General features: G+C 40.4%; 3 long non-coding RNA genes across 4 annotated transcripts; all 3 read right to left on the minus strand.

Moving 5' to 3' along the window:
* Positions 1-15,193: 15,193 nt before the first annotated feature.
* LOC307031315 lies at positions 15,194-17,867 on the minus strand. Of its 2 annotated transcripts, XR_013805919.1 has the most exons (4): positions 17,756-17,867; positions 17,050-17,379; positions 16,701-16,808; positions 15,194-15,220 (listed from the first exon to the last, which is right to left on the minus strand). It is a non-coding gene; the product is annotated as an uncharacterized lncRNA (long non-coding RNA). The 2 variants fall into 2 exon arrangements; XR_013805920.1 differs by having other exon boundaries at positions 16,701-17,379.
* Positions 17,868-18,009: 142 nt separating this feature from the next.
* Positions 18,010-22,315, minus strand: LOC307031320. The gene is made up of 3 exons (XR_013805925.1): positions 21,354-22,315; positions 19,667-19,774; positions 18,010-19,559 (listed from the first exon to the last, which is right to left on the minus strand). It is a non-coding gene; the product is annotated as an uncharacterized lncRNA (long non-coding RNA).
* Positions 22,316-26,224: 3,909 nt separating this feature from the next.
* Positions 26,225-28,348, minus strand: LOC307031316. Its single transcript, XR_013805921.1, has 3 exons — positions 27,641-28,348; positions 27,470-27,542; positions 26,225-27,119 (listed from the first exon to the last, which is right to left on the minus strand). It is a non-coding gene; the product is annotated as an uncharacterized lncRNA (long non-coding RNA).
* Positions 28,349-70,214: the final 41,866 nt, after the last annotated feature.

A 70,214-nucleotide genomic window follows, 5' to 3' on the forward strand; every position in this document is an offset into this window, starting at 1 on the left:
TGCCTGTGTGGTACAAGGGCCCTCAGGTTCAACTGCCAAAGTCACTATTGAGAAGAAAAAAAAGTAGACGCATGGTGAATAAATGACCAAGTATAATCCGCCATATACATTTATAATCTGAGTAATTACAGCTAAAAATGAAACAGCGGAACATCAGTGATTCTGTGTTACAATGGCGTTTGTTAGCAACCAGGAAATGACACCAGTAAGGACAAACAGATGAGAATGCTGCGTGGGGTCTGGGTGCCGTGTTGGCGGGACGTTGGGGGGCTCGCTGCTCCGCCCTTTGAGGCTCGAGGAGCAGACAGTGGGAGCTGGATTACTGGTGTTGTTTCCTGGTTGCTGTGTGGGGTCTGCGAGACAGCGAGGAACTCAGCCTGAGCGCACACACACACACACACTCACATCCAGGCTGTGAGTGTGAGTGCGTGTGTGCGTGAGGAGATCCACGGAGCCTCGGCTGAGAAAAGATAAGGCTGAGTGAGTGTGTGTGAGCCGGTACGTCACTATGCCCGTTACGTCACTATACTCAGGAAGATTTTTTTTTGAAAAAGAGCAGCATAGACAGGTATTTTCTGTGTTAGAGTTTTACTCGCTACAGGGTGTACTTTGAGGGTTTGTGACTCTGCAGACCGTTTAAATGCAGGAAAAGCTTCATAACACACAAGGGGACGGGTAATAACCAGAAAAGCATGACATGGGCCCTTTAACTGACAAAACAAGACATAACGACATATTTTTACTACTTGGTAAAGAGTGATTCACATTTTTTTACATTTAAAACCAGATAACTGAGCAACTAATTTACAAAAAATGTTAACAGATACATTGCTGAAATATAGCATGCAGATTTGTATACTTTACCATTAATAAGGCTTTCGTAAATCCTCTTTATGGTAACAAGTGCATTGTTACCATCTTCTGTCTCGATTTGCCATGGACAGATGCAATCGGCCGCAAAACCATTTGTGCCTCTCTTGGCAAGAAGGAGGATGGGACGCCGATCTAACATTTTCCATTTGTGGAGCTGGAACACAATGGACACAAAAAAACAAGAAATATTATGTACACAACAGCTCTAAACATCATCACACACCTAAAGCCATTATAACTCCATTTATTTTGCATAAGTGAAAAATGCACTGATGTGATACGTGTGCACATTGAGGAAGGCACCCCACAATTAACCAGGTGTGATTTTAGACCCCTTTTAGGGGAGCCCCTAAAAAAGAACTGTAAAAAAAAAAGAAGTTTATCGAGCTCGGGTTCACTTTGAGTTTTTTTTACATGGGCATAGTTCTTTTTATATGGGTTAGGGATGCCAGCGATTATTCTATTTTTCGAATATTCTTTATAGTCTCCATAATCGAAAATTATTTTTAAAATTCGATTTTATTTATATATATTTTTATTATTATTTATTTTTTTATTTTTTTTCCTGGCTTAGTTTCAATTCGGCGGCGAATAATCGATTAATATTCGCCAGGGCTGTCCGATTTTGATCATGGTCAGTTTCTGGCATCCCTAATATGGGTCCATTTAACTCTCACATTCAGATATCTGAATAAGCTACATTTAGCTTTGAAACATGTCAGCAAGCTATAACCTATATCATTTCAGGTTCAAAGTTCTGCATTAACAGCACTTCAGATGTAAAGCTGGTGTTACAGGGGAATTTTGAAATGACTGTTCGAACACGGCTCAAAGTCAGAGACTCTGGTAAGCTTAATGAAAGTGCTTTTAAGGGCCTCTTTATTAATACTAACTCTGTCCAGGTCTTGATTGTCTTTCAAGCACTATATTAATATGGGCTGGTTTTGATTCTGTGACATTCTTGGTTTTACCATTTATTCAAAAATGTATATGATATTTCATTTATTTTACTTTTGGAAACCATAGTCACATAATTATGTGTTTTCCATACTATGAAGTTCCAAAATAAAATATAAAACACCAAAATGCAGGTTTTTTTGTAAGATATAATTAGAAAAACATGTACATTGAAGCTCTGATTCTAGGAATTACCACTGGCCTGAACTATGTTACTTCTGGTTAAGAAATAATGTTTTACTAAAACTGGGTGCTTGCAAGTACAAACACTATCTAACATCAGTTCGAAAAAATGTGGTATGCCTTTACAGATTTAAATACAACGGTGACAACAATTTTGCTTAACACATTACATGAAGTGCAGTAGGCATGGGCGGTATAATTTTTTTCATACCGTCATACCTTGCTGACATCATACCGTGGTATACGGTATATGACGGTATCAGTCCCAATTTAAGGGGTAATTTCTCCCCAAACATTTTTTTTTACTCACTATATCAACAGCCCCACCAAAAATATTTTCCACCAGCCGCCACTGACGGTATGACTTGGGTCGACTTGAGTGAGGTGGCGTTCGGCGGCAAATAGATGTTTCGAACGGTATATTATATGTTCGGTGTAGAATGCAGCCCGAGCCGGTAGACGCTCGCAAAGTGCCGCGACGTGCGCGCAAGTGCAAAACAAGGGCTGCATACATGACACATTGTGCAAATGGCACATTTTGAGATCGGATACAGGACGCGTTTGTAGATGTCCGACGTTGTTTCCATAGTGAGCTAAGTTAACAATATATCATCATACATAAACATTTTCCGGGAGTAAATACTTGACTTATTGAATAAAGTTTGCTATATTCACTAACTAGTTTGGCAATATTATTCCGTGCATGTGTTAAAAACCTTATTTCCATTTGATTCATTGGATTACTCGCGTGAATGTTTAGCACGTAAATGCTTTAGTTTTTAAAACCGTCCGACCTCGACTACAAAACCATCAACCAGTTGCATAGGATTAAAAAATGTCAACACTCACTCACCCCGTCTTAAACATTCCCAAAGAAGTGCCTCTGTCTCTCGTTGTGCTGGATGAAGTCACTGGCAACGAGTAAACCCAAAATAGTCCCAAACAGGGGCAGAGGCAGTTTTCTTTTTTACTAGTTGTCCGAGTTCGGGGCCGGTGTCGGTACCAGATGTGTTCGGGGTACCAGATGTGTTCGGGGGCCGTCTCTTACTAATGACGTCACGCATTGTACGCGTTGTGATTGGCTGTACGGTAATTTACCCAGGGGTGCTCGGGGGGAAATCACATCTACAGATCATGACGAACCGAATTGAAGTATTCCTATACTCCTAGCGTGTGAAAATGTTTGAGAAAAACATGTTAAAAAAACATGAAAACGGAGCAATGGCTGTACGCCATTGGCTGTACGGCAACTCAAGAGGACCATCATACACGGTCAAATTCCGAACATTTAAACATAGCCTACACTTCATTCTTTACTTTGTCCGTTATTATATGTAGAAGATATTACTTTTTTCTCCGTGATGTTGTTTCCATAGAATCCTTTTCCGTTTCACAGAACACAAATTGGGTTATTTACATAATTATGTTGACACTACTACTCCCATACTCCTAGCGTGGGAAAATGTTTGTGAATAACGTGTGCAAAGTCTCCGAAAACGGAGCAGTGGCTGCGATGCTAGCTTTGCGGCTAGCGGTTAGCATTTTCAATGGAAATATACAACGAAACATGTTTCAGTAAAAAAAAGGCCCCACTGATCATCTACTCTCTGAGACGATTCGAGGGATGCCTGACTTGAGTTTCTAGCACTAGGGAAAGTGGACAAAAGTGCCCCAGATCAGCCTCTTAATTTACCCAGGGCCTAGTGCTCGGCTTTGGGCATGAAAATTCAGGAAACTCCCCTGAGTATTTTATTAACCCTTTCATGCCTGAATTATGAAAGCCTCAGTCAGGATTTTTTTACCAAGTGTTATTATTGCTCTTGGGGCATGAAAAACAAGATTTGAACTTTTTCTCTTTTTAATCTAGTTTTTTCAAAGACATTTGTATATGTCCACTCAGGTGGACACTATGCGTTCAGGGTTTGAACTGAAGAGATGTACATTTTGAAAAAATGATAAAGATGTGCAAACTTAAAATTACATTATAATAACATAAGTATATTGATTTATGGCCCAAAAAGATATTGCAGATGAAGTATTTTCAAGAATAACCAGGGCCAGGGACCAATTTGAGGCCCCACGCACAGTTATTTGATGAGTGCTAGTGGAGCCTCGCAGCAGCGAAACCGTGCCGTGCCACCCTAATTGCGCCACATAAGCGCATAGGTGCACCTCAGATGAGGCTCCCCTCCGCAAGGGGTCTTTTACTTCCAACTATCCGCAATGAGCTACCTCCGTGCATTACCACAGCATCTGGCTCTATATCGGACAGGGCCACCATACTAAATTGTTTTAATTAGCATTTTGTGTCCTGTGGCTCTCTGTTTGATTCTGTTTCTCATTCTGCTTCTGTGAACACCACAGTCTGTGACTCTGAACAATGTGGTCTGGAAAACCCTTTCAGTTTTACTCCTTTTACTGTTGATGTTGTTCATGAAGCATTAACCAAGTTAGATCCTAAAAAGCCGGCTGGTCCGGACAATGTAGAACCTTTCTTTTTAAAGATAGCTGTAGATATTATTGCTCCACCTCTCACTACTCTTTTTAACCTCTCTCTCAGCACGAACAAAATCCCAAAAGTATGGAAGTCAGCTTATGTCCTGCCACTACTAAAAGGAGGGGAGGCCAGCTTATTAAACAATAATAGACCAATCTCTAAATTATCAGTTCTGGCTAAGGTTCTTGAACGCCTAGTGAGTGAGCAGGTAAAGGTGTTTTTATGTACAAATGACATCCTGTCTAAACATCAGTCAGGCTTCAGAAAGCAACATAGCACCATCACTGCCACAATGAAAGTGGTGAATGATGTGACGAGTATTTTAGACAATAAGTAGAGTTGTGCAGCCCTATTTATTGACCTTTCCAAAGCGTTTGATCCCGTCGATCATCGCATCTGGAAGCAGAGGCTAGTCAGTATTGGCTTATCCTGCCATGCAGTAGGGTGGTTTGTGAACTACCTCTCTGAAAGGTCTCAATGTGGTCATTTTTTTGGGCTGTCTTCTGAGTGGTTAAACATCACTAATGATTTTCTGACTTCTGACTGCTTTGGATATATAATTACACCACAATAAGGTTTTACTATCACAGTGCACTGAGATTTGTGACAAACTGTAAAGCACTTACGCATCACTGTACACTAAACCAAGGCGGTTTTGCCATCACTTACTGTACTGAGGCTCAGTTACTGGTACATTTTCATTTACAAAGCCATGTTGGATAAAGTACCATCTTATATCTGCTCCCTGATCTCTCGGCAAATTGAAAGTACTTATTGCCTGAGATCTCATGCTGTGGTTTTATTAAATGTGCCAAGTGCTAGGACTGTCTTAGGGAAGAAAGCTTTTAGATGTGCAGCTCCACTAACATGGAACAGTCTGCAAAAAGAATGGAAAATTACCAAGCTGGTACCACTACATGTTTTTAAAGTTCGGTTGGATGCTCCAAAATCAGATGCTGTTGGTACCTGTACATGTGGATAGATATGTAAATTGTAATCCCTGTAATTTTTGCTGTATGATGTCCTTTTGTTGTTCTGTTGTTTATGTTTTTATGTCTTCATGTGGAACCTACTGCTGCAGGTCTCCCTTGAAAAATAGATCATTGATCTCAATGGGATTTTACCTGGATAAATAAAGGTTTTGAATTGAATGTCGAGCATTAACTGCAAGTCACTCAAATGCATAAACTGGAGAATAATTATGTTACAAGTATTACAGAAAACATATCCAAGTGTAACAAAAATCCAGTATTAACCTTACCGTTTTTTACTAACAGTAACCAACTAATAATTTTCATAAAGTACATATTTATTCCAAACTCACAATATATATATATGTAATAAAACATAATGCACAATGGTACACAGTATCCAAACTCTTGAGGCACTGGTCAGAGGCATTCATGTAAAGCAGATCACCAGAATCCAATACTGGTAAAAACGTTGCAGAGATCAAATGTTTCCTTGTCTGAAAGGAGAAACCTAATTTTAAAACAACCTTTTCAGTGTGTGACTTGAAAGATAAGTTCTGATCAATAATAAAACCTAGATATGTGTATGTAGTGACCCTTTCAATGTTAATGTCAGTCCTTTGAAACTTTTTGCCATTTGAGAATATCATGAGTTTGGAGTTGTCTGCATTTAATACTAACTTGAGTTGAGATAAATGGAGATGGAATAACATCAAAGGCAGACTGGAGGAAATCAAGACTTTGCTCTATAGAAGAGGATGAACAATAAATAACAGTATCATCTGCATAAAAATGGAAAGCAGCATTTGAAAAATTATTAAAGATTATTTACATATATGGTGAAATTATTGGTCCTAATATGGAACCTTGGCGCATACCCTTTCAAATCAAATCAAGTTTTATTTATATAGCAAATTTATAAATGATTTTTGGTCGAGCCAAAGTGCTGTACAAATAATAAAAAATACCCTACAGTAAAGACATTTTACAGCTAATACAATAGCAGTTTGTTCAGAATATCAGTATGAGAAGAAAACGACACCCTCTGTCCTGAGACCCTCACATCGTACAAGGAAAAACTTCCAGAGAAAACCCACAGTTTTTAAGGGAAAAATGGGAGAAACCTCGGGGAGAGCAACAGAAGAGGGATCCCTCTCCCAGGACGGAGAGACGTGCAATAGATGCCGTGTGTAAATCGAAGAGATGATACATTTTACAGCACATAGACCAAATGTTAGGAAATGCATGTGTCTGTAATAAGAAGATGAATCCACGAAGATGTCAACAATCCTGTGGGAGCCTTCAGGGAGGCAGCACGACGAGACCCAGGCAGGACCGCAGAGACAGGTTCAGCCACGATCCGAAGTCCACGACTTAATCCAGAACTCAGGATAGAGGATCCAGGATGCGGGACCACAGCAAGAGGATCAGCCTCGACTCAAGACCCAGGCGTCGATATAGACACAAAAGAAGAACAATTTGGTAGGGTTAATCGGAACATGAGAATACACAGATACAGACAGACAGACAGAAGGAAGAACAAGCACTCCCTTTGGAGTGATTTTTTTTAAATATTGAAGTTAAATGCATCAATCTGGTGAACTTTGAGAGCAAAATGAAGAGATATATGGATACCTCTCAACATCCATATGAAACAACTGTAAACAGATTTACTTTGTCTTTATGGATATAAAATAAACTAAAGCCTGACTCCTACTGGCGGCTGGTTAAATTACTCCTCGTCCCTGAGTACACTCACCATCTTTCAGCAGGAAAGGAGAGAGGGAATCAATGGAGCTGCCAGGGAGGACACAGGGGAATCCAGACGGTGGTCTATGGGATGATGTAGACGTAGCTCTTTTTATGGACACCTGAGAGAAAAAGAGAGAGAAACATTATATACTGTATGTGTTCATTATATCTACTTTTTCAATATTATTATGTATTGTTTTATACTCACATTGTTAAAAAAGGTTCCAGAAGGCCTTGGGGACAGCAGTATCAGGGACTGGAGCTGGACAGGCTTTCATCAGCACTTCTCCTTCTTGAAATGCTTAACTAAAACATGACATTTACAATGGGTTCTGCTTTCATGAAAAATGTTCATATTCCCTCTGGAACATCACCATGCCATGATGAGACAGTATCATTCCATTTGGCTTGATACCTACAAGGAGAACCTACACATGTTCTTTAGTGAGCTGCGTGGGATTCTGCCAGAGAAAACGCTGGCGATCTGGAACATCACCATGCGGGACGCGAGGGTGCCTCCCAAACTGGGCAAAATAGGGCGTGCACTTGGTTGACCTGTGAAAACATAAAAATTCCTTTTAGTATCTCTGTTGAGCATTGTTTCCATCTGCATTTGTTACAACATTGTACCTGCTTTGAGGTGTTAATGCTGGCCACAATGCCCCTCAAGTGTTCATCCCAGTCATTCTGGTCCTCTCCGCAGTACTTGGCAAGTGCCTTTTTGATGGTTTGGTTGGTACGCTCATCTTGGCCATTGCACTGGGGATGGTAGGCTGAAGTGATGCAGTGTTTTACACCCAGTGCATCGAAAACACCACGGTTGACCTGCAGGCGGTTTAGTGTACACCAATTACCCTGATCGTATTACATTGTTACACATAACACATACACTGTATTAGATAGATTATTGTACCTCATTCACAAATTCCCGTCCTTGGTCGGTAATGATCTCCTCGACAAGCCCGAAATCGAGAAGAATGTTGATGATCTTTTTTGAGACCTCAGCAGCTGTTTTCTGGTAGAGAGTTTTTGCTACCACCCACTTCGTGAATAAATCGGTCGCTGTTAGAATGTATCCGCAATATGAAATGCAGAATGTTGTAAATACATACAGAATCACTGTCAATTATTTCCTTTCTTTTTAAACCAGAATCTTCACGTTTAGAACCTTTAAAGGAGGTTACACATGCTTCAGCCCATCATGATAGTACCTTTTGCACTTAGCAGTGGTGGGAAGTGGGCCAATGAGTTCCACATCAAGGACAGTCCATGCCTCGGGAACATGAATCGGATGCAGTACGGGTGCAACCGTTTTAATGGCCTCGTGTTGCTGGCAGCGGGGACACTCATAAACCTTCGCAAATATCATACATTTTCAATCAGCAAAACAAAAAACTTTAGGTATAAAAATGATAGAACAGAGAAAACTTTCAGAGGAGACAGAATTAAACTGTTCAAGTTCTGAAATATGTTTTTAGACAGCTCTGATGGAGCTCAAACTGTCTCACTCTGTTTCAATGTACACATACAACACATTTCTGTAGATCAATAATCAGTCAGTCAAAAACTCCCACCCATTTCTTCACGTCTTCCCGCATAGTGGACCAGTGGTACGTTGCCAAAACCTTCTCGGTGGTGCGCCTTCTCCCTGCATGACATCCGGAACCCAGGTTATCATGGCACTCCTTCAGGACATCGATAATGTGGTCCTTGGTGCACACAACCATCCTTTCATTGTCCTTGTACGTGTAGTACAAATCTCCAGCTGGCACATCAGGAACAAAAAAACAATCATTTAGACATGGGTAGAGATGACATTATGACTAAAAGCTGTTCAAGAAATCCAGTGGCAAATGGGGTTTAGACGTAACAACTACAGTAATAGTGTGTATACTAAGAAAAAGAAAAAGGAGAAAAAAGCTGTGGAGTCCTTGCGATTTACTGAAAAATGTTGGAATATGATAAACCATTAGAGGTATGATCACTTTTGCACCAAAAAACACCATTAGATAAATAGATAGATAGATATATACTTTATTGAGCCCTAAAAGTAAAGGGATGTGAGGTTTATACCTCATAATAAAAACGTATGTTCATGACTTAACCATGGTCTTATTCTGTTACTTACCTTTGATCAGGTATTGTTTGGATGCCCTCCGAATTAACGCCTTCCTTGTATCAGGCTTTTCAGCGGTGATGGTGAGATCGTGGTAACCACCATTGAGCACGTAGTGCTTTATCTCAGTATAAAAGCTCTCCATTTCTGTCATGAAAGTTAAGAACAAAAGAAAATATGACATACTACATATGGCGCGAAAATGTCGCGGTCATTATGGGGAAGCGGAGGGATCGAGATCGGCATGAAGGTGTTCTTTTCACAATAATGACCAAGTCGCTGCACATTATCCCGCTTATTACATGGACACATTCTCAACGAAGTAACGATATGACTCCCAATATTAATTGAAATGCTTTTGTGGATTTAGAAAATGATTTTATTGATTTAAAAATAGTTGTATGTATTGATTGAAATTTACATGCATCCGCTAAGAAAAATACTCCGTTGTTACTGTTTGAACTAAAGTACCAACGGCACTGAACATAACAAAAGAACATATTACATATTACCTATGGCGCGAACATTTCGTATATATACATATTACATGGCTTAGTTGAATACTCGATTGTGATTGCTGCACATTATCCCTTACTTAATAAATACTTTTTTTGATAATCTATTATATAGAAAAGTATAACATATTGATATATAATATATAATTTCTTGATAATATATAATATAATCAAATATAACAATCAAAACGAAATAAGAAAAATAGTCCGTTGTTACTGTTTGAACTAACGTACCAACGGCACTGAACATATTACATATTACCTACCATATTACGTTATATACTTCTTACCCTCGATTTCACTTATTCTTCTCCTCATTCGTCTTTGTTTTTCTTCAAGTTTGTATTGTATTTCTTCAAGTTTTTATGTTGTTGGTCAATGCACTTAAGCGTCAGCTAAATGCAATGTAATGTAATGATCAAAGAAACCTCTATACTCTAGACAGCGTGGGTAAATTACCGTACAGCCAATCACAATGCGTGACATCATTGGTAAGAGACGGACCCCGAACACATCTGGTACCCCGAACACATCTGGTACCGACACCGGCAAATGCTGCCGCCATCTTGCTCAGCTCAGCTCTGTGCTGAGCTCTGAGAGCGGGAAAGACGGACTGCCCTCTCCTGCCCTCTGCTGGCGCGTGCTGTGCATTACAATCAATGTCGTCCCTGTCAAAACTCCGTGTCAGTGTAATAGAATGAAACGCATCTGTGATTTGGCGCACAGTCTGTGACGTCACGGTATTGAAAATCATACCGACGGTATTTCGAAATACCCTGGTATACCGTAATACCGCCCAAGCCTAAAGTGCAGTAATCGTGCACTAGTCTGTAATTCTCACATAAACTTAATTAAGAAATTATGATTATTTTTAAAAAGTAAATGAGGGCGACTGTTGGAAAGTATAAATCAATTAAGTAATTTAACAATTTGTATAAAAAGATTAAGATCAGGGATTATTTACACACTTTTTTATGATAACTGACATCTAAAAGAGAAAAAAGCTTACCAGTAAATGTGTCGAGTCATACACTTTGTTGACACTGTGGTTTTTCTTTTGCGTGGCCTTCCACTCCTGTGCAACCTTTTCTTTTTGCTTGGAGAGTTTCTCTTTGTAGGGTTGGATGGCACCACATTGTTTGCATTTTTTACTTGCTACTCCTATGCTTTCCCTGCATGTCTGGCACACTTTTTGAGTAGGCATCTGTAACAGAAACACAGATAATGTCAGGGAATACCAAAAATAAGAATACTATACTACAAATGTTTACAGGATTCATGTATTTTATTATATCGTGAAAAATCTTGTTAAAACAATGAACTCATGTTTTTTTAATCTTTTAGATAGGATGAACAAAAATCACAAGAGTAAGGAAAACAATGTTATACAGAGTCAGTCACATGTTTAAAGTGACTGTTATGGACAACCCTAATCTGTCAATATCTGGTTGATCCAAAAGTTGATGCTCCATCATCACAGAATAATACTAAAATCATCATTACCAGGGGTGTATTGCTAATTCTATAAGTTCTGCATGTGTGCACGCGCAGTTGTGGCTCGTTTTGAAGCTTATGTAACTACTGTCAATTAACACTCCAGCCAGAATCAACAAAGAATGGTCATTTATTAAGTCTGCATTATTGAATAAATGTGTGATTCTTACAGTAAATGCTGCACACAGCTGCGTGATAGTTAAGTGATCAGTGAAGGACCTTTATAAACTAACTCCCTCCTGCTGGCTGAGGTACAAAGGTTACTATATAAAAAGTGTGCACATTTATTTAGTATCCTATCCATGTGAATATGTTTTAAGTGGGGGTGGACCTCATGTCCTTTAGGGGGGTCCGGAGGCCCCCGGGAAGTTAAATGCATCAATCTTGTGCACTTTGAGGGCAAAATTAACTAAATCTATGGATACATCTGTCAACACCCATATGAAACTTAACTGTATACATTTCAATAATAAAAAAAAAAGATAAGAATAATACTTTTTTTAAATGTATCTTTGTGCATATTTAACTATTTACTGTTTTTTTTTTAATGCATTTGTTGTATGTCCAATAGTCAGTGTTGGGTGTAACGCGTTACAAAAGTAACGGAGTTACAGTAATATATTACTTTTTGCTGTAACGAAGTAATGTAACGCATTACTAATGAAATTTGGGTAATATATTACCCGTTACAATTATCAGTAACGCAGTTACACAACACATTTTAACCCAAAATTAAATGGTGTTTTGTTTTTTAAGAATTTACAAATATCGCGAGACATTCCGACACCAGAGAAAAAATTTGCGAGTAGATTAATAAACCTGATGCATTGTTTACTATTGGGTTAAGATGGCGGGAGGAACTTTTGAGTGATGGGTGTTCTCACATTATTATCAGTTCATTAGAGAAAAAGATAAAAACATAATAGTCAAGTGCAATCTATGTTCGTCGGCAGCAAAGGAATTGTCTACATCAAGAAATAGCACTAGCAACTTAAAGAAACACCTGGACCGGTGCCACGCTAACACTAAGTTAGTCGAGAGATCTGCCGGCTCGGAGAAAAGAAAATATACAGAAGACGTGAGTGCAGGCACGCCGAAGCAACACAAGTTAACATTCTCTCGGTCTTCTATGATTCTGGAACCCCGAGAAGTTAAGAGACTCGTGGCAGAGTATGTTGTGGAAGACATGCAATCTCTGTCAACTGTGGAGTCGCCGGCATTTAGAAAACTTGTCAGCAAAATCCCTGTCAACACCACCAATGACAAGGTAAGCTAACGTTGCAATAGAGACTTTTTAATACAGTAGATTACTGGGCCATGCCGAGGCTGTACTACCATGTTAGCGACCAGCGACGTAATTGTAATGTTGTTATTTTGTGTGTGTGTGTGTGTGTGTGTGTGGTGTGTGTGTGTGTGTGTGTGTGTGTGTGTGTGTGTGTGTGTGTGTGTGTGTGTGTGTGTGTGTGTGTGTGTGTGTGTGTGTGTGTGTGTGTGTGTGTGTGTGTTTGGACTCGCATCTTATTCCACTCGCTTTGTACATGGTTAGCTTAAATGTTATACTGCTGCCTGGTGGTAAAAAGATGCATTGCCTATACATAAGCACCTATCATTACAGTAATATTACCGGTATTTAAATATTATTTAGCTCAGTTATAAATGGAGCATTAGTTTATTATGTAGCATTACTTTAATATCTCTATCTTCTTAATTTTCAGCAAGTGTTGCCTGATAGAAAGACATTTGCCAAAGAGTTGGATAAAGAATATGCTATCATGGAAACTGTGCATTGGATCGATGCAGATACCTTGAAACGAAAGAAGGCTGCGATCGCTTGTAGAAGATTTAGGGGTCGACACACGTACGACGCAATAGCAACAGAGCTGGAGGACATTTTCTCTCAATATGGACTTACCAACGATAAAGTGACTGCATGTGTGACGGACAACGGGAGTAACTTTGTGAAGGCGTTCAAGGAGCATCAGCAGCGGCAAGTGGAGTCCGATGAGGAGGAAGATGAGGTGGATGGCGATGGTGAGGCAGACTTTACAGACCTTCACAGTGTGCTTGCCACCGCCAAAGATGATAATGCCCAGGACGGGCTATGTGTACTGCCTCCCCATCATAGATGCGCAGCCCATACACTTAATCTAATTGCGAACAATGAGGTTGATAAATGGCTGTCATCTAACGTAGAATCTAGAGCTGTGTATCGTAGTGCTACAGCCAAATGTTCAGCGTTGTGGACGAAGGCCAGCCGCTCCACAGTCGCATCAGAGTTCCTGGAAGAAGTCAGTGGTAGAAAATTGATTGTTCCCACAGTAACAAGGTGGAACTCATACTTTGACGCCTATTCTCGGATCACAGAAATTCCCCTCACTGACATCAATAATATCTGCACACAATTTCAAATGAAATGTATGAACGACAGGGAATACCAATTTCTCAAGGAATACTGTTCCATTATGAAGCCTTTCACAGTTGCACTGGATATCTTACAGGGTGAGGACACTTGTTTTTATGGAACGCTTTAACCAACACTAGAAGTTCTCATGGGAAAAATCTTAGCAATGAAAACTGGCCTATCAGCAATGACCACTGGGCTGCCTGAAGTTATTGTGGGAGCAATCAAAACTCGATTTGCCGCAATAATTGACTCCAAGGAAGCACTGCTTGCCGCTGTCTCACTGCCTAAGTTTAAGCTGCGTTGGGTAAAAGAAGAAGCCAGAAGAGACCATATCAAGATACTCCTCATGTCAGAGTGTCGTTCCCTAACAACACAAGAGCCTGCAGCCCTCATGCCCGATGTCCCTCAACCTGCTGCTGTTGCCTCCAGCGAGGAGGATTTTTTTGCCTTTGACTTACAGCCCGTTACCACAGCTGATGCGCCCATGTCTGTGGAAACAGAGGTAATGTCTTATTTTAATTCTGCCCCTACGATGGAAAGTCTGCACCAGTTTCCAAGAATTAAAAAAATCGCACTCCGCTGTAATGCCCCAACGCCATCCAGTGCACCAGTAGAAAGACTTTTCAGTCTTGGAAATCTTGTGCTCACCCCAAAACGCAACCGTCTCGGTGATGGACGCTTTCAACGCCTTCTCCTGATGCGCTTCAACCGTCATTTCAGTCAAGGCGGTAATGGAATAGGCCAGCCCCCCACCATAGAAAAATAAGTAGGCTATAGGTCAAGGCTTTAAGGGCTTTCATACTTAAATGTATTTTACGAGCATTAATCGGCTGTATTCTACCTCTGTTTTGGCAGTAACAGGTTTCCTGTTTATTTGTTTTATTTTCAATATTCCAATGTGTGTGTTAAATATAGTGGAGCTTCATTTGTTTTGTGAAGTATTTCCTACGAGGCCTTTTTTGTATTTAGATTTGACCAGACTTTGTTTGGTAGCCTATGTTCTAGGCGTTGTTTGGCAAATAGCAGGGCTCCTATTTTTGGCCTACGTTACATTTAGTAGCAATTTTAAGCAATGTTTGGATTACATGTTAATAGTGTTGAACTGAAAATGGCTGAGCCGTAAGCTATTCCTTGAAGCATAATCCTTTTCGTATTTTTGATAAAGCTTCTTCTTTGTCCACTAAATACATTCAAACTTCTTGTGCTTGGAACTTAAATAAAAGAAAGTAACAAAAAGAAAAATATATTGCACACCTTGTCATTTCATAATGTTATAGATTTCATTATAGTGAGCTCTAGCTCTATTGTATTTAATATATATATAGGCCTAGACTTATAAATATTTACAGTATCTCTACTATAATTGACCAGACTTTGATCCTTTGTCTGCTTTAAATAAGTTTATAAGTTGTTAGTAGCCTTAAGGGCCTACGTAGTAGATCACCCTGGCTGTTTGTGCTGAACCCATGAGACACTCACACACACACACACACACACACACACACACACACACACACACACACACACACACACACACACACACACACACACACACACACACACACACACACACACACACACACACACACACACACACACACACACACACAGACAGACAGACAGACAGACAGACAGACAGACAGACAGACAGACAGACAGACAGACAGACAGACAGACAGACAGACAGACAGACAGACAGACAGACAGACAGACAGACAGACAGACAGACAGACAGACAGACAGGCAGACAGACAGACAGACAGACAGACAGACAGACAGACACACACACACACACAGAGACAAACACAAAAGTCATGATAAGGTATGTTGAATAAAATCTAATCCAGGTTGATCATACATTGAAGCATCACACTTAAGCTTTATTTTACCCAAGCCATGTATTGCAGTCACATTTGACTTTAACTAAATGTATTATGTCAACAGATTTCACATAACTGCATTAGGTTAGTTGAAAGCAATAAAATCAAGTTTAAATATGAATAGGTTAAACTTAATATTATTGCTTTCGACTAACCTAATACAATTATGTGGAAACTGTTGACATAATACATTTAATTAAAGTAAATGTTACATGTTCTTGGTAGCATTTTTTAGTCTTGTGTCGCTCACCTCGAAAACGCAAAAAGCAGAACACAGAAAGGTGTTTGAAAGTGCTGGAAGTTTACCATGAGAATAAATCTTGCTAACATGCATGAGCTAATAAAGTCCAGAAATTCAAATATATTCATTTTATTTGTTCATTTAATATATTTTGAAATATCAGATGCGCATTCGATTTTTCCATTTAGTTTAAAATTAATTACAAAGACTTCACCTTTGAAGTGCGGTCCAGAGTAGATTTCTTTACGTCATTAACTCATTGTTTTGCTTCCAATACGTAACTTTACCTTCGACTTGAGTTTTTCTAGCACTTTTTCATTACAGTGTGTACGGTGAAAAGATGTCAGTATCATTGTCTTTCTAGTGTCTAGAAAGACAATTATGAAGTTTAAGAATGTATTTTAAGATCCTCATCTTCAAAGCACAGATTAGCATTAGTCCCCTATTGGCCAAATTTGTATTAGATTGTTCCTCTATTCAAATGTAAGCCTTGTAGTTTCTGCTCTGTTAAGGTCTTTCAATTGGCTGCGATAGTTGTGTCTCTTAAAACAATGACATCATATTAAAACATTTAATTAAATAAATGCTGATGATTTATTTTAAATAATATGACTTTCAAAATGGTGTATCACAAAAAAATAATTATATTCTCTTCCATTCTTATTAAATGTAGGCTAAAACCTATCTGCATGGTATAGAGGTAAATGAGAAATATGCTTTTTATTTTATTTGGGTAAACCAACCTTTTATTCTGGGACAATCACTTAATAGAGTTTCCGATGCTTGAATAATATGGCAGCAATATATGTTTCTTTACCTTGTCCCCTTCGCAGACAGCAGAAACAAAAGAGTGTGATGAGGAGTAATGGAGTCACCACAGCCAGATAAATGATCACAGGACGCTCTATAAAAGGAATATCTTGTCCTATCGTGAGAAAATGTAATACACAGATATAACAGTGAAAAATAGCAGAAGTGAAGGTGTTAGGGAGTTTCTTTTAATTTGTTTTCTTTTGCAGGAAATTGGATGTGTGTGCGAGGTAAAGAGATGTTAAAAAAGTAGCACTATGAGAGAAAACAACATTGGATTGTTTATTTATGAAACAGGCTAAATGTGACTGATCTAAGGTTTGAAAGTCAATGTGAAGCCTTGTTTTGTCACCTACCTCTTGTTGTGTTGTCCTCTGTGTTGTCTACAACTGTGATGACAGTACCATTTCATTTATTTATAGTTAAAACTGGTATCTCACTTATCACGCTGCATATGTATCTCCCTGAATCCTCTCTGGTGACATTACTTAAGGTCTAGAGTGAGCAGTTAGATCCTTGAGAGTGATCCTTGAAGTTGAAAGACTCCAACTCTGTGTCATTTTTCATCCATTTAACTCTGAATCTTCCAGACTCCAGTGTCCAGCAGCAGGCGATGTTTACTGTCTCCCCCTCCGTGACAGAGAAATCAGGAGACTGGGTAACAACAAATGTACCTGATGAAACACCTGTGAAGAGATGGAATGGTACATGATGAGTTGATAACAAATACATTACCTATTGCCATATTTTAAAAGCTGGACCAGCAATTTCTTTTAGCATGGAACATGTTATGGACCATTTTTAACAAAATCTCAAGATATGCTTTATATAGACATGGTTTAAGAAGATTATAGAGATTTAAACTGTTTTAGCAAATGTCTACAACCAAAATGTGGAAACTACACAAGCAATAAGAAAATGGTGGTCTTTGTCAATTGCCATTTATTGTTACACATTCAACAGTTATTGCTGGCTTTGATAAATAAACATTTTAGGAAATCCATAGTTTTCGAGCACAAGTTAAACATGTGAAATTAAAGGTTACGTTTTGTTTCTACTCACTCCGAGATGAGAGGGCACAATGAGAGGCGAGGAGCAGACTGCAGAGAAGAAGCTTCATCTTTACACTCTGATTCACAACAGACAACAGACAACTGACACTCTGCTATCAACGTCCTTCCCACCACATCACTCACACACACACACACACACACACACACACACACACACACACCACAGTGGGCATTGCATTTTTTCTGCCGTTGCTCTGTTCCTTCCTCTTTCCGTTGCTGCTTCAGGTTCTGTGTAAGATATTCTCAGTTTTTACAATGCTGTTTAAAGATCAAAGTCAATTCCACATTAGAAATACTGAAATGTCCCACCAACAAATAAGATGATGAGGATAAAAGCAGTCAAATATCAGTGTTTTCATTAAGGAAAATATACTATAAGGGCAATGTTGTCTTTGCTTTGTGTTTCAACTATCAGGGGACACACATGGTGGCCTTACTCAATTTATTACCCTAAACCTAGTCCTACATTTATTTTAAGGTTTCTTTGTAGCAAGTTAATCGTCACATTAATTTCTAAAAAACCTTAGGATATTCTGCAGAAGTTTGGTTCAGTTCACCTGTTTATACTAAAATGGGTTGAACCATTCATCTCTGTTCAGGGGTCAGATTGAGGTGGTGGTATCTTAAAGAGTCCCTATTGTGCTTTTTGGGGTGTTCCCTTTCCTGTAGTGGGTTCTAGGTTTGTGTAAATGTAAATGGTCTGCATTTTTTCTTTTTGCCGCTGCTTTTAATTGAACTATTCATATCTTAAATTGCACTAACTTTTATTCATGTATTTTCTCTTTTAATGTTTATTTTATTATAATTAGCTTTTTAATGACCGTTTTTAAATGCCATTTTCTTAATGTCTTTCATTTTTGTAAAGCACTTTGAATTGCCTTGTGTTGAAAGGTGCTATGAACATTAACTTGCCTTGCCTTGCCTTGGCTAATATCCCTGTGTGCAGCACAGGCAGTATGAGAAAAATAAAGAGCTTTTTGAACATTAAAGCATGAAGACATGTCAGAGTAGAGGCAGAACATACAAATATGAACCTGAACATGAACAAAAGAGGGCCCCTTTAAAGTCATGAATTGCTGTCTGCTTTAGTGTTGTGTTTTTTTTCAAAAAACCACTAGGAGTCCCCACTCTTCAAATCTTTGACTGAAGGGCTCACTCCTACACTGCAATTCTCCACTGTCTTCAATATACTAAAAACGAATTGGTCTAGTTTTATTCTGATGTAAACCCTCTTTGTACTATGTGCAGAAATATGTACTCTTATCCACACTTTTGGATCTTCCATTCAATTCGTATGTACTGCTTTGTGTCACTTTTTGCTTAAGATAAAAACCTTTATAAATAAATGATCCAGACAAATCAAATAAAACATGGACTCTACCATACTTTACTACAGGTCCATATTTAAACTAAAACAGATGGTGCCCTTATGTTTCTGAACTGCATGTACGTATACACTCCTGTGCATATAAGAAAAGATTACTGTCCTGTTAATTTTTTAATAATTTTTAATGACATGCAATTAAAGAGACAGATGCAATCAAAGGAGATAAGCAGTATACAGGGCACATTTTCAAAATAAAAGCATCAAGACGAATCTCAACGTGCAGATTAACACAATGTTAGCAAACTCCTTTTATCCCAAAAACGTTAGTGAATCATTAAAGGTGACAGATGTTGATTTAGTGTAAATATCATTACTACGTATCGATTCCTTTTCCTCACGTCTCTTTACTCTTCTTCCTGGTTTTCTGCTCTTCTTTGGGCTGAAGTGAGTTCATTTCCAGGAGCAGCTGAAACACAGATGCACTGATAGATTAGACTCAATGTTCTCTAACATTGTATATGCTTCTAATGCATGATCAAAACACAATTCAATTCAAATTGAAGGTTGTTCTACCTGATGTGCGTCGCTGAGCTTTAGCCCTGAAATTGATGATGAAGGTCACGATGAGGCCGAGGAGGGGCAGGCACCTCAGGACATAAATGAACACGGGAGAACCTGACCCTACACAGAGATCACATGATTAGTCTCCACACTGAAAAAAAAAGGCTGTTGGATTCACAGGATTTTAACATGGACATCGGTTGCACATATTAAAAACATGTGTACTCAAAACTATTCCATTATGTTAAAGACACACAACTATGTTATGTCAAAGAAACATGAAATTGTTATTTTAATGTGAATATTTACTTTAACCCTTTAACTGCCAGCACCACCATTTGGTAGAACACATTTTGTGTCTTGATATCTTGTTGAAAAATAAATAAAACAGTTTAACTGATTCAGCCAGCTCTACCCTTTGGTTGACATGTTATGCACAAAACTACCTCTAGATGTCACTGTGATTCGAACAGAAAGCCCTTCAGCTAGGTGTAATTATTTTTTAAAAACTTTTTTCACTGTCTTTTATGAATATATGTGGTTGTATATATTGCTCATTTTCCATAAAAGAAACAAATGTATTTCAGTTTGTGTTTTATTTGAGTTTGATGCATTCAAATACTGTACTGTATATGATGATTATTGAAAATGCACTTTTACCATAAAAGGCCAGCTCGACCAGTTGGTAGAGACTCAAAAAAAAAAAAAACTGTGTGGTCAGTCAAACAAAAAAAAATGGTTTGTGGTTATATGTGGCCCATTTGATAAAAAAATGCAAACAAATCATTTTTTCCATAGCTTCTTGGTCCGGTAGTTAAAGGTTTAATATAGGTATATTCATTTACCCTATGTTTAACCAACATGACTTTTATATGTTCATTTTAGGCTTTTAATGTGCTCAGTATATTTAACTTGTACCTGCTAAAGCAACGTGATTTCTTTATTTAAGCTTCACTGTAAAAAGTCTGATGGACTTAAGTAATAAAAAACATGGACATCGGTTGCACACATTCAAATCATGTGTACTCAAAACTATTCCATTATGTTAGAGACACACAACTATGTTATGTCAAAGAAACAAGAAATTGTTATGTTAATGTGAATATTTCCTTTAATATTAGGTATATTCATTTACAGTACCCTAGGTTTAACCAGCATTACTTTTTTTGTTCATTTTAGGCTTTTAATATACTCAGTATATTTCATTTGTACCTGTTAAAGCCACATTAATGTTTTGTTTAAACTACATGCTATAGTTTTCTGTTTAATCTACCTGCTCAAGGGGTACATAAGATTATTTATTTCATGTGAATAGAGGCATGTCGTACATTCAACAACAGGATCCATCCTAATCTCTTATATCTAGAGCATTTATCATAACATTTTAAAACAAATAGTCAATAAAGACAAACACATTTCTTTGAACAACATTCATGTATTTTTCTCAAAAAATAAAATATTAACAACCACCACATCCATATAAGCTTTTGGTTTCTCCATCATGCAGCCCCAGGAGAATTAACAAATACATTGAAAATAAAGAAATCGAATAAATATAAAATGTTTGTGATGCATGTACATTATTGTGTTAGAGCAAGGAAGCTTAAAGGAAACTGTAGCGGCCAAAATCATATAGAAATAAAACAGATAATTAACTTAAAATAATACAGCCGCTGAGGCACTAGTTAGCGGATCTTACGTAGGGAAATGATCCAGGTCCAGACAAGATTCTCCATTTGTTCAGTTTATTCCGATAACAAAGTCGAACAGGTTTCCTATGGCCTTCCTTTTGCTGACTTGAAACACCCTGGTAAAAAAACATTTGCCTAATAGTGCTCTGGCTCCCACCTCCACCTGTCTCCAATACAATTACACCAGATGCTCTAATCACCCAGTGCCCAAAACATGCCTTCAAAATAGAAGCATAGAAACTACTTTAACTTATGAGACTAACTAAGAATACATTTACAATAAACACTATAAAACCGCAAGAAAATAAATGTTGAACTAGTAAATAATATAAAGACATACATAGCTCCAACATTACGGCCCCTAATTGTGGCCAGTGTAAACACACAATTACTTAAATATATATAAATGGAGCTACACTCTATCTTTATCCTATCCATACAACATACAAATAATCATCTGCATAGTCTTCAGGCAACAGCCTCCTGGAAAAGAAATAGAGAGAAAGAAAAATAGTCTAAAGAAACAGAAATACATTTTCATGATGCTACGCTGCTGCATCCAGGAGCAGTCGGATCTTCAAACAGGTCCCTCCATGACACTGGTCTTCATTTGGGGCTCACAGAGCTGACCAGTCATTGTCCGTCCTTTCCCTCATCCAGGGTCCAATTGTATTTGCAATAAAGAAAATATCTCCTGTTGGAAATTCTTTTCTTGGCCTTCTCCATTCGCTCCATCCTCCAAATCCTCTTCATAAGGAGGCTCCTCTGTGTCTCCATCAGTGTTCACACCATCTATCTGGAGGTCGGATTCCATTTCTTCATCCTGTGTTTCAGTCTGATGTTTATGACTTTGGTGAAGCTCTGATGTCTTGGAGCTGGTCTCCTCTTTGTGATCTATTTCCTGCTCCTCACTCTCTGTGTGCTTTTTACATGGCACTGTTGATGTTTATTCTTGTAAATCCTGATGGGTTTGATGGACATATTTTCTTGTTGTTCCGATGCAAGCTGAGAGGTAAATACAACAGGGCAGCCAGAGCTGAATTAATTGTCCTCTCCAGGTCCACCGGCCCCACTATGAATACTTGTCTCTGACTGTCAAGGTGAAACGTGTGCTTTGTTGAAGGATGTGCTTGAATCCTCATCTTCAATGTGAAGGGCTGACCGTTGCTTCTGGTGACACACACTGCACTTCAAATATCTCCAATAGTCTTTGCTTATGTGACCAGCAGAGCAAACAAAACTAGATCCATCCACCTTTATGGAATTTGTTTCCTCATTATCTATTTTCATATCGAAGCTTGAACATGTATCCTGTGAGTGATGATTGTGTTGGAGAGAAAAACAGTTGTAGTTTGGGGCAGAGGGAAACTTAATCTTCTCATATTTCGGTTTGTTACCTTTTTCAACAGATCCTTTGGATTCACACCTTGAGTGGATTTTCAGTATGTCAAATTTGGCATTGAGTGCAATCAGTTTTAGTTCAAAAGCAAGTTTTTCCTTTTCTATTCTAATCACCTCCTCTTGGATAAAGGATAAACTCTCTCTCTGCTGCCGCTGTGTTAGCTGATGAGTATGTGCTGATGCATAAAACTGTGTTTTCCCCTGTCTCTACGGAGAGATCCCGCCGTGTGTCAGCCGCACCATTTACTCAGCCAGCAAATGTGTGTAACGTGAACAGAGAAGAGAGGGAGTGTTTTTACTGTCATAAACCTGGACATGTCATCGCCAATTGCGCAGCTCTGAAACGCAAGGAACAGCGGCAGAATATATCCCCGCCTAAAGGCATTGGCCTGGCTACACGTGCACGCGCACAGGCAAGTAAATGTGACCCTGATGTTTCATTAGCTGATCCTGTGATTGTGCCTGTGCCTTCAGATGAAGCTGTGTCCGAGGAGAAGCCAGAAATTGTGGCTCCCCCTCCTCCTCGTGAGGATGTCGCGAGACTGGCGCAACACGCCGGCTCAGACAAGCCTCTAGACTTCTCGACACTCCCGGTAACCCGAGAGCGTCAGCTTGTGTATCGGATCTTAGTGTTAGTGTTGGCTCTACAACATGCTAAGATTGATGTTGGACCCAGCCTTTGGCCAATTGTGATGTGTACCTGTTACGATCCATTCATATTCTGCCCCAGCGTGTCCAAGCACAACCAGCGGCTCATGCAATGGGCTCTGATTGTGCGGGACTACAGCAGTAGACACCCGTCATTAAAGGGTTCAGAGAATGTGTTGGCCAATGCTTGTCCAGGTTGAGTTTGAGATGTTAGTGTGTCCAGGTTGAGTTTGTGATGAATGTGTGTTATTAGGAATTTCGTTAGAGTGCTTAGGTTCACAAAACCTGTGGGTTTGTGTCTTATGGGGGGGAGTGTTACGGCTGCTGCCTTCCTGATCGTCTGAGTGTTTTCAGCTGTGTGTTCTATGTAAATGAGCTGTGCGGTTGCCCTCCCGGTATTGGCTCCCATCTCCTGGTCCGCCTCCTGAAGATTGCGATTGGAGCACGCCGGGCCCGACGCACTCCAATCGCAGCGCACAGCCGGCGCACACCTGCTGGAGATGACTAGAAAGCTTGGGGACAATCCTCATTCTGGAGGCTCTGTAGGTGGACAGATGCCTCTCGCTACTTGCTCTTTGTTCTGGGGTTAAAACTTGTGTGATTAGTTAGAGTGTAGAGTAGCTTAGTTAGTGTTTAGAGTATAGTTAGGATTTGTGACTGTTGCCTGTAGTTTAGCTGTGTTTCTGTATAGATTTTGTGTTAGTTGTACCACTTTTAGAGTGAGGTTTTGTTTTGTTCTTTAAAATCATATAGAAATAAAACAGATAATTAACTTAAAATAATACAGGCACTGAGGCACTAGTTAGCAGATCTTACGCAGGGCAATGATCCAGGTCCAGACAAGATTCTCCATTTGTGCAGTTTATTCCGATAACAAAGTCGAACAGGTTTCCTATATCCCTTTTCCTATATCCCTTTTCCTTAAGCCTTTCCTATAGCTTTCCTTTTGCTGGCTTGAAACACCCTGGTAAAAAAAAAACGTTTGCCTACTAGAACTCTGGCTCGCACTTCCACCTGTCCCCAATATATACAATTACACCAGGTGCTCTAATCACCCAGTGCCGAAAACATGCCTTCAAAATAAAAGCATAGAAACTACTTTAACTTATGAGACTAACTAAGAATACATTTAAAATAAACACTATAAAACAGCAAGAAAATAAATGTCAAACTAGTAAATAATATAAAGAGATATACAGGACTGTCTCAGAAAATTAGAATATTGTGATAAAGTTCTTTATTTTCTGTAATGCAATTAAAAAAACAAAAATGTCATACATTCTGGATTCATTACAAATCAACTGAAATATTGCAAGCCTTTTATTTTAATATTGCTGATTATGGCATACAGCTTAAGAAAACTCAAATATCCTATCTCTAAATATTAGAATATCATGAAAAAGTATACTAGTAGGGTGTTCAACGAATCACTTGAATCGTCTAATTAACTCGAAACACCTGCAAGGGTTTCCTGAGCCTTGAAAAACACTCAGCTTGGTTCAGTAAACTAAATCACAAGTATGGGGAAGACTGCTGATCTGACTGCTGTCCAGAGGACCGTCATTGACACCCTCCATCAGGAGGGTAAGACACAAAAAGAAATTTCTCAAAGAGCAAGCTGTTCACAGAGTGCAGTTTCAAAGCACATCCACAAAAAGTCTGTTGGAAGGGGGAAATGTGGCAGGAAACGCTGCACAACCAAGAGAGATGACCGCAGCCTTAACAGCATTGTGAAGAAGAGTCTCTTCCAGAATTTGGGGGAGCTTCAAAGACAGTGGACTGAAGCTGGAGTCCAGGTATCAAAAGTCACTGTTCACAGACGTGTCCGGGAAATGGGCTACAATAGCCGTATTCCCATGGTCAAGCCACTTCTGAACTCAAGACAACGGAAGAGGCGTCTGACTTGGGCTAAGGAAAAGAAGCACTGGACAGTTGCACAGTGGTCCAAAGTCCTCTTTTCAGACGAAAGCAAGTTTTGTATTTCATTTGGAAGTCAAGGCGCCAGAGTCTGGAGAAAGGCTGGAGAGGAGCAAAATCCAAGTTGCTTGAAATCCAGTGTGAAGTTCCCACAGTCAGCGATGGTTTGGGGAGCCATGTCAGCTGCTGGTGTTGGTCCACTGTGTTTCATCAAGCCCAGAGTAAATGCAACTGTGTACCAAGAGATTTTAGAGCACTACATGCTTCCGTCTGCTGAAAAGCTCTATGGAGATGAGGAATTCATTTTCCAGCATGATCTGGCACCTGCCCACAGTGCCAAAACCACCAGTAACTGGTGTACTGACCATGGCATTACTGTCCTCGATTGGCCTGCAAATTCCCCTGACCTGAACCCCATAGAGAATATGTGGGGTATTGTGAAGAAGAAGCTGAAAGACACCAGACCCAACAATGCTAATGAGCTAAAGGCCGCTATTGAAGCATCCTGGGCATCCATAACACCTCAGCAATGCCACAGGCTGATTGCCTCCATGCCACGCCGCATTGATGCAGTAATCCGTGCAAAAGGATTCCCAACCAAGTACTGAGTGCATTAATGGACATTTTCAAATGTTTGATTGTGTTTTGCTGTTATAAATCTTTTTTTTTTACTTGGTCTGAGGAACTATTCTAATTTTTTGAGATAGGATTTTTGAGTTTTCTTAAGCTGTATGCCATAATCAGCTATATTAAAATAATAAAAGGCTTGCAATATTTCAGTTGATTTGTAATGAATCCAGAATGTATGACATTTTTGTTTTTTTAATTGCATTACAGAAAATAAAGAACTTTATCACAATATTCTAATTTTCTGAGACAGTCCTGTATAGCTTCAACAGAAACTATTCTCCCGACCAAAATAAAGGTTTATTGTGCCAAATTGCAAAGAAAGGCTTATTTTTGTAACTCATTCATAGTAAACAATTAACAGAAAATGTCAACGCCTAGTCGAAAAAAGGAAATGTTCTTGCAAATCCATTATTTAAATAGTAACCTGCTAATATGAAAGGGCACTTTAATGAAAAATACATGAAAGTATAATAATGGCCTGGTATCTCACCACATATGCACTAAAGAAATCAACAAATTATTACAAATAAAAACAAGAACTGACATTTTGAAGTAGCGCATTAGTACATTCTGAAACACATAACAAGTGGTACATTCTGAAAAAACATGACCCCAGGAAAAACCCACATTTCTGAAACATGCAAATCAAGCAAAAAGCATGAGCAAAGGAAGTGCAAGACAGTTGTATCGATGAAAGTCCAGTATAAATGCAGTAAAAGTGCACAATGGTCCATGGCAACAGCTCACTCAAATAGTTTGTTTTTAAACGCTTGGGCTTTCTTGGAGAGCATGTTGCCGTCTAGCTCCATTAACTAAACCCTCCAGAAAAACGCGATTCTGCGATCGCAGAATTTACCGCATAATCAAGGAATTTAGCCCGCATAATCAAGGATTTTTGCCCGCGTTTTTCTGGAGGGTCTAATTAACATTTGCTGGAGCACTTCGAACGTGCACTTCAGTTTAGGGGGGTAGTTCAGGTTCATTGCATACATTAGTCCAAACAGCATGGTAGCAGCTAATGCATGTTGTCCACATCAGTTATTACCTGTTGGCCTTCCAGGACAGTCTGTCCTCTGGTCTCATCTGTCCTCTGGTCTCATGGTGGAATTGTGTTTGACAACATAAAGTCCCACTGTAATCCCCTGAATGGACCGCAGAATGACGTCTTCATCTTCTGCCTGCAGAGTGCACAGTCACAAAAGGAACAGAGTGAGATCTAACAAATCAATACATATACTGTATATACCCATTACTAAATCCCTGTGTTTAACAAGTACATTTGGTCAAATTTCTGTACTTTTAAGCCTACTTGTTATCTGATATACTCCTGTCTGACCTGATCAAAAATGTTTTATTTCCTGTAACCGTTTTAAATTAAAAGCCCTCTAGTTTTTCAGTGTAGTCTGGCTATTAAACAAAAATGAGGGATGTTCACATACTTTAGGCTATATACTATGTGGTGTTTCAATAAATACATATTTTAAAGCCCAACAAAAAAATCAAAAGGTCAAATATTACTTCTACTGACCACAAACTCTCTCATTGAGGTACACACACAGCCCCTTGAGAAGACAATCCCGGCCTAAATCGACATCATCAACCTAAGTGAAGGGGAATAAGAAAATAAAGAATCTGTTTTGCTCAATGAAATGTGTACATTATTGACTCGATGTATAATTTCCTTAAAATGAATTGTTACTTGAGTCATGTTTGACATAATACAGTTCAGACGCTGGCCTATCTGTTCTCCTCTCTTCTCAAAAACCTTCAGAAGTTTGTCAGATAGCACATCCAGCTGAGAGAGAAATCTTGATTGGAGGGGCGGGGTTGTTATATGCTTAAACTCCGTATTTGTCAAAGATAAAAACAAAATATCACAGTCATATAAATCATGAAATAATTTCATTTTCTAATGATGTTATGATTGTAGGTGTGTGTTAAATGTACAAAATCACATACCAGGCATATCTTGCCTCAAAACGATGCAGAGAAACTAGTCCATGCATTTGTTACTTCAAGGCTAGCTTATTGTAACTCTTTATTATCAGGGTGTACCAAAAAGTCAGTTAAGTTGCTTCAGCTGATTCAAAATGTATTGACCAGAGCACGGAAAAGGGACTACATTACTCCTGTTTTGGCTCCAAAGTGAGAATAATCAAGTACGAACAACCAGGTTAGACTACATTACATTTCATTTAGTTTACGTTTTTTTCCAAAGCCACTTAAAATAAGTATTATTGTAATGTAAGACTACATATAAGAAACACCCTTATAGCCATTTCAACAAACAAAACATTATCACTTTTGTGAAGGAGGCTTTATCGTTAGTCATGTAAATCACACAAAACTTTTGAATACTCACCATTTACTACAGAGCCTTTGGAACAATGTTCAAAGTAAGGCTGAGGTCAATCTTCTCCACACCAATTACCTATAACTGAAAATATATTTGAAATTATTTCATTATTCACACACAAATAAAACAAAAATGTTCTGCCCCTTAAAGGCGAATTTACCATTTAATTATGTCCCTTTAGGTTAATATGAACCGACTTCGGCCGAGATGGGCACCTCCAGTGTAAAAAGCTACAGTAGCCTATACTAATACAATGGCCCTTTCTAATTTCATCAAATCCCCCTCCTTGACTCCTCGACTCCTCAACTCCTCGGTCCTCCGGTAGTGACCCGGAAATAAATTTCAGCGCGCCATGTTGAAGGACATCTCATTTCTCTAAATGCACTTTTAGCACCGAGGATCGAGCATCGGGGAGGCTCTCTGGAGGAGCTCTAACCGAGGATACACTGATGGGTCCTCCACGGTCCTCCACGGCTCCTTCGTAGATGCATTTCCGGGAACAGAGATGTTTCAAAGAGTCGTGACGCAGGGCCGGACTTATCTCAGCCAATCATAGCTCTGCATGCATCCCCTGGATATTATTTTATTAACTGAGTCATTCTACAGAAAAGGTGGAATCTGGGTGATACAAATCTGCTGAAATATATTCCTTCTAAAAACATCTAAAACCTGTTAAATAGCAATAACTAACTCTTAACTTGATGAATCCACAACAAGTAGAGCTTAAAGTATTTTTATTATTTTTATACATTATCCAATGCTTATTTACATAGGAACGTCACTGGTGTTACATGTTACCAGGAAGAAGAGTAACACCAGTGACGGTAACACCAGTGACAATTTGGAGAAAACACTACCATTTTAACAAAATGGCTGCAATGTGTCAGACCAAATATGGCCTCAGTCAATATCAAAATCGTTTAACTCTTCAATAAAACACATTATCCCATTCAAATGTTCACCCCTAGGGCTATGCAATGAGTAACACTAATGACAGACTTGAAAGACACACGGAACATTTGAAGATAAAATTACACCTTTAACAAACAAAGTAAGAAGTATCTGACTTCCCTTCTTTGTCCACTGCACTGTCTCAAATGATCTCTTGTTACAGGAAGCTCTTCAGAGACAGTACATTATTTAAAAAATAAAAGCGATTTGTGTAGCAGTAACACCAATGACGTAATTTTGGGTGACTGACATTTATTTGATATTATTAATAATAATTTGCGTTTTTTTTTTACCATTTCAGTGTTATAATCAATGTGTGTAATGTTATGTAAATATGAATGAGATTTATTTATTTAAAAAAAAATGTTTTAAATGAAAAATATAGGCCCCTCTTCCATGTATGATCAAAGTGACAAGGCAGTTCCTTGAACTTGGCATTTTAAATAAATTGCAATTTATGTATAAAACAATTTTTTTCATTTTTTTATTTAGTACCATTGCAAAGACAATCTCTATTTATTCAACATATAAAATGAATGTGAGTATTAGGTCAACGTCATGTATTTTGGTGTCTGCAAAAGTAAGTGACAGTACTTCCACCTTTTCTGTAGAATGACCCGGGTATACTACGAAGCAGGATTTTCGTTTAGCAAGATAACTTCTGGGATTTCCGGTACTACGAAGCTGGTTCACTTTTAACTAGAACTGATTTTACTTCCCCTTTCTCTTTTTTGTATTTATGAATCTTTGTAGGGTTGTCTTGTCAATATTTCTATCCCTTCCAGCTTTTCTTAAGGACTTCTTTCCTTGCATGACCTCAGCGGCTGCACTCTTTATCTCTGCGAGAGGTGTTTGGCCCCAGGTTGTCTTTCTTGTGTAGTTTCTTGGCATGATGGCTTTTCTACAATGTTGATGACATTAAAAATAAAACATATGTAATGTAATATTACACTAAATATGTTTAAGACTAAACTTAACGTGTGTCTCACTTAACCCCACAGCCACCATTTTAGAAAAAACAACATCTCTAGCAATTCAGGCTAATCTTCAACTAGCATCAATCACATGGTTTTATATGTTGGAAGTTCATCAACATGTATGATACAAGTTTTTCAACCTGAATCAATTTGCTTTGACACAATAGTTGATTAAGTTCATGGCAAGAACATTTACTTTACATGCAAACATTTTTGTGAAAAAAACATACTTACCACAGCACCAGCACTAACTTCACCTTCCTGGCAAGGGGGGAATGGGAGGGGCTTGAAAACATAATGGTCACATGACCACAATTGTGTTCCGTTGCCTAGATACAGGGGGTGTCTCACATTACCCGACATCTCACAATACCCCGCTCTCCCCAAAAGTATCAGCATCAAAATATAGTTGAAGTACCAAAAGTAAAAGTAGTCATTGTGCAGATTGGTCCATTTCGGAAAATAATATATAAGATATGTTTTATAAAGATTGATCATTAAAGTGTTATTAAAGCTGGTAAAGGTGCAGCTAGTTTTAATTACCTATACTGCAGGGTAGCTTGTGAATTTACTCCAGGTGGAATTAAAGTCTGATTTAAGACTTGCTTATAATTCACATCATTCATCCAAGTCTGGAAAGTAACTAAAGGTATTAAATACATGTAGTGGAGTTAAATTACATGATTTACCTTAAAGGTAGGTAGTCTATAGGTAAGAATGGAGAAACCAGCTAGAGTGTGCTATAATTTTAAAGTACACAACCGAAAAAAATCTGCCCCTTCCTTCAGACTTCCTCACAGAGCCCCTCTTCCAACACACATGAACGCGGACATGACCAATGAGGGCACGAGATGGAAGGCTGACAGGCAGGTAGGCCGGTAGGCCATCCAATTATTTCCCCTGGCCCGGGCAGATAATTGGACGTGCTTTTTACATCACCACGGCTTCCACAGATGAAATATGTGTACATATTTGTTGTCAAAGCATTTAATTTATTCATTGCTATCGGGATGTTAAGAGCATTCCATGGTATATACAAAAAGTGTTTCTGAAGTGAATTACCTACCCCACCTTTAAGATGAACCTCTGATCTGTTTTGGGTCTGCCACTAGAGGGCAGCAGAGGGCTTCTGTTACTCAACAGTCCCAGCTGGAGGAAGTGTGTCACTCGGCCAGAGCTCCCTGCTAATAGAGGGTTGACCTGACTGATTAGAATGCAGGTCGACTCCGATCCTTTATCCTTTTCAGATGCTTAACTGAAGTAAAGCATACTGTGAAAATACTCCATTAAGAGTAAAAGTACTGCAAATATTATACAAAAGTAAGAAAAGGGAAATGTAACACTGCACTTGTTTTGCACTTCTGGTAAGATGCTTACTGCATTTTGTTGTGTTTGTACTTGAACTCTGTGCATTGACAATACATTTCAATCTAAAACATCTAATCTATTCCACTTCAATAATAAGAATAAAACCCTTTATTTATCCCCAAGGGGCAATTCACGTTGTTTACATTACATTACATTACATTTTATTTGGTTGACGCTTTTATCCGAAGAAACTTACAATAAGTGCAAAAACCATAGAGATTCAAACTCCAAACAAAATGGAAAGTACAGATATATTTCACTTCAAGCAAGCATTACCATGTAAATGCTGGTGAATTTAATACAAGGCCAAGGCTAACTCTTTAAAGGGCTTTCCCCCCCTGATGTCAATGGGGAGCTCATTCAACCATCTAGGAGCCAGGTTAGAAAAAACCGACGTGTTTTTGAAGGGTGCCTGTTCGATGAATGAACTTATTTTTGCTTCATTTTTTAGTCTATCAAATCCAAAGTAAATGGCCCTAAAGAATTATACCTATTCCCTCTGAGTTGTGGAGTAGAAATGAAAAGTCACATGAGCAGAAAATACTCAAGCAAATTGAAAACCTCTAGTCTACACCTCTTGACTTCCTTTCTGCACTGCAGTTATTCAGTGTGTGTTCACTGTATGGTTTGGATTGGCCATCAAAAAGGACAGGAACACATTAATTTCGGAAACCTTGGTGCTAAGCTATACCTCCATTAAGATATACATGTCAGAACAGGCTGCACAAATACATTGACTCACTCCTTTTCCAACTCCCCCCTCTGTGAAGCTTTTTATTCAGCTGTGAGTAGATTTATGTGCTTTTCTGTCCATTTACTTCAACAGAAGAGGCAGATTCCACGTATGTATACAAATTCTCTGCCAATAAAGTTAACTTCTGGTTCTAATATTTATAATTAAGTTCAGCACTTGTGTAATTGTGCTTTTTACTACTACTTCCATCACCAGAAAGGAACTATAAAAATGCGATTTTAATGTACAAAGTGCATTACTTTCCAACTGCTTTACAATAGTCATGCATACACAAAACGCAGGCCAAATATCCACTTTTGTGTATTTCCCAATGCCCCCACTTTGACTTTGAATAACACCTATGGAAATAGATGTGTGAGACCGCTGTGTCGGCAAGAAGCTGTGTGTTGACGTACTTTGTGTGAGCGGCTCATCACTGTTGCATCTGATACAAAGCCACTGCTCTGACCACACGCCTGAGATTTCTGCAAACTGTGTGCTGAAACAATGTCCTTTAAAGCGTAGGATGGAGCAATCACACCACGGCTAGTAGGCTAACTAACACAAATCGAACCTACTGTGTGCATGCCCTACTTAGACAGGAAATCTAGTGATTGTTCAAACATGACAGGCTATTTGATCCCCTGCTACAGTGCTTAAAAATGTTTTATATCGCACACCATGAAATATCGGTACCAGTGTTTTGAATGATTTATTGATGTCTTTCATCTTCTATATTAGATACTTTGGTTGTATTTTATTTGTCTCAGAAGTGCCCTGATCATCCTGATTACACATATTTTTTAAATTCATGTGTGTGCATGTTTATCAATTATTTTGTCGTAAAAATCCACGAGGGAATGCCCAAAAGTTCTGAAGAACGAAAGCAGCAACATTTGTATTTTTGTTGTATCTATCATTGTTTTCTTAAAGGTCCCCTATTATACTCTATTTCAAAAACATATTACAGGTTTTTCTAAGATTTTCAAGATTTGAGGCTTTATTTTCATATGCACAGTAGCTACATTGTAGATATGGCAATGAAAAACTGAAGTCCAAGGCTCCTCCAACAATGCAACATAATATATATATAGAACATACAACAAATAAAACCAATACAATAGTTCAAGAAATAAAAGAATGTAAATAAAATAGAGCAAGAGAATGTTGTAAGATGTGCAAGTAAATACAAATAAAATAGTAATAGTGCAAGAAGAGTCTAAATACACATAAATGGAATATGATGTATAGATAAATAAATAGCAAGATGCAAACAGGTGAATGTTGTGGATGTTCTTTACAGAGCTCAGGTGTTTTGTAATCCTGAGGGCTTTCTTCCTGAGTCGCTTTTGGTGAGGGTTTTCTTTCCGTCCTCCTGGGAAGCCCATGCCTCTCTCTAGCTTGCTCATGGTGGCTGGTGCTGTAAAGAGGAAAATGGAAGACCAACAGCGATCGAAAGAGCTGTAGATGTGAAGCAGGAGTAGGAGGAGGCAAGCTCTTTTGATACCTTTGGAAATATGGATTGGATCCAAAAATTCAGTTGATCAAAACTTCAGGGTCATGAGTGGTGTCACTTCATTTTTTTTGTATCAATATGTTTATTGATTTTCAGCTTACAAAAAATCACATACATAGGACGAAGACATAGAGCCAAAAGCAATACATATATACACAGGAAAACTGCTTTACTTTACATTAAATAAAAATAACAACATTAAATTAAATTGGTACATACAACAAGGGCACTCTAATACATCGGCAACCATCCAGTTTTCCAGCAATAGGACCGTATTTCTACAGAGGATATCACAGTAATTTACATTTTAACATATTATAGCATATTATAGCATTATCGCATTATCCTGCCCCAGGTTCGTTCAGAAATTGAGATAGGTCGTTGTTCTTGGTATACTCTATAAAACGTCCCCAGACCCTCTGGAACAGTTCTTGTTTGTCTTTGAGAATGTAAGTGATTTTTTCTAAAGGCAGACATAAAGAAAGTTCCCTAAACCACTGTGCAATACTAGGTTTGCCCAACTTTTTCCATGTTAAGGCAATCTCTTTTTGCTTGTAATAAACATATATCTATAAAAACTTGTTTATAACGTTGTATGTTATGTCTCTCCGGATATAGGCCAAGTAGGAACATTTTTGGATCCAGCTTTAAGCTGATCACTAAAATATTCTGTACTGTTACCCTAACCTCTTCCCAGAATTCCTTTATTCTTGTGGTGTCACTTCATAGTGATTGTATTATATAGATCTCAGGCTGTTTTTTGTATAGACTGCAAGCAGACAATATAGGAGCACATCCAAAATGTGTCCACCGTCCTGGATTTATGTCATGTCCAAGGTATAATCCTTATAAACCTTTAACAATAGACGAACAAAGAATGTAACCTTATTTCAGGTTAAATTAAACACGTGCATTTGGCATTAGCAACTCCTGCTAACTTTTTGAGTGTAATGTTGATTTTTTAAATAATGCTAAGATTGTTTTGTTCGTGTCGTTTCTGGACATTTCACAAAATTAACATTTCATCTAAGATACAGGGCACTGTGGCACATGTACAGAGGGATTAATGATGGTTAGATAATGATAGTGAAACATTGCCTCAGCAAAATGCACCAACAGTAAGAGTCAGTTAACCAGAATATTGCATTTTAGAAGTTCTGTATCAGTGAGTGTGTGTGTGTGTAATGAAAATGCACTCACAAGGCCACAAGTAGCGACTTCGACCGACACAGGAGCTGTTTCCACTTCCTGTTGTTGACCTTTAATGCAGCAACCCAGTAACACCACACTTTCCACAGTGTGAACGGAAGACATTGTGAAACTGGCATCTTTTCTACAGAACCTCTCACTAATGCAGACCATTGACTAGCTTGTAGTACACTTAAGAAACGTTGACTTGAATAAATGTATTATGTTAACAGATAATACATAACTGTAGTAGGTCAATTGAAAGCATTAATATTACGTTTAAATGTAAAAACGTAATACAATTGCTTTCAACTTACCTAATACAGTTATGTGTAACCTGTTGACATAATACATGTAATTAAAGTTACTGTTTTTTACATTTTTTCAGTGTATGATCAAGTGAAAGTCGAAGTAAACATTTTTTAAATGCACAAAGAGAATGTCCTGATTTAAATGAACTTGGACCGCATAGATTCAGTTTATGGAAAAGAGAATTTATAGAAAATAGAAAATATTTACACACATTTAAAAACATGTACATGCTTCAGGTAAAAGTAAAAAAGTATATACATCATTTACATGCTGAAAGTACGGATACAAAAATATATATAAAAATTCCCGAGCAGGTCCTCATTCACTTTCTTTGTTCTCCACACGCTCAAAGTAATCGAAGGATTCGTACACTGGCACCTGACACTGAAAGAGAGACACACGTAAAAACTGTGATTGCAAGCATTATACTGTATCAGTGCTATAGCATTGTGTCTATGTACATTGACATAAGACCTTTGCGAATGCGCAATACAAAAAATTAAGGAGGCACGAGAAATTGAAACAGTTGGTCAAAAACAGGATGACAGATATATTTCCTAATTATTACTCAACACTGTATGTCCCTGTTTTGGTTGCAACAAAATCATAGTTCATACTGAATTCCCAGAAAAACTGAAATGTGTTTTTGCTGAAATGTAAACTAGTACAACAGTGTGGTTGGGTTTTAAATCTACTTTTTAATTTAAATGCAAGTATGATGCAAGTTTATCGTGATGCTGCCTCACCGCATTATATTTCTATTACATCTGTGAGAGAGATCAAATATAAAACTTGAAATGAAATTCATTACAAAAGTAAAACTAAAATAATGCTTGAGCCACTGCATAAGGCATTCTTAACAAAAAGGGAACAATTTAAGTGTTGCTCTTTCAATGCTGTAGGGCACTGTATTACACCATACTGCAGGTGAAAGAAACTAAATTGTAATGGATTGAACATTTGATAAAATCTGGTCAGTGTATATGCTGCAGAACATAATAACATCAAATTGAAACCAACAATGGATTTTTAATTTGATATATTAAATACTGAGAATGCTGCTATTTTATATAATGTGCTCTCATTCTACTTCCATTACGTATTGCTGCCACATGCCCCTTAGGAATTGTGTATATTTCTATGTTTAATGGTGTGTTATGTTATGTATATTGTAGTACCTTGGAGATGTACTTGGAAAAGATAAAGACACATTTCCACTGAGGTGGAAAATACAGTTAATCTATTCTAATAATGTTATGCCTTCAGAGAGTAGTTTTAGATGAGCATATTTAGCACCATTCACCACCTATTCACCATTTATCACACTTCAGCTCACGCAATATATAAAAACACCTCCTGTGAAAAATTCTGGAAACTTTAAGAAGGCTGATTAAAGACATTTAAATCAATGTGAGGCAGACTGACAATGAGGATGACTTATTTTTTTAATAAGATGATATGTAACAATTGTAAATATGCAGTAATGTTTGGTGTTAGAGTCTAACATTTATTTGTAATTTATTTTATTACAATCACACAAATTCTGTGTTCTGTATCTACCAAAAGTTAATGGTCTGACTTATTAGCCCTCAAATCAGTGGGCAGAACATCTGAAATTCAGTCCCTGTACCCATACGATTATTTTTGTGGGGACTTTCCCGCTTTATATTGTGTCCTTAATGTTTTCCTCTTCCCTTTTTGTTAACGTGTTTCCCAGGAGAGGTAAACTGCACCACGGACATTTCTGCATTAAGCTATGAACATGTGTGTATGCTGAATTATTTCTTTCTTATTTCATCTGTGCAGGAGCCAAAGTGTGAGGTCAAACAATAAAGTAACAACTGATTTGTTGTACATCTGTTGTCAGAATAAGCGCAGATCGGCTCCAACAATATGCTCGCGTCTTATCTTCCAAAACACAACACAGACACCGCTGGTCGACACCGGTTACATAACACAATAGCATGGCCAATGTCTGTTATTTTCTCATCTAAAGTGTTCAAAGGGTGGATTTCCTTTTCCTCACACTATTAGTCTCTTCATTCACTACTACACTGAAGGAAAAAAGGCAACGAAGACCGCGCTGTTGGCGCTACCATTTTCTCTTGTCTTTTTCAGTTTGCTACTGTTACTCTGTTTGTAGACTTCGTGTCATTACTCACCCACTGAGAGGAACCTGTGGAGGAGCTGGTGCTGTGTTTGTCCATCTCTACTTCCTCAGAGTCGATGTGGGGAACCTCATAGATCACCCTGGCTGTTTGTGCTGAACCCATGAGACACACACACACACACACACACACACACACACACACACACACACACACACACACACACACACACACACACACACACACACACACACACACACACACACACACACACACACACACACACACACACACACACACAGACAGACAGACAGACAGACAGACAGACAGACAGACAGACAGACAGACAGACAGACAGACAGACAGACAGACAGACAGACAGACAGACAGACAGACAGACAGACAGACAGACAGACAGACACACACACACACACACACAGAGACAAACACAAAAGTCATGATAAGGTATGTTGAATAAAATCTAATCCAGGTTGATCATACATTGAAGCATCACACTTAAGCTTTATTTTACCCAAGCCATGTATTGCAGTCACATTTGACTTTAACTAAATGTATTATGTCAACAGATTTCACATAACTGCATTAGGTTAGTTGAAAGCAATAATATCAAGTTTAAATATGAATAGGTTAAACTTAATATTATTGCTTTTGACTAACCTAATATAATCAAGTGGAAACTGTTGACATAATACATTTAATTAGAGTAAATGTTTAATTTTCTTGGTAGCATTTTTTAGTCTTGCGTAGACTGCAGGGTACGCTCACCTCGAAAACGCAAAAAGCAGAACACATAGGTGGCAAATGTTTGAAAGTGCAGGAATTTTACCATGAGAATAAATATTGCTAACATGCATGAGCTAAAGGGGACTTAAGTCCAGGAATTCAAATATATTTATTTTATTTGTTCATTTAATATATTTTGAAATGTCAGATGCGCATACGTTCCATTTTTCCATTTAGTTAAATTAAGACTTTTCTAACCAAATGTTTGACTAAATGTTCACGTGACGATCAAAATGTTTGGATTTTGTCCCCCCTTTAATATAAGTCTCTAATAAGTTTAAATTAATTACAAAGACTTTACCTTTGAAGTGCTTTCCAGGGTAGATGTTTTACGTCATTAACTCATTGTTTTGCTTCCAATACGCAACTTTACCTTCGACTTGAGTTTTTCTAGCACTTTTTCATTACAGTGTGTACGGTGAAAAGATGTCAGTATCATTGTCTTTCTAGTGTCTAGAAAGACAATTATGAAGTTTAAGAATGTATTTTAAGATCCTCATCTTCAAAGCACAGATTAGCATTAGTCCCCTATTTGCCAAATTTGTATTAGATTGTTCCTCTATTCAAATGTAAGCCTTGTAGTTTCTGCTGTGTTAAGGTCTTTCAATTGGCTGCGATAGTTGTGTCTCAATGACATCATATTAAAACATTTAATAAAATAAATGCTGATGATTTATTTTAAATAATATGACCTTAAAGCTGGTGTATCACAAAAAACTAATTATATTCTCTTCCATTCTTATTAAATGTAGGCTAAAACCTATCTGCATGGTATAGAGGTAAATGAGAAATATGCTTTTTATTTTATTTGGGTAAACCAACCTTTTATTCTGGGACAATCACTTAATAGAGTTTCCAATGCTTGAATAATATGGCAATAATATATGTTTCTTTACCTTGTCTCCTTCGCAGACAGCAGAAACAAAAGAGTGAGATGAGGAGTAATGGAGTCACCACAGCCAGACAAATGATCACAGAACGCTCCACAAAAGGAATATCTTGTCCTACCGTGAGAAAATGTAATACACAGATATAACAGTGAAAAATAGCAGAAGTGAAGGTGTTAGGGAGTTTCTTTTAATTTGTTTTCTTTTGCAGGAAATTGGATGTGTGTGCGAGGTAAAGAGATGTTAAAAAAGTAGCACTATGAGAAAAACAACATTGGATTGTTTATTTATGAAACAGGCAAAATGTGACTGATCTAAGGTTTGAAAGTCAATGTGAAGCCTTGTTTTGTCACCTACCTCTTGTTGTGTTGTCCTCTGTGTTGTCTACAACTGTGATGACAGTACCATTTCCTTTATTTATAGTTAAAACTGGTATCTCACTTATCACGCTGCATATGTATCTCCCTGAATCCTCTCTGGTGACATTACTTAAGGTCAAGTGTGAGCAGTTAGATCCTTGAGAGTGATTCTTGAAGTTGAAGTACCCCAACTCTGTGTCATTTTTCATCCATTTAACTCTGAATCTTCCAGACTCCAGTGTCCAGCAGCAGGCGATGTTTACTGTCTCCCCCTCCGTGACAGAGAAATCAGGAGACTGGGTAACAACAAATGTGCCTGATGAAACACCTGTGAAGAGATGGAATGATGAGTTTATCAAAAACGAAATACATATTGCCATATTTTTTAAGTTTTTTTAGCGTGTAACATGTTATAGACAATTTTAAACAAAATGTCAAGATATGCGTTATATAGACATGGTTTAAGAAGATTATAGAGATTTAAACAGTTTTAGCAAATGTCTACAACCAAAATGTGGAAACTACACAAGCAATAAAAAAATGGTGGTCTTTGTCAATTGCCATTTATTGTTACACATTCAACAGTTATTGCTAATGTTGTCTTCGATAAATACACTTTTTGGAAATCCATAGTTTTCGATTCCAAGTTAAACATGTGAAATTAAAGGTTACGTTTTGTTTCTACTCACTCCGAGATGAGAGGGCACAATGAGAGGCGAGGAGCAGACTGCAGAGAAGAAGCTTCATCTTTACACTCTGATTCACCACAGACAACTGACACTCTGCTATCAACGTCCTTCCCACCACACACACACACACACACACACACATACACACACACTCACACACACACACACACACACACACACACACACACACACACACACACACGTCACAGTGGGCATTGCGTTTTTTCTGCCGCTGCTCTGTTCCTTCCTCTTTCCGTTGCTGCTTCAGGTTCTGTGTAAGATATTCTCAGTTTTTACAATGCTGTTTAAAGATCAAAGTCAATTCCACATTAGAAATACTGAAATGTCCCACCAACAAATAAGATGATGAGGGTAAAAGCAGTCAAATATCAGTGTTTTCATTAAGGAAAATATACTATAAGGGCAATGTTGTCTTTGCCTTGTGTTTCAACTATCAGGGGACACAAATGGTGGCCTTACTCCATTTCTTACCCTAAACCTAGTCCTACATTTACCAAGTATTTTAAGGTTTCTTTGTAGCAAGTTAATTGTCACATTAATTTCTAAAAAACCTTAGGATATTCTGCAGAAGTTTGGTTCAGTTCACCTGTTTATACTAAAATGGGTTGTACCATTTATCTCTGTTCAGGGGTCAGATTGAGGTGGTGGTATCTTAAAGAGGCCCTATTGTGCTTTTTGGGGTGTTCCCTTTCCTGTAGTGGGTTCTAGGTTTGTGTAAATGTAAATGGTCTGCATTTTTTCTTTTTGCCGCTGCTTTTAATTGAACTATTCATATCTTAAACTGCACTAACTTTTATTCATGTATTTTTTCTTTTAATGTTTATTATCTTTGCTTTTTAATGACCGTTTTTAAATGCCATTTTCTTAACGTCTTTCATTTTTGTAAAGCACTTTGAATTGACTTGTGTTGAAAGGTGTTATAAACATAAACTTGGCTTGCCTTGGCTAACATCCCTTTTTGCAGCACAGGCAGTATGAGAAAAATAAAGAGCTTTTTGAACATTAAAGCAAGAAGATATGTCAGAGTAGAGGCAGAACATACAAATATGAACCTGAACATGAACAAAAGAGGGCCCCTTTAAAATCATGAATTGCTGTCTGCTTTAGTGTTGTGTTTTTTTTCAAAAAACCACTAGGAGTCCCCAAAGTATACACTCTTCAAATCTTTGACTAAAGGGCTCACTCCTACACTGTGCAATTCTCCACTGTCTTCAATATACTAAAAACGAATTGGTCTAGTTTTATTCTGATGTAAACCCTCTTTGTACTATGTGCAGAAATATGTACTCTTATCCACACTTTTGGACCTTCCATTCAATTTGTACATGTACTGCTTTGTGTCACTTTTTGTTTCAGATAAAAACCTTTATAAATAAATGATCCAGAAAAATCCAATAAAGCATGGACTACCATACTTTACTACAGGTCCATATTTAAACTAAAACAGATGGTGCCCTTATGTTTCTGAATTGCATGTATACAGTCCTGTACATATAAGAAAAGATTACAGTCCTGTTATTTTTTTTAATAGTTTTTAATGACATACAATTAAAACACAGATGCAATCAAAGGAGATACTGGCAGTCTACCACGCACATTTTCTAAATAAAAGCATCAAGACGAATCTCAACGTGCAGATTTACACAATGTTAGCAAACTCCTTATATCCCAAAACTTTAGCGAATAATTAAAGGTGACACATGTTGATTTCGTGTAAATATCATTACTATGTGTGGATTCCTTTTCCTCACGTCTCTTTACTCTTCTTCCTGGTTTTCTCCTCTTCTTTGGGCTGAAGTGAGTTCATTTCCAGGAGCAGCTGAAACACAGATGCACTGATAGATTAGACTCAATGTTCTCTAACATTGTATATGCTTCTAATGCATGATCAAAACACAATTTTATCCAAATGGAGTAAAGGTTATTGTACCTGATGTGCGTCGCTGAGCTTTAGCCCTAAAATTGATGATGAAGAAGGTCACGATGAGGCCGAGGAGGAGCATAAATGAACACTTCTCCCCTGAAGAGAGAACCTGACTCTTCTACACAGAGATGACATGATTAGTCTTCATAGGCGACAACACCTTTCTGTGGGAGGTGTGACATCCTGCAGTTGGGCTGAGTCTACCCGACTTTTCTTCTTTTTAGAAGATAGGACTTGGTTGCTAGTTAAAAAGGATGTCAAGTAAACTGCTTTGTAAAACAAGCAATATGTGGCTGATCTTAGGTTTGTGATGTGATATTAAGTCTTTGTTTCTAAACAGACCATATTACATTCTGAATACTTCCTATAATGAGCATATGTAAAACCAAGATATTAGTCCAAATGATTATGCAACACTACCAGTGGTGGAATGTAACAAATTACATTTAGTCAAGCATTGTACTTAATGTAGACTTTACTTGAGTATTTTCACATTATGCTATTTCACTCCATTACATTTTATTAGCAAAAGTTGTACTTTTTACTAAACTACATTTATTTTACAGATTTAGTTACTAACTACTTGGAGGATTAAGATTATAAATGCAAAATATATATAACAAATAATACATTATGATATATTATTATAGGTATATATTGCAACATTGAAGTGATGAACACATTAATTCATTAATTATTTTAATACAACCATTTTAAATATATGGTGCTTAAATGGCCCATTCTGCAAATCGAGTACTTTTATTTCAAGTATATTTTGATGCTAATACTTTTGTACTTTTAGTAGTAGTGAGAAAAACAACATTGGATTATTTATTTATGAAACAGGCAAAATGTGACTGATCTCAGGTTTGAAAGTCAATGTGAAGCCTTGTTTTGTCACCTACCTCTTGTTGTGTTGACCTCTGTGTTGTCTATAACTGTGATGACAGTACCATTTCCTTCTTTTATAGTTAAAACTGGTATCTCCCTTATCACCCTGCAGATGTATATCCCTGAATCCTCTCTGGTGACATTACTTAAGGTCAAGTATGAGCAGTTAGATCCTTGAGAGTGATCCTTGAAGTTAATAATTTCAGCAGGAAGTTTTTGTTTGGTTCCCAGAACGTTCTTCTGAGAGGTAGGATAACGTTCTCTAAAAACATTCTTAAAATGTTTGGTGATAACCTTCTTAAAATGTTTTTGAAAACATTGTTAGAACATTATGCCCTACTGTTCTTAAAACGTTTTTGCCAGAAGCTTTTATTTTGGTTCCCAGAATGTTCTTCTGAAAGGTAGGGTAACGTTCTCTAAAAACATTCTTAAAATGTTTTTGATAACATTGTTAGAACATTATGCCCTACTGTTCTTAAAACATTTCCAGCTGCAAGTTAGATTTATGTTGCCAGAAGGTTATTATTTTAAAGAAGGATAACATGGTTTATGTTAAAGAAATTATGCAAATGTTCTATGGTAACAATTTACTAAAATATGTTAACATTATTAGAACATAAATACATAATATTCCTGTAATTGTTCAACTCAAAATTCCTGGGTAAGTGGACTGACCACTGTGATCATTAGGATGATTATGATAGTTTATTTAACTATTGGAATTTGACTATTAACACATGTAAAAGGATGACACAGAATCAGCTGGTGAAAGTAACATTTGTTTATTAGAAAAGGGGAGCTGGGAGTGGAGGTTGGTTATGGCGGCGTTGGGAAACAGTTGTTCCAGGGTGGGTGGAGAGGCCTGGCTGGTCTTGGGAGTGTGGAAGGCCTTGGATTCCTCCTGAGAGAGACACTCAAATCAGTGTGAGGCAAAAGCAGGCAAAGTTGTCAAAGAATATGCTGGTAAAAAGCTAGAGCGGCACGCAACAAACCGTTCACGGCAACAATCCGGCAGGGAATGAGTGCAGGCTGCAGGTTTTCATAATGTGGCTGACGAGCAGGTTGAAGGTGTGGTTGATTGGAGATTGCTCCAAGCCGTGTAGAGCAGACCAGCAGGCAGAGAGAGAGACACACAGTAGAAACAAACACATACAAACACTAACTGGGGTTACGTACTGTAACCCAGTTTCTATGAGTATAGGAGCAGCCCTCTAAGGCTCTCGCTATTGGGTAATCCCTCCTGCACGTGTGCAGCACTGTCAGATTTAATCCACGCCCACCTATGACGTGGGCCCCACCTCCGGGCTCACTTCCTTATAAATAGGAAGTAGGCCCTACCATCTACTCCCACACAAACAGCTTTTCTTCAGCTATTCGCGGAGCCAGTGGGGCCCGACCCTTAGAGGGCTGTGCCTATACTCATAGAAGCTGGGTTACAGTACGTAACCCCAGTTCTATATCGTATAAGGCTTCGCCCTCTAAGGCTATCGCTATTGGGTTAAGGGCGAAGCAGGATGTAGTCTACGCCCCACTGGTTCCGTCCGTTACCAGAAGCACAAAACACACCTACTCAGTTAATAACCGATGTCCATTTCGTCCTGCGTAAATGGAGCATCACATTCCCAGGGAATATAGCATTTAAAAAATGAATATTCTCCATCAGGGAACGAGGGTAGGCTTACTTAGGCTACCTGTCGTTTATAAAAGATAGAGACCGATTCTCATTAAATAAAACGATCAAGAGAGGGGAAAAGGGGCAGCTCTCTAAGTGCCTACAGGCAGGAGAGAGGGCACGCAATTAAAAACCCCGACATTACTCATTCTGACAGGCTATTCAGTACTGAATGTGTCAGAGAGGAATGGGAGATATCCCTCAAATAAAAACGAATAAAAGAACAGGGTGAAGACCAAGATGCAGCAGTGCAAATGTCTTCCACTGTCATTCCTCCGTGCAACGCCGTAGAGGTTGAAACTCCCCTGGTGCTGTGCGCTTTAATGTTCTCCGGGGGATCCAACCCAGCGGAGACATACGCCTGTGACACCGCCTCACATAGCCAGTGTGACAGGCGCTGTGTAGATAGAGGCTGCCCTAATGAGCGCTCTCTATAATGTACAAACAGACGCTGGGATTTGCGTAAAGCAGCCGTGCATGCAATATAGCCTGCCAGCGCGCGCACGGGACAGAGGAGATGAAAAGTCGCTTCTTCCTCCGATGTGTGAGGAGGGGGAAAGAAGCCCTTCAAGGTTATCACTCTTGATCTAAAAGAGCTTGTGATCACCTTTGGCATAAACGCCGGGTTCGGGCGCAATACAGCTGAGCTGCCATCTCCTTGGATCTGGAGACATGACGGAGCCACAGAGAGAGCAGACAAATCACTCACCCTTTTAGCTGATGTCAGAGCTAAGAGCAGAGCTACTTTGGCTGACAAAAACTGCACTCGGTCCAGGAACCGAGGGATCAGAGGGACTGGTGGGAAAGCGTAAAGTAACACCCTGGGCCAAGGTCTGTGCGCGAACGCGTCCACCCCCAGAGGGGGGGTGATCATGCCTTCTCAGGGAGAACCAGAGAGCACATTGCGCGTTCCCGCGTGCAGCGAACAGATCCACCTCCGCTCTTCCGAACCTGCTCCATACCTGGGAGACCAGCTCGGGGTGGAGGCTCCAGTCCCCTTGTAGAGGACCTCCTCTGGACATGAGGTCCGCCCCTCTGTTCAGCTCGCCGGGAATATATATTGCTCTGACAGAGAGTACGTGTGTGCGCGCCCAGCACAACAGCCTCCTGGCTGTGTCCAGCAGCTGCGCTGATCGTACACCTCCCTGACGATTTATGTATGCTGCCGCTGCCTTGTTGTCCGTTCGAATCAACACATGATGATTCCACAGCAACGGGGCGAAGTGCCGGATTACTCTCCATATGGGGAGTAATTCCAGCGCGTTTATATGAAGGGACATGTGAGGCGGCCACTGTCCCCCCACTGCCTGCGACATGCATGTTCCTCCCCACCCTGAGAGCGATGCGTCTGTAAACACCGAGGTGTGTGACGTCACTCTGCCAAGGGGAACCCCCACTGACAGGACGTGGGGATTTTTCCAGTAGGTCAGATCTAGGGGGGGGGGGTAAGGCAAATTGCAGAGAGTACCCTCTGCTGATCAGCCTGCTCATCCATCCGTCCATTAAACATATCCGCCTCCACTCTGAGCACCGCTCTGAGAGCGGGCGTACCTGTTTTTGTTGTGCTGTGGTAGTCATCATGACAGGCCATGCCAGAGCCCTTGCCGCCGTTGCCCGTGAAGCAACCCAAGGGGGGCCCCGCCCTAAAGGGCTTTGAAGGGGTCTCCACACGCTGCATCACACACCGGCTCTCATCCTGTCTCTGTTTAGGAGAAGACTCATCAACAGGACCCTGAGGCGGTTTTATGCTCTAACTCGTGGAGGTGTGTGCAGTGTAGGGCTGCAACAACTAATCGACTTAATCGATTAAAATCGACTACCAAATTTGGTCGTCGATTCGTTGGTGACGTCATCACGTGTGTTTTACACGCTGACGTCATCACGTTTTTTTTACGCGCTAACGTCATCACCGGTGTTTTACGCGCTTACATGTAGATATTAATATACTGGAGTTTGATAAGCTAATGGCCCGCTAAAAAACCCAAAGAGAACAAGAAGCGTAATGGCAACACCTAAAACGAAAACCTCAAAAGTGTGGGATCATTTCATACTTGACAATGTGAAAAAGGTTGTTAAGTGCAACATTTGCAAAGGCGATCTAGCCTGGCATGGGAGCACTTCATCAATGATGGAACATCTCAAAAGAAAGCATGTCGGAGTTCTGGAAGATGACTCCACTCGGTAAGTCAACTAACCTAGCTAGCTAGCAGTAGCTAGCCAATGTTTAAATTGCATGTCCTTGAACACAACTTTAGTTTTGATCACAAAACAGCAGGTAAGACGTATTTATATATATGGCTCTGTAAACGGAAGTTGTTTTCTTGCTCTTTCCTGGCTGCTAGTTCAGTGAGTTTGAAGTAGAAAAGATCGCTTTTGCCAGTTATGTGCTGAATTAGCACCGAGCTAACGCTACATTAGAACGTCTTACAATAGCTGAGTTTCTTCCCGTTAAGTGGTATGCATCATTAATAGGTTGTTAAATATTTAGAAGCCCTGAGATGCTGTTTCTTGCAAGATGTTGCGTCTGCCCCGGCAGTCTCACAATAATAAGAGCGCTGTTAGGAGAGAGGACCGGCAGGAGGCAGCGGGGGATAAATATTTTTAAAATATATATATATTTTTTTAATATTGCAATCAGTATAGAGCTGCAGATGTAATTGATCGAGTGCACAAGAGAACACCGGATAATTGGGAAAACATTTAATGTGTTTGTGTCCAAATGGGATGTGTAGAAGTTGTTGTTACTTGTTACGTCACCGGGTGGCGCTGGCGCACTAGCTACAGTGGCCTGCAAAAGACACACTTTAATCATATGAGAATGATCTCCAGGATGCTTTTGATTTAACTTACTCGAACGATCTCCGGATTTGTTTTATCTCGTGATTTGACTTTTACAAATTAAAGTGATAGGCATAACAAAGCTCAACTTCATTTAATGTGAAATCAAATGTAATTGATTGCATATGAATGTTTTTAGAAACTAATGTTACTCTTTTGCCTGACAATAAAATATGTATTTTTATATCAAATGCAGGCCAAAGAGGAGCTGTGCCAGTCCCACTGCCATGGATCAGTATCTTCAAAGGAAAAGGCCTGTACCTCTCCAACAAGCCACTGCGCTAACAAACTCAATCCTGACCATGCTGGTCAAGGATATGAGACCAATGTCGATGGTTGATGGTGAAGGGTTTCGTGAAATGATCAGGCAGTTTAACCAGAATAATCAGAATAACTGAGTGTGCATCCAGACTCGGTGAGGACACTATCGATACTGACTCAGCAATCACTGTAAGTTATATTCTTGTTTAAATAGACTTCTCTGTTTCATTTATTCTACTCTGTATAATTGTTCTGTAGTTATTGTAGCTAAAACGGCGATTTCTGAGAGATTTTAAAATCTCAGATCTGCTCAAGTCCAGCAGCTGTAACTCAGGTCTCAGTGAGTCACGCCCCTCAAGTGTGCATTCCAAGAGGTAGGAAGACTCTGCTGTCGCCCATCAGCAGAAAATAGTTAACTAATTACAGCGGCGTGCCCCCAAAGCTGTGAGAACTGAGCAATCAGGTATCCATCTTAGGTTGCGTTTTCCTGGAGCGTCAGCTTCAGCGTCAGCCAGACGAAGACTGACAAAGACATTAAGAGTCCTGTGGGAGTCTAAGACTGACAAAGACATTAAGAGTCCTGTGGGAGTCACGTGGGAGGCAAAGAGGAGGCAAATCCTACTCTGATTGCGCCAAGTATCGCTGGTGTTATTTAGTTTTATTCAATTCTCTTGGGTTCTCTAGCCCCTCATGCTATAATCATGTGTATTTTCTGCATTCCTGTTCATGTGTCTTCTCGCAATTATCACTGGCCCCGTGTTTCTCCTAATCGATTTCACCGGCCTGCTCTCGTCTATCCCACATGCTCCACTGAGATCCAACATCTCGTTTCAGGGGGCCTGTGGAACTGCCAGTCAGCTGTCCCTAAGGCTGACTTCATCTCTGGCTACGCTTCCCTGCAGTCTCTGGATTTCCTTGCTCTCACGGAGACCTGGATCACTCCATCCAACACATCCACCCCAGCAGCTCTCTCCACAGCATATTCCTTCTCCCATACACCCAGACCCTCTGGCAGAGGAGGTGGCACTGGTCTCCTGCTCTCTCCCAAATGGAGCTTTTCCCTCTACAAGCTACCTAATTTCACTCCTTCTACCTTTGAATTCCATGCCGTCACAGTAACCCATCCTATACAATTAACCATTGTTGTTCTCTACCGTCCACCAGGCGCCTTGGGGGACTTCTTGGAGGAATTAGATAATCTCCTCTCACACATCCCTGAAACTGGCCCTCCCGCTGTACTTCTCGGAGATTTCAACCTCCAGACAGGGAAGATATCTGAACTAACATCTCTGTTAACCAGCTTTGCTTTCTCACTGTCTCCATCCCCACCAACTCATAAAGCTGGCAATGTCCTTGATCTCATATTCTCAAGGAACTGCTCTACTTATAACCTCTCTGTAAACCCGCTCCACACATCCGATCACTTCTTCATTTCATTCTCTCTACCCCTTTCCAAACATAACAACCTAATCTCTTCTAACTCTGCTCCTGTCCGCCGTAACCTCCGTTCCCTCTCCCCCTCTACCTTTGCCTCATCGGTGCTCTCAGCCCTCCCTTCCTCTGACTCGTTCCAACTCCTGCCTCCAAACGCTGCTGCAAAAACTCTCCTCTCTACTCTCTCATCCTCTCTGGACTCTCTCTGTCCTCTCACATCGCGGCCGGCTCGTCAGTCCCCTCCTGCTCCCTGGCTAAATGACGCACTGCGTGCTAATAGAACCATCCTTCGGGCAGCAGAGCGGAAATGGTGGAAATCCAAACACCATGACGACCTCCTAACCTATCAGGCTCTCCTCTCCTCTTTCTCTGCTTCCATCTCTCAGGCAAAAAGCACTTTCTTTCAAGATAAGATCCAATCTTCCTATTCCAATCCCAAAAAACTATTTTCTATCTTCTCCACCCTCTTGGACCCTCCCAAAGCACCTCCCCCCTCCTCCCTTCTGTCAAGCGACTTTGTTAACCACTTTGAAAAAAAGGTTGATGATATTCGCTCTTCCTTTTCTGACTCACCTTTACTCACCGCTGGGTCACCAGACCCTCCCTTCACCCACACACTGACCTCCTTCTCCCCTCTCTCTCCAAGTGAGGTTCTTACCCTCGTTACCTCTGCCCGTCCTACCACCTGTTCTCTGGACCCTATCCCCTCAAACCTCCTTCAGACTATCGCTCCTGATATTCTACCATTTCTCACCCATTTCATCAACACTTCTCTAACTTCTGGTCACTTTCCAAACAGTCTCAAGGAGGCAAGAGTAAACCCTCTCCTTAAGAAACCCACTCTCAATCCGTCTGATGTTATTAACTACAGGCCCATCTCTCTCCTCCCGTTCTTGTCTAAAACACTTGAACGCGCTGTCTTTAAACAACTCTCCTGTTATCTCCATCAGAACAACCTTCTGGATCCGCACCAGTCTGGTTTCAAGGCAGGTCACTCAACAGAAACTGCTCTCCTTGCTGTCTCTGATGAACTGCACACTGCTAAAGCAGCCTCCCTCTCCTCTGTCATCATCCTTCTGGACCTGTCTGCTGCATTCGACACAGTGAACCATCGGATCCTCCTTCGCACTCTCCAAGAACTTGGAGTTTCAGGCACTGCACTTTCCCTCCTCACCTCATACCTCAACGACCGCACCTACAGGGTTACTTGGAGAGGGTCCGAGTCCGACCCTTGTCAATTAACTACAGGGGTCCCTCAGGGCTCGGTTCTTGGTCCCCTCCTCTTCTCCCTGTACACAAACTCCCTCGGGTCTGTCATTAGCCCGCATGGTTTTTCATACCACTGCTACGCTGACGACACCCAACTAATTCTGTCCTTTCCCCGCTCAGAGACCCAGGTCGTCGCACGCATCTCTGCTTGCCTAGCAGACATCTCTCGGTGGATGTCTGCTCATCACCTCAAGCTCAACCTTGACAAGACTGAACTGCTCTTCCTTCCGGGAAAAGATTGTCCCACTCTTGACCTAACAATCAACATCGGCACCTCTGTTGTTTCCCCGACTCAGACTGCAAGGAATCTGGGTGTGGTCCTAGATAACAAATTGTCCTTCACTGCAAACATCGCTGCTACAACCCGCTGCTGCAGATACACGCTTTACAACATCAGGAGGATACGTCCCCAGCTGACCCAGACATCAGCGCAGATTCTGGTCCAGGCTCTCGTCATCTCACGCCTAGACTACTGCAACTCCCTCCTGGCTGGTCTACCTGCATGTGCCATCCGACCTCTGCAGCTCATCCAGAATGCAGCGGCTCATCTGGTCTTCAACCTTCCCAAATTCTCCCACACCACACCGCTCCTCCGCTCCCTTCACTGGCTTCCAGTAACTGCTAGAATCCAATTCAAGACACTGGTACTTGCGTACCATGCTGTGAATGGATCTGGCCCTTCCTACATCCAGGACATGGTTAAACCGTACACCCCAGCACGTGCACTCCGCTCTGCATCAGCCAAACAGCTCGCTGCACCCGCACTGCGAGGGGGACCCAAGTTCCCGTCAGCAAAAACACGTGGGTTTGCTATCCTGGCTCCAAAATGGTGGAATGAGCTCCCCATTGAAATCAGGACAGCAGATAGCTTACACATCTTCCGACGCAAACTGAAAACTCATCTCTTTAGACTCCACTTCGAGCGATAGAATTACTAACAAAGCACTTATATACTAATAAAGGGCTGGCTTTCTAAATGCCAGTTGAGTAGCACTTGAAATGTTTGGCTCTATGAAACCTGATGTACTTATATGATTCTGTTTTCTTAAAGGTTGTATCTTCCTGGTCGAATGCACTTATTGTAAGTCGCTTTGGATAAAAGCGTCAGCTAAATGCAATGTAATGTAATGTAATGTTAACCCTGAATACATCCTTCCATCCAGAACCCACTTTACTCACCTGATGGAAAAGAAATATGAAGCCATCTTACTGAAGGTAGGTACAAGTGTTTAACTCACACACACACAGAAATATTAAACAACCTTTCTGAAGGTACAACAAGTGTTTATCACTCACTCACATTCACTCACTTTCTCACTCCCACAGGCACGCATAGACCCATAGAATATAATTTGTATTTATTAATTGAAAAGTAGACTTCATGAATAAGAAATAAAATCACTGATACATAATTGTATTTAAATTAAAGTATAAAGTGTCCCAAACATCTCAACTGTATACACTGTATGCGCTTACATTTTTTTAACTAAGATCACATCTGATGTCTTTTAAGGTAAAGGAGACCATTAAGGAAGTCAAAAGCGCCCTCACACTGACAGCTGATGTCTGGACTAGTCGTGCAACAGAGGCATACCTTGGCGTGTCCTGCCATTTCATCAGTGAAGATTGGGAAATGAAGACATTGAATCTTGCCACCATGCCTCTTGAGGAGAGGCATTCTGGTGTGAACTTCATGACATGGCTGGAGGAGGTGATAGCTAAATATGACATCTTGCCTACCAAAATAAAAGCAGTAGTTCACGACAATGGGTCCAATATTGTGGCAGCAATGCGAATGCTGGAGGAAAAACACGGCTGGGCCTCTGTGCGCTGCAGTGGGCACACACTCCAGCTCATAGTTAACAATGCCCTCAAAGAGCCCAGCATCAGCAGAGCTGTAGGGGCTGCAAGACACTTGGTTGAACACTTCAGGAGAAGCGAGCTGGCAAATACAAAACTGAAGGTGAAACAGCAGCAAATGAACACACCACAGCATAAACTGATCCAGGATGTCAGTACAAGATGGAACAGTACATACTACATGGTAGAGAGACTCCTGGAACAGCGCTGGCCAGTTACTGCAACTCTATCCGATCCTGAGGTAACTCCAAGGGGCAAACAGTACTTTGACTTGAAGCCAGATCAATGGGTGCTGCTTGAAGAGCTGACACAAGGGTTGCAGCCTTTTCAATGTGCTACCGTTTACCTAAGTGGACAGGAGTATGCAACCGCTTCATGTCTTCCACAGCTGGTCAAAGGGCTGCAACGGTCCACACAGCAAACCCATTTTGAGACGGGCGCAGGAAAAGCATTTTTGGCAAGTGCAGAAAAAGGGATAAACGAAAGATGGGGGTGTCTGAACACCATCTCAGCAGAGAAAGAAAACCCGATTGTTCTTTCAGCTTCCCTTGACCCAAGATTCAGAAAGCTGAAGTTTATGGGAGCTGAAGATGGCACACGGGTGCAAGGGACAATTGAAGTCCTTGCAATCAAAGAGGTAAGGGGGTCTGAGATACAAGGCTGTGAGCGAGTTCAACAGCAGAGGGTCAGTGTTCCAGGCAGAGGGGACAAATCAGCACTGGATAACCTCCTTCAGTCTGACACAGACAGTCTGAGTGAAGAAGAGGATGAATCTCACGAGGACCAAAAGCTCCAAATGGCAAGGAGCGAAGTTCAGATGTACTTCGCAGAGCCAGCCATTCACAAAAAAGATGACCCTCTGAGATGGTGGAGGGAAAATAAGGGGCGTTTCCCTGTATTGTCAAAGCTTGCAAGATCTTTCCTTTGCATTCCTGCAACATCAACCCCGTCTGAGCGAATCTTCTCTGTGGCGGGGAATATCTGCTCTCAGAAGAGAGCAAGCCTCTCCGGAGATCATGTGGAGATGCTGACTTTCCTCCATTTCAACCAAGAATAATCTAGCCTAGATGCAAGAGAGTGTTTATCCCTTTTAAGTTGAAATAGTTTTTTTTATTTGATTAAGGGAAACTGCTGTAGTTTTTATTTTATATTGCTGCTGTCCTTGGTTTAAAAATGTTGAAGGACAGATTTTTTATTTATCTTTTATATCAGCAGAAAGTTTAATAAATATGTATTTTTGAATCAAGTATTTGTCTATTTTGTCTTCATTGTTATTTTCCACATGCCTAAAACAACCTCAAACCTACATTTAAAAGTTGATGGCTAAATAAGAGCGTTTGAGGAATTGCGCAAGTAATAGTCCGAATAATCGATTAGTCGTTTCAGTAATCGATAGATTAATCGATTATCAAATTAGTCGTTTGTTGCAGCCCTAGTGCAGTGCTATTCACCTTGTGCGTAATAGCCGCGCTAGGCTTAATACGACTGTGTGTAGGCACAACTGGAACAGAGAAAAAACCGCGCTGCTTGTTACCCGAAAGGATAGAAGCAGCCGATTTAAATGTCAAGCCCTGCTGTCTTTTAACCGACTGGTTAAATACCGCAGGCTTATACAGCGAGCCTTGCTGTTTTCTAACCGACAGATTAGAAACAGCTGGCTCAAACGGCGAGTCCCTCTGTCTATTACCCGAAAGGGAAAAAACAGATGGAATATGCAACAAGTACCTTTGCCTTTTAACCAATAGATTAATGGCAGCCGGCCTGACTAGTGTGGGGGACATGTGAGACACAGTTGCTACAGACACACTGTTGAGATTTGAATCATTTTTATTAACAATCCTCTCTTCCCACATAACCCCCCCAAAGAGTCATCTTCGGTTCTGTTTCCTCGGAGGTTCTCTCGGAGGAGCAGACCAGGAGCGGGGGTTCTTCCTTCCCCTCCGACTCGACGCCTGCAGATCCTGTCTCTGTGGCGGAGGACCGGAGACCTGGGACGGAGTCCCTGCAGCTGTCGAAGGGCGATTCTGACGCCGTTGCTGTTCTCGCCGTTGCCCGCACTGCCCTCGCTGAGACTGTTGCGGGGGTTGCGGGTGCTGTTCGCTGCTGTTGTTGAGGAAGTTTGTCTTGAAGCCAGCTAGCGTGACGCCTTATGTCGTCTGCCTGCTCCGCGGCAGACTTCATAGACTCCACCATGGTGTGGAACTGTGGCCCAAATAGTCCGTCCGGACTGACTGGAGCCTCCAGCAGCTCCTTTCCTGCACCCTCCGGTATATTCCCCTGCTGTAGCCAGAGGTACCGGTGAACCTGTGTCGCCCATGTCGCAATCCGCGCCTGCGAGACTGCGACTGCTGCGCACAGGGTAAGTGCAGTACTAGCCGCCTTACCAATCTCCTCAGCCTCCACTGAGGACATAGTTTTTGACTGCTCGGATATTTCCACCATAGAGTTTGATAGCAACGCTATATTGTTTGCCACTGCCGACGCCTGGAACTCCATCCCCTCGGGTCCAGGGAGTCAAGGACTTTGTCCCCGGAGTACTCCTCCTGGACGGGCCAATCGTCCTCGGCGGCCGCAGCAGCGAGAGCGTCCGCTCTCTGCTGTCTGAGGGCCAGCGGGAGACGGGCACAATGCGAGCAAGACACCCCGGGATTGAGAGCAGCGTTCGCATGCTCTAATCCCAGGCAGGACTCACACTGTGAGTGCCTGTCAAAACTCATAATGTAGCCCGTTCCGCATACGAGGCAATCCCTGACACAGCCTTAACTTTCCTGTCCAGTTTCCATTTGACCGGAAAACAGAAGCCTTTTAGGAGGAATGCTTGCTTTTCGGTAAGTAGCTCTTAACAGAACTGTTTTTGCCTGACAATCCTTCTGCAACGGAGTGCTGAAGAAAAGTGGGAGTAGATGGTAGGGCCTACTTCCTATTTATACGGAAGTGAGCCCGGAGGTGGGGCCCACGTCATAAACGGGCGTGGATTAAGTCTGTCAGTGCTGCACACATGCAGGAGGGATTACCCAATAGCGATAGCCTTAGAGGGCGAAGCCTTATACGATATAGAACAGGGGTTTCAGGGACGGGCAGTGATATTCGGTCCGTTCTTCTATATGTCTGTCTTTGGTTTTCTAAGTGTTATTCGATCCATATGACAATAGAGATATGTGCATAAACAACAAAAAGACTTAGGGTATAATGTTCAAACAATGTTATCACCAAACATTTTAAGAATGTTTTTAGAGAACGTTATCCTACCTTTCAGAAGTACATTCTAGGAACCAAAATAAAACTTATTGATGAAACCTTTCCTAGATCAATGAATGGTAACATTCTCAAAATGTTTTTAGAACCAACAATGTCTAGCTGGGAACTCAGACATGCCTACGCAAACATGCAATATCATGAATTACGTGCTTGTTTTTTTCTAAAAAGGAAAATGTGGTGACATCAGATTTCTTTTAAATATCCTTTTCAAACAAATGCAACAACTTTGTTTTTTAAAGCGCACTACAAATAAATCTGACGTTGACCATGACCCTGTTAATATTTTGCATCACAGGAACATTTTATAAAAAAATAATAACCTCCTGAAAACATTATCCAAATGTTGCTTTCAAAATGTTCTTCTTTGGTTATCATGTAACATTGAGGGAATGTTCTATAAAAGAACATCTTTAATGTGTTACCCAACAACGTCCAAAACACATCCTTAGAATGTTGGAGGCAAAACGTTCCACCTTTGTTGACTTATCACATGAAAGGAACGTTTTATAAAAAAACTTTCTGTCATCTCAGGCCTTAATAACATCCTCAAAACATCCTCTGAATGTTGCAGTTAAAACGTTATGTCTTAGTTAACCTTAAACCTTATAGGAACATCATTTGAACAAATAAACATCCTAAAAAGGTTATTTGAACATCAGATTAAAACGTTTCTTTTAAACCTTGTTAGAACCAATAGGTAACGTTAGCCAAAGTTGTGAGAACGTTCCCCGCTAGCTGGGATAGCATTGTGACCACCTGCCTATGTTTATGATTCAACAGACCAGGCCACCTTCTTCCATTGCTCCGTGGTCCAGTTCTGAAGCTCACGTGCCCATTGTAGACGCTTTCGGAGGTGGACAGGAGTCAGCATGGTCACGGAGCCCCCTAGGTAAAAAACTGCGATGCACTATGTGTTCTGACAGCTTTCTAACAGAACCAGCATTAACTGTTTCAGTCATTTGAGCTACAGTAGGACCACACGGGCCAGCCTTCCCTCCCGACTCGCATCAATGAGCCTGTTTCTACCCATGACCCTGATGCTGGTTCAGAGGTTTTCATTCCTTGGACCACTTTGGTAGGTACATATACATTTAGTGCTTCTCAAAATCGCCCACAGCCCATTTTTCCTGTTTCCAACACATCAACTTTGAGGGCAAAGTGTTCACTTGCAGCCTAACATATCCCACCCAGTGATAGGTGCCATTTTAAAGATAATCCATGTTCTTCACCTGTCTGTGGTCATAATGTTATGGCTGATCGGTGTATTTTCATTATTTAAATTAATGCATGTATTGTTAGCCGTATATTTCCCCACACCTCCACACAGTTACTCCGAAATCATAATTTTTTAATTCCCAAAAACCATCAACTTGGTTAGCTTGATTTGAATGACCGACTCTCAAATGACTGAGTACAAAACTATAGTAAAATACTGAATCTGGAGATCGTGCAGACTATTTGTACTTACTCCGAGAAGAGAGGGCACGGAGGGGGGCGAGTAGCAGACTGAACAGCAGGAGATTCATCCTTTATCACAGATCACCACTGAATACTGATCTAACAGATACACACAAACCTATTGACGTCGGCTGCGTTTGAAGGTGTTTTTAAAAGATGTTTGAAGATAAAAGTAAAAAATGACAAACTGTCTCTTTTCCTCCGGATCAGGAAGTCATTTAGTCAAGCCCTTTTCTCTCTGTGAAGCCGGAAGAATAATAATAAGTGTTAAAAAACAAAACGATGGGTGTTTCCTCTGCAGGTTAGAAGCAAAGACACATTATTTCTCAGGTTGGCAAATCAGACTTTTTAGGCATGGGCATTAAATGGGGTTTGAATTGACAATTTATTTTGACCTTAACTTCAATATAGGTGGAATTTAAGTTGTGACCTTTGATTAAACAGTGAACCTGCCCCTAAATCTCTATGTATTCTCTATCACCATTTACTTCATAAATACAATATTTGAGATCTCCAAACAACAACAAAAAGATGGAGAAAGAATACTGCTTGAATCAATATTCATGCTAATGCTATTAAATGACTTTATTAAGCAATATCAGCAAACTTTAGGAAGTCTAATAATAAGTAGGGATGGTAATGGTTTATGTGCAAATCAACTAACAGAGTAAAGAAGGTGTCAATCAAGTGCAGTTTGTGAGAGGAAGCACACTGAAAAAACTGAAATGTTGACCTAAATTAAATGTATTATGTCAACAAATTGACTGATATGAAGGTTGACTACATTACATGTGATTTAGACACTTCTATCTGAAGCGAGTTACATATACTACTATACTGAATACATGTCTACTCTACTCTACAGGAATTTGTGGTTTGAGTATCTTGCCCAACGGCACTTTGACATGCAGACTGCCGGGCATGGGGATCGAACCACTGACCATCCCATTAGCAGACGCAATGTACCCCCTGTGCCACAACCGTCCTGCTAATAAATAATGTCACATACACTGAAAAAACTGAAACTTTGACCTTAATTAAGTGTATTATGTCAAGAAATGTCTCATTACTGTATTAGGTTAGCTGAAAGCAATACAATTAGGTTGAATCTAACATTTTTTATTTAAATCTAATAATATGAAATCTGTTGACATAATACATTCAATTAAATTCAACGTTTCAGTTCTTTCAGTGTAGAGGTTATTACAAATTGAGTCAAGATAAGTAAAATTAAAACATACCATAAACCAAAACAGTACCGAAAATGGGGTTTTGCGTTCATGACATTTTGAAATAAAAAAGATAAAGAAAATAAATTAACTGGACATTTATTTTATAATCTGTGTTTTTAATGACTTGTATTGAGACACATTTAGAAATAAAAAATGTTGTCGTAAATGTATTCTAAAAGCTTGTTGTAGCATGTTTCATCATCATGTCATGCAACATACATTTCTTACACATTTTGTACAGTAAGAATAGATAAAATACGACATATACCAAGTATTTTATACACATTTTAGGTAATGCTGCATGTAAAGAAGGTAGTTATTTAAAGTGTCCTGACTCCAGGCTATATTGGGCACTGTCATGGAGGAATGAACCAGCAATCTCTGGACTCAATAATGAACGTATCAATGGAAGGTGGTTCTAGAGACAGCTGTTTGCATGGTGCATTGAGTCTGCATTTGTGGTATTTTTCGATAAGGTCTACAAAACAGAATTAATGTGTGCACTACTTTGGACTGTCAGTGAGTTAAAAGAGAATGACAGGAAGACCCTAAACCACAAACCGCTGAATGTTCAGCCTTCCTCTCATTGACACCGATATTTTGCAGCCTTTTAGTCTTCTTATGTGACATACACATAAACTTACTCAGTTTCTTATTTCACGGATAAAATGATTAATTCTGTCTACTTTATTGCCAATGTGGTTATTTAGTGGGAATGCTGTTAACAGCATTCCAACTAACTGTTATTCTACACACGAAAAGTTTATTATTCCGCCAACTTATTTTGGCTCTCTTCTCCTCCCGCATTGAACATCGCAGAAACTCTGTTCAAACATCAAAACGTTCAGCTCGGTCGGGAATCGATGGCTATTACTTTTCTCATTCATAACTTTCATAATTCCAGAGATACATCCCATAATACATCCCATTTTTAACCATTGAAGTCAATGGAGAAATTCTTCAGACTTCAACAAATCTTCATGCGACTTCAACTGCTAACTGTTCATTCATACTTTCACTCAGAAACCTCATTCCAACTTTAAAATGTTACACATCTTTCTGACATTATTCGTGTAAAACAACTTTTAAATCTGATTCTTACTTTTAGAGATATTAAATATTGTTCAGACCTTATTTTAGAGGTTTGAACAGCTGATGTCACAGCTAGAGGGTAGAAAATCTTGAAATTTGCCTTCATATATTTATTTTTAAACTGCCATAATTCCCAAACCCTACATTCCTGAGACATAATTTTTCATGACAAACGTAGGAAAACATCTCGTAGCTTGAAAAATGACAAATAATTAAGCAAAAAAATTATTAAACAAAATGCTTTTTGAGGGCATGAAGTGACAAAAACGTTCAACATTCCTCCATTAAACCCCATTGTAATTTCAGGCAGATATTTCCTCACGGTAGCAGCCGCACACCTTTAGTTAAACTGCCAAAAAGGCCACATTATTAACCCGAAACTACACAAAAATTACACTTCAGATACTCAACTTCCTTGACATGCTTCACGTTTTGAAATTTCACAGATATCCGTTACGGTTCTTCCACAAAACGTTCACATGTAATTAGAGGTTTATCTCTCATTCAGAACAATGGACACCTCTGGGGCCGTATTCACAAAGCATTTTATCTTACAGCTAGGAGTGCTCCTAACTCGCGCTAAAACATTTTACGTAGGAGTTTTTTCTTAAAAGTTATTCACAAAGCCGCTGAGACCTACTCATACTAAGGATAAATCACTAAGAGTGACGCGCCGTTGCTATGGATTACGTTGATTCTCGTGCATGAGTTTAGAAGCGGTCAGTACGGTGATTGGTTGTTCAGAGCAGGCGGTCTCGGTGAAACTCATCCGCAACATCCCACAAACGAGCCCACTAAATCACCGAAAAACAAGGAAATAGCCTAGGCTAGAAATGTATTCCTATCAAATAGTTATGGACAGTGCAGTTAGCAGAATACACGCATGATGACAAGTTTGTGCAGACCACGATAATTACGTTGTATACAGAGGCGCGGGAAGGTATTTTGAGTGGGGGTGCTGATGTGCTGGACTCCAGTGAACACTATTACGGGCACTATAGAGCACGCACAAAAAAAACTCCCCACACGCAAACACACAGTACACCCGCGACTGTTACAATGAAGGCTCGATAATCAGCTCACGGCATATAGGCAGCAGGGGTAAAGTGCTATTTTTTACGAGTGGGGAGCGGACCTCACCTCCTCTAGGGAGGTCCGGGGGGATGCTCCCCCGGGAAGATTTTTTTTAAATATTGAAGTTAAAAGCATCAATCTGGTGCACTTTGAGAGCAACATTAAGAGATCTATGGATACATCTCTCAACAACAAGATGAAACACAACTGTAATCAGATGTTCTTTTTCTTTATGGATATTTCACAAATCACTCCCCTTTCAAACTGTATTCTTGTTTTACTGCCATATAGTATTTCATAACTGTTTTTCCTTTATTCTCTTATTTTTTTTATAACTATAATGATCATATGAAGGTGTGCCGCAGAAATAATCTTTTGAATAATTTTTGACCAAACCGTTTGAGACCCACTGAGATAACTTAGACTAAAGTTAACTATCGAAACACTCAGAGAGTCCTTGAGCTCACCTGAGCCTCTCAGTCTGAGAGGAGAGCTCTCCTCCAGCTTGTTGTGGAACAAACAGCTCCGGATGTCCGTTAGTGCAGCTAGCTAACCAGATGCTAACAACACGGTCCCTGCTGCTGGCACTGGTCCCTCTCTCTCTCCCCCTCTCACACACACTAAATGCGCTATTTCCGCAGACACAGAGCCGCGAGTTTGAATGACACAAGCACACTTTTATTTCCATGCAACTCTCTGATTGGTCTGGTGTCTTGCCTCTGTTGCATTCACTGAATACGGGAAATTACAGTCCTGCCGTCCTTTCTAGTGTCTTGATGAGGTTCACGTAAAGCACGGTTAATGTATTATATTATTGAGGTAGAATTGTCCGGGGCTACAGAAAAAACATTCGGGGCAGGCCAAAATATTATTTTACCAACAATGTGGAATTTATTGGCTACATATTACACAGATTATGCACAGCGGGAGCAGCAATAACCGTCAAATAATAATTCAGACAGGGGAGCTCCGCACCCCCTGCCTGCCGCTAGGGGATGCTGCAGCGCCCTCAGCACCCCCCTTCCCGCGCCCATGGTTGTATATGCACGTTAAAGAGAGAAAGAGCAAACAATACAAATACGTAAATTGCATTAAATCAAGGGGGCAATTAAAAGCACCCTGCAAACTATTATCCAATGAGCATATTTCCAGCACTTAAACACTTTCAATAACAGCCCATACCGCCGTTCAAGTCCCCCTATCAGGATGAATGAAAAAAATCTGCGTGTTGATGGAATGTACTTTCTTTCTATTGACGAACACGTCCTCATCTTTTGATGGCGCAATTATTTTTATGTGCGTCCCGTCAATAGCACCGACCGCACCGGGCATACCTGCAATTGTTGTGTATTAGTAGAAAGAAATTAATGAAACAAGGGACAGAGGATACGGGTACTCAACTCTTTACTGTTCGTCATGCTTAACTGCCACAGCATCAACTCCCGGGCTTACTCTTCTTCTCTCAACATTGTATGTATACTCTGGTTACACTGCGCACCCTATTGGCAGGAGTATATTAGAACACAACATTTCCCCCCTTCTTAAAAAGAGTTACTTCTCCCCTTGAACAGCATGCATAACATTAGCATTTTAAACAGACACTTACGTAGTAACCATGAAACCATCTGTAATGATAATAACTTCCACAGTTTAAGTGACATAGTCCTCAATCCAAACAGGCTGCTTTCTGATTCGCTGGTTCCTGCTCTGAGCACCATGCACTGTAGCTGGCTCAGCAGGCCTCACTTCTTCTGATGGAGGAGTGAATGTTTCTGGAAGCACCGACAGGTGTGACACATCCCAGGTTTTTCCATTATCAAGTGTGTAACTGTGAGGTCCTTTCTGCTTGGTCACTTTCAGAGGCTCACTGAACTTTGGCTTTCCCTTTTTGACATGCAGCGGGTTTCTCACACGCACCAGGCTTCCCGGATGTATTTTGGGAATCTTGGCATTTCTTTTTTCATCAGAATATGTTTTCATGTGCCACTGTTTCTTTTCCACTCTGTCTCTCAGTTCCTGATCCTGAGTATCCGTAAGCTGTGGCAGGATTGAGAGTTTGGTTCGCATTTTTCTTCCATACATGAGCTGGAACAGAGATGTCCCTGTAGTGGCGTGAGGTGTAGCTCTGTAGACCTGAAGAAACTCAGCAACGTGAGCTTTCCACGGAGCGTTCTCTCTCTGTGCCGTGAGAATGCTTTCCTTCAGCACTCTATTTAACCTCTCCACCGCTCCATTTCCTTCTGGATGGTAGATTGTAGTTCTGATGTGTTGGATGTCTCTTTCTTCTAGGAAAAAGGCGAGTTCTGAGGATGTGAATTGTGGACTGTTATCTGTCACCACAGACACAGGGTTCCCTTTTTGGCTGAACACTGATCTCATGAAGGTGATCACTGTTGCAGTAGTGCATCTTGGGGCAAAACACACTTCTGGCCATTTTGAATAGTAGTCAGTCATAGTAATAGCAAACTTACAGTCCACCGGACCAGTCTCAAATGGGCCCACGATGTTGAGGGCAAGCTTTTGCCATGGCCCCTGAGGCAGAGGGACTGGTGTCATAGGTGCAGGGTTAGTTTTAGCTGTTTTATCATTCATCTGGCAGGACACACAGGCAGCGATAACCGATTGTACCAGTGCATCCATTTTAGGCCACCAATACAAGTCTCTGAGTCTCTGTTTTGTGCGTACAATGCCTTGGTGGCTCTCGTGTGCTAAGGATACCATGTGTGAGTGTAGCTTTACTGGAACAACTAACCTGTGACTCCCTCTCAGAATGAGTTGTTCATGTGCAGAAAGTTCATTTCTCACCTGGTAGTACGGCAACATGTTAGCAGGCAGGTCTTTGGATGAAGCTGGCCACCCGTCTGTCATGTAGTTGCGTAGCTGACGTAACTCTGGACAGGAAGTGCAGGCATCTGTGAAGTCAGACGAGGGAACAGCAGTCAGCAGGGCAGAGACAGCAGCAACCATCTCTGGTTCCGTGTCTGAGGTGCAGTCCTGTCCGTGTGGCAGTGGCAGGCGGGAAAGGCAATCTGCTGCATGGTTCTGAGCACCGGGTCTGTAGACAATATCATAGTTGAAGCAGAGTAGCCTGGCCGACCAGCGCGCTACTCTCATACCAGCTCTCCCCATGCCTTTTGTAGCCAAGAGTGTGGTCAAAGCTTGGTGATCAGTCCTTAAGGTGAACTTTGTTCCCCACAAGTAGGTTCTCCAACGCTCTGCAGCCCACACACAGGCCAAAGCTTCTTTTTCTACCACAGAGTACTTTCTCTCTGCAGCACTAAGAGAGCGCGAAGCAAATGCCACTGTTCTTTCAGTGTTGTCACGATGTATCTGTGTCAGCACCCCACCTATGCCATAGTCTGAGGCATCTGTAGACACTATGGTGGGCCGTGACGGGTCAAAAAGAGCGAGTGATGAACTGTCTGTGATGAGTAGTTTAACCTGCTGAAAACTACTCTGTGCCTCATCAGTCCATGTGAATGTAGCTCTGCGTAGCACATCTCTCATTGGTTCCACCACAGTTGCATAGTTCTGTATGAACTTGGAGTACCACGATGTTAGGCCAAGAAAAGACCTGAGAGTCACTGGATCACTGGGTGATGGAGCATCCCGAATAGCTGCAATGTGGTCATCATTTGGCAGCAGACCTTCCTTGCTTATGCTGTGTCCTAGATACGTTAGTTTGTCCTGGTAGAATTTGCATTTATCTGTGTTGAGACTTAGTCCAGCTTCCTGCAGTCGGTACAGTACTGCTTTCAGGCGGGTTTCATGCTCAGCACGGCATGAGGAGTAAATGATGATATCATCCAGATATGCCTGCACTCCAGGTAAATCTTTCAGCACCATGGACATCATCTTCTGAAATGCTGAGGGTGCTGATGCTAGCCCATAGCAAACTCGCTTGTACCTGAAAAGTCCCTCGTGAGTAATGAAAGCAGTCAGATCTCTGCTGTCCTCATGCAGTGGAAGCTGGTAGTATGCATTAGCCAGGTCGAGGGTTGAGAATATGGTAGCTCCTCTGAGTTCTGAGAAGAGCTCCTCCATGTGTGGAATGGGGTAGCAATCCATTATGACGGCCTTGTTAGGCTCCCTGAGGTCTGTACACATCCTTATTTTAGATGAGTTCTTTCGTTGAGTCACAACGATCGGTGATACCCAGGGAGAGGCATCTATTTTTTCAATGATGTCAGCATCAAGAAGGCGCTTTAACTCTGCAGAAACAGCATCTCTGACTGAGAATGGAAGCCTTCTCAATTTCTGCTGCACAGGCTTCACCTCATCTTTCACTCTTACTTTGTGTACTACGTTCCTAACACAGCCCATAGGTAAAACTGTATTAACAGGTGCAGATGCAGTAGGTGTCGGTGTAGTAGGAGTTGCAGGTGGGGTTGTTATCTCTCTGACTGTGTGCTCTGACTTCAGTACCACTCTGTTTCTCATGATAACCATTTCCAGTGCCTCAAACAGGTCCAGGCCCAGCAGTATTGAACCTGACTTCACAATGAAAAGGGTAGCTGAGGCAGTATTTCCGTCATGGAATGCACGTAAATGCAGTTTCCCTAGTACTGGGATTCTCTGTCTTGAGTATGTGACTAGAGGAACCTTTGTAGGTTTCAGTGGTATGTGACTGAAATAGGTCTCGTACTAGGGCTGCAACGATTAGTCGACATAATCGACGACGTCGATCATAAAAATTTGTCGACGCGGAATTTTAGTGTCGACGCGTCGTATAAAAACAATCAGAGAGCCGGTAACGTTAATTCAAAACTGCGCAAATGTTCATTTGTAACTGCAATGCACTACAGGAAGTGCTGGGGGCAGTATACTCTCCATTGTCTGCCATGACTGCATTCTGTACTAACAACAAAGAAGAAAGAATACGAACGATGGCGGAAAGGAGAGAGAATGAGGGTGATGAAGAGCTCAAAAAAGCGAGACCGAGAGTTTCGAAAGTGTGGGAGTATTTCACAGACGACAAGCCAAAGAAGTCAGTGAAATGCAGAATTTGTAAAGGGGAATTGGCATTCCACGGCAGCACTACAGTGATGCACGAGCATTTAAAACGCAAGCACCCTGGAACCGTGAGGACTGCTACTTTGGATCATGGGTAAGTTTGAGCAAGTTAGCCATAGTCATGTTTACGTTAGCTTACATGTTGGAAAACAGAACGTCTCATGGTTAATGCTTGCTAAGCAAACGCTATTTCAGTTATGTTGAGGCTGCGTGTCCACCAACGAGCTGCTAAACAGCGCCAAGCTTACAGCGTAGTAGAGCACACTAGAGCTTTATGGACGCTGTAATTAATTCCAAACTTAAAATAATAATTAACAAGGGTCTGCGAAATGACAAGAATAAAATGCGATTGAATTGATCCTGGGACTGGACAACAGGGTGACATTCACAGGTGTGCAGACTTGAGGTAAAACATGCACTGGAGCCCGGAAAAGGAGCCGTGCCCACAGGAAGCAGAGATGGAGGGTGTGACAGAAATAATCGTTAGATTAGTCGACTAATCGAAAAAATAATCGACCAATTAGTCGACTACCAAAATAATCGTTAGTTGCAGCCCTATCTCGTACACATGAGCCGGCAGCAGTGACACTGAAGAACCAGTATCTACTATCATGTGACTGGTTAGCAGGAGAAAGTCCCAAATCTACAGTGCACATTATTTTCTTCTCTTTTGGGGCAGAATTATTCAGCAATAAAACAGTCAGTTCTGGAATAACGACCTCCCTCACTTCACGTTTTTGTTCTGAACGACACACTTTGGCAAAATGCCCAGTTTTTCCACAGGATTTGCATATTTTGTTTGTAGCAGGGCATTGTGTGGAATTGGCCATATGTTTATCTGAATCACATCTGTAACATCTTCGTGCTTGCTCAGACTTTCTCTCACCTTGCCTTTGTTTACTTGCAGCGGGACGTTTTTGTTCCCATTTTGGCGCGCTGATCTCTCTCACAGGCACTTCACTGTTGGAGAACTCGGCCACGTTGCGCGCCGCCATTTCCACCTGATTTGCAATCTGAATGGCTTTATCCAGTGTCAGTTTGTCTTCTAGCAGCAAGCGTTCACGTATGCGTCCATTGTAGGCTTTTTCCACGATCTGATCACGCAGCATATCCTGTTCTGCATTTCCAAATTCACAAAAAACGAGCATTTCACGTAGCGCAGAGACATACTGTGCAATTGTTTCATCATGTCTCTGGGCTCGTTGGCGGAACCTGTGTCTCTCCGCAATTACGTTTACCTTCGGCACGAAATGCGCCCGTAGTGCAGCCACGGCATGGTTGTATGTAGTTCCCGTTTCAGTCAATGTGTAGAATATCCTCTGTGCTTCGGTTCCGACGCAGTGTAGCAGCGTTGCACGTATACGGGTATCCGGCCACTTGGCTCCTTCCACGTCGATCACTAGCAGATAGTTTTCGAACATTTTTAGCCATGTTCCAAATGGCATAGTAGGTTCTCCCGGACACTGAAGAAAGGTGGGAGGTAAAGGAGTAGAAGCCACGGCCATCCTCGTCGCCAATTTGTTGTGTATTAGTAGAAAGAAATTAATGAAACAAGGGACAGAGGATACGGGTACTCAACTCTTTACTGTTCGTCATGCTTAACTGCCACAGCATCAACTCCCGGTGTTACAGTATAAGTTGAGTCATGACAACTGGCGACATTCTATTATTTTCGTCATAGGAATCCGGGGCGTGTACATTGAGGACCCATTGTTGACTTACCAGGAAAGAAACATCGTTTGTCGTTTACGTTCATCTTTTGCTATATCTGCCTTCCTAAGATCACTTTGCTGCACATTCAGTACTCGTATGTGAGGTTGTGGGTGAGAGTCCGATATCGTGACGCTTACAGGGAGGTATCGAACATTACAAAGTAGGTGACTGTGTGGATGCCTGTTCAAAACATTGCAAACTTCAATAAATCATTTAAATTATATATTTGTGTCCGACTTTCATTTGTTCATCGTTCTTAATGTGATGTATAGTAGCTTTGATAGCTGTCCATACCTTCAGACAGCCTAAAAGTAAAACACAAGTTGTTTATTCACAGCCCGAACGCTCATCGAGATGACTGGATCAGTCATGAAACTTGTGATCAGCTCCGATTAAATTGTGATATCAATTCTGTAGCTAACCTCCAGGGAGCACGTTTATTTTATGAAATACCTGTATCCCTCTCATCACAACAAGACTCTACACTGTGCAGGAAAAACAATTACATACATGAAAATAACCTTGATGCATGGGAATTTAACACACAAACTATCTTCCGTGGCTATACTGATATGTCACAGTAACGGTAAACCACAGAAAAGTAAGTCCAGCGGGGCACAAGTTGAATACATATAATACGGTAGTTCTATTATGCCTTTAAGCCTATACGTTTAACGTTTATTTCATAAAATAAACGTGCTCCCTGGAGGTTAGCTACAGAATTGATATCACAATTTAATCGGAGCTGATCACAAGTTGTCATGACTGATCCAGTCATCTCGATGAGCGTTCGGGCTGTGAATAAACAACTTGTGTTTTACTTTTAGGCTGTCTGAAGGTATGGACAGCTATCAAAGCTACTATACATCACATTAAGAACGATGAACAAATGAAAGTCGGACACAAATATATAATTTAAATGATTTATTGAAGTTTGCAATGTTTTGAACAGGCATCCACACAGTCACCTACTTTGTAATGTTCGATACCTCCCTGTAAGCGTCACGATATCGGACTCTCACCCACAACCTCACATACGAGTACTGAATGTGCAGCAAAGTGATCTTAGGAAGGCAGATATAGCAAAAGATGAACGTAAACGACAAACGATGTTTCTTTCCTGGTAAGTCAACAATGGGTCCTCAATGTACACGCCCCGGATTCCTATGACGAAAATAATAGAATGTCGCCAGTTGTCATGACTCAACTTATAGACAAGTTTACGCGCCAAAACACGGGTAGCTCCATGACACTACACAAATGCACTTCATTTCCGCCGGAAGTCTTTTGCACAGCGTCTGTCGGTGTAAACCGATGTAAACAGTCAGACGGGCACTGGTGTAAACACAGCGATTTCGATGCTAACAGTGATGCTAGCTTGGGAACACGATTCTACTTCTTTGACTGGAGATGGCGTTACTCTCCCCCACCCGAATTCAGTGCAAAACTGGGAGGATAACATGACGACGTGGCCCAGCATAAAACCAAAAATAAACTGCCTTATTTAGGTCATGCCCACAGGAGCCAACAGTTGTCTGTTGTTTACATAATGCACAATTTACATGATCTCTTTATGCTGTGCAATATATCATATGTGCCTGTACTGTTTGAGTGAAAATAAAGTTTGATGTAATTTAATTTCATTATTGCACTGTTATTGCATTATTGCATTTCATATGTTCCTTAGAGTGCTACAATTTCTTTTAACACAGTTCATCATTCATATTAAGCTCATACTGTACATAAATAACACTGAATGAATTAATTGTTGAGAGGAAACTAAAGAAATGGCTTCAACAAGAAATATCACATGTTTAATCCTAACAGGTATTACAAATTAAAATATAAAAGCAGCCCACACAATTACATCACTATGAAAATATTCATATATAATATTAAAAAATACAATGCATGCAGTATTTGTTGTGTTTATCTGTATTTAATGAACAACATGGCTGGGTGCTGGGTGCTCGTTTGTGGTCGTAGCACTCTCTATCTAACCACTCGTTCAGGTGCTTTCTCGAGTGATTGCAACCAACTACCGCACACGTAGTTCCCGAACCACTTTTCTTCATGTTGTAATTGTTATAGCCTCTTTGTCTCTGCGATATCAGTGCTTTGTCGGCACAACGGAGCTAGCTAGCAAAACAAACCCAGTCCGCCAAAACGGAAGTGCATTGCATCGAAGGGAGGAGTTCAGGATGTAGAGCGGAAACGGCTCAATAACTTGTGTATACTGTAACACCGGGCTTACTCTTCTTCTCTCAACATTGTATGTATACTCTGGTTACACTGCGCCCCCTATTGGCAGGAGTATATTAGAACACAACAGCCATGAAGTTGGCTTTGATCCTGTGTAGTTGTTGATTGTCCAAAGGAAACCGGATAAACTGTTGGATGATATGTGGTCTAGAGAGCGCGTTGATGGTTTGGTTTATGGCACGGCTGACTGATGGTTGCGATATTCCTAAATCGTCGGCATTGCAAAGTTGCATTTTCCCTGTTGCTAAATATCGTAGTGTTGCCAAACATTTTATTTCCGGACTAATTGGGTTATTCCTGTTAGTCGGGGATGTTATTGCATCCTGCACTAATTCCACAACAAGTTTGATACCCTCACGATTTAGCCTATATCTCTTGATCAATTCACAGTCTTCCATTGTCTCCAAAACATTTCGTCTCGCAGCCATTTTCAGATTCTTTGTGAATAGGTCTTACTGAGTTAGGAGTCCTCTCGAGGACTTTTAAGCTCTCCTAAACTTAGGTGCTACTTTTAGGCCTAACATACTTTGTGAATTGCTCTTAGTGAATACAATTAGGAGTCCTAAATTTAAGACTGACACGCCCATTATGTTTAGGAGTTTCTCCTAAATTCGCCAGTTAGGAGCTACTTTTAGCCCTAAGATCCTTTGTGAATACGGCCCCTGATCTCTACAGAGCTCGTTAGCTCAACTATAAACACCTGTGTAATGGAACACAATGATGTCATCACTCCAACTGACATGCTCAGAGCAG

The sequence above is a fragment of the Notothenia rossii genome (assembly GCF_949606895.1).
Source record: "Notothenia rossii genome assembly, chromosome: 3".
In the NCBI taxonomy this organism is placed as follows: Eukaryota; Metazoa; Chordata; class Actinopteri; order Perciformes; family Nototheniidae; genus Notothenia; species Notothenia rossii.